The sequence below is a fragment of the Nicotiana tabacum genome, chromosome 15 (assembly GCF_000715075.1).
Source record: "Nicotiana tabacum cultivar K326 chromosome 15, ASM71507v2, whole genome shotgun sequence".
Classification (NCBI taxonomy): domain Eukaryota; kingdom Viridiplantae; phylum Streptophyta; class Magnoliopsida; order Solanales; family Solanaceae; genus Nicotiana; species Nicotiana tabacum.
In genome coordinates this window covers 95,106,972-95,179,060 of record NC_134094.1, presented here as the reverse complement: position 1 = coordinate 95,179,060, position 72,089 = coordinate 95,106,972, and the positions used below count along the sequence as shown (strand labels likewise).

At 38.4% G+C, this 72,089-nt stretch overlaps 1 protein-coding gene and 1 long non-coding RNA gene across 2 annotated transcripts; one reads left to right on the top strand and one right to left on the bottom strand.

Annotated features, from left to right (window-relative positions):
* The first annotated feature begins 39,648 nt into the window (after positions 1-39,648).
* On the top strand, positions 39,649-40,491 carry LOC142169737 (uncharacterized). Its single transcript, XM_075231643.1, has one exon. It carries the CDS (start codon positions 39,649-39,651, stop codon positions 40,489-40,491), a length of 843 nt encoding a protein of 280 aa, XP_075087744.1.
* A 24,785-nt stretch (positions 40,492-65,276) lies between these two features.
* On the bottom strand, positions 65,277-68,477 carry LOC107807881 (uncharacterized). Its single transcript, XR_001653020.2, has 2 exons — positions 67,948-68,477; positions 65,277-65,630 (listed from the first exon to the last, which is right to left on the bottom strand). It is a non-coding gene; the product is annotated as an uncharacterized LOC107807881 (long non-coding RNA).
* Between the last annotated feature and the right edge of the window lie 3,612 nt (positions 68,478-72,089).

The window sequence follows — 72,089 nt, the reverse complement described above, 5'->3', positions numbered from 1 at the left end:
TGGTGAAAAATAAACTCCTACATTGATCAATAATATGGTGAATTGTGGCATATAAATTGAAGCAATAAAGAAAAATGAAGAACACAGAAGGCATATGTAACACCCACATGATCGATTACAAGGATATCGTGTCTATTAGTTGTAAAAGAAGAAATAAGAATGGAGCGGATAATTAAGGACAATAAAGGCCACGAAGATAGAAGGATTATTAATAACGACGAATACGGAAAGAAAACACCTTAATCCCTGATTATACGCGCTTGGTCGTTATTTCCTTAACCGTTTTGAATCACCCATGTAATGTGTAATCAATGTAATAAATGTTAGCAACATGTAGGAATTAACTAGGGCGAAGCAGTTATAAATTGTACCCTTATTTAAATTCACTTACTATATCTTGTATCCCCACCGGAAAAATCACAAAGTAGTACTATTAATTGTCAATATTCTTACTATTTTAAGTCGTTGGAAGATCTTGTACTTTCCTATTGGTAGGAAGGTATAATTATCAATAAGATTCTTTTTCCTTATTCTCTCAGTCTTGCTTTCCATTATTCTTTAGTCTTGTCTATTAGAAAAAAATAAAGTAAAATTGATTATTAGACATCCGGATTATTCTTTTTTTTGTTTTGACAACAAAAATTATTTTTTGATTAAACGTATGTGTTCTCTTATAAATCTCGGATTCCATTTTTCCTTTTTACATTCTTGCTATACAAATTTTCGGTTCAAGATCTACAAGATCAAGCTCATTTTGTAAATATACTTCAGGGGTAGTATCGTTCATGCTTATCCCAAAGTCGTCCATTACACTTTAAACGAAAAGATAAACACATATTTGTTATAAAATAAAGACTATAAAAAAAAAATAAACTTAAGACAAGTATAGAGTGAGATTCATATTTTATTCAACTTTCAAAGTTATGTTCATAATGAACTGAAAACTCCTCTATTTATAGAAGAAACGAAGCAGCTGCAAGGCTTTTCAGGAAGCAGCTGCAAGGCTTTTCTTTAGCTGCTTGTAAGTTGTCTGCGTGAGCTGCTTGCAACTTGCCTTTTTAATAAGAAGTTGTTGCAAATCATTTCATTGAGTTGCTTGCAACCTGTCTGCATGAGCTGCTTGCAAGCTGTCTGCATGAGCTGCTTGCAACCTGCCTGTTTAAGAAGAAGTTGCTGCAAATTATTTCATTGAGCTGCTTGCAACCTGCCTGCATCAGCTGCTTGTAGATAAATTTTAACAGAGTACTAAATAGATAATCTTTTCCAGGAAGATTATCTATAGCGGAGTAATGAATGGACATCCACAGTATAATATTTTCATAACACTCCCCATTGGATGTTCATTAAAAGATAATGTGCCTCGTCAAAACCTTACTAGGAAAAACCCAGTGAAAAAAATCCTAGTGAAGGAAAAGGAGTACACATATTTAGTAATACGCAATTCTAGCTGCCTCGTTAAAAACCTTACAAGAAAAACCCTATGGAAAAAAATCTTAGTAAGGAAGAAAGTATACAGTGCGTATTTCACTCCCCCTGATGAAAACCTTGTTTCAAATATTTGAGTCTCCGCATTCCAATCTTGTATACCATCTTCTCAAAAGTTGAAGTTGGCAAAGTCTTAGTGAATAAATCTGTCGGATTGTCACTTGAACGGATTTGTTGCACATCAATGTCATAATTTTTGTAATGATCATGTGTGTAGAATAATTTTGGTGAAATGTGCTTCGTTCTATCTCCTTTTATAAATCCTCCCTTTATTGAGCTATGCATATAGCATTGTCTTCGTATAAAATTGTGGATCTCTTATCACATTCCAAACCGCATTTTTCTCGAATGAAATGAATCACTGATCTCAACCATACACATTCCCTCCTTGTTTCATGAATAGCTATTATCTCAGCATGATTTGAAGAAGTAGCAACAATAGATTGCTTTGTGGAGCGCCATGATATGATAGTACCTCCACATATAAGAACGTTCCCTATTTGAGATCTAGCTTTATGGGGATCAGATAAATAACATGCATCTGCATAACCAACAAGATCTGCACTACCTTTGTTAGCATAAAACAAACCCATGTCAATAGTTCCCTTTAAATATCGCAAAATATGCTTAATCCTATTCCAATATCTCTGTGTAGGAGAAGAGCTATATCTTGCTAGTAAATTAATAGAAAATGCTATGTCAGGCCTTGTAGCATTAGCAAGATACATAAGTGCACCAATTGTACTGAGATAGGGTGTTTCAGGACCAAGGAGTTCTTTATCCTCTTCTGGAGGTTGGAACGAGTCCTTATTCACTTCAAGTGATCGAATAACCATTGGTGTACTCAATGGGTGCACTTTGTCCATGTAAAAGCGTTTTAAGACCCTTTCTATATAGGTAGATTGATGCATAAAGATCCCGTCTGCTAAATGTTCAATTTGCAGTCCAAGACAAAGCTTTGTCTTTCCAAGATCTTTCATCTCAAATTCTTTCTTAAGATATTCAATTACCTTTTGGAGCTCTTCTGGCATTCCAACAAGATTTATGTCATCAACATAAACAACAAGTATAACAAATTCTGATGCCATTTTCTTTATAAAAATACATGGGCAAATAACATCATTTATGTAACCTTCTTTCAACAAATATTCACTAAGGCAATAATATCACATGCGCCTAGATTGCTTTAAACCGTACAAAGATCTTTGTAATCTGATTGAATAGATTTTCCGAGATTTTGAATTTGCTTCAGATATTTTAAATCCTTCAGGGATCTTCATATAAAATTAATCAAATGAGTCATATAGGTTATGACTTACATTTAAATGGCATGACATCTTCAGGTGTTTGGACTATAGGTCTGATCCTCACAATCTTTTACAATATTGTGCACTATATTATATCAAATATATCGTCGACGATCATTTCGTATCAGTTCGCAAGCGACATAACTTGTTGAGATATCATCACTTTATTTATTTTCATGTACCTGAACTTCTTCTGGAGTTTCATGAAATGTTATGTCGTGGGCTCTTCCAGAGCTTATTTCCTCCTTGTTATGATCATTTTGATCATTTGCTCCTATTCCTTTCAAGGATTGTAACCTTTGGAACCGATTGGTCTACCACGCTTCATGCGTACAATAAACTCTATCCTTCGGGGACTTTAATTTTAATAGGACCATTTGCAGCTGAAATATGATATTTAATTTTGGATCAACAAATGCTTCTGGCATTTGACTTGAATTATCTTCTAAGAGAGGATCATATTAATGATAATTCGATTCATATAGCATATTTTCCAGCTGTTTTATTCCATCCCCCAAATGTTAGAAAAACTAACTCATATCCCCAATCTTCTTTGGGAAACATATCTTTGTGCATTGTGATAGAGAAATTAATCACATACCACACATGAAAAGTTATTAGATAGTAAAAATATTTGATTTTTGATCCTAAACCAATTGTGAGGGGAGGACCTATCATATTTTGTTGTCTGATGCATACAAGTGCTGCTGTATACAATTTAGAAAATCTTAGACCAACACATGAGGCTTTGTTTTCATAAGCAATAGTTTAGCCATTAATAAGAGGTATTCAATGCTAAACTAGCTTGGATATAAACCAGCATCATCAAGATGAACTATCTTGATTTCATAATCTGAAAATTATGCTCTTAATTGAGAAAGACAATTTCAAATGCCAAACTGCAGATTGACAATAAACATAAATGTAACCATCTTATATATGCATCTATAAGTGGTTCACATGATAGGTGAATGGGCCCATATTCACCTTTTATATATTCCAGAATTCGGAAATTTTAGTCCTAACTTTAGCTGGTATAATCAAGTTATTATGAGAACAAGCAACACAAGAGAATTCGTGAAGAATCTTCTACTTCTTCAGTATATGCTTATCTGAATTCTCAAATAACTCATTTAAAAATGGCAAATGAAAACTTCAAGTTTATCATGGCATGTGCTATCTCTTAGCAAACTTCTGGTTTACTATGGCATAAACTTTTGCATTAGTAAACTTATGGTTTACTATGATACATGATGTAGTACAAATTGAAGAATAAGGCGGGTAACTTCTCACATACATATTACTTTACGCCCTATGATTGTGGAAACATGATGATTTTCAATCTTCCAATTAGTGTAGTCTCAATATGATAGCTATTTGTATTAGTAAAATTCAGGTTTACTACAACATATGTTTTGACCATAATCATATAATATGAATGACATATTTGTATATAAGCTCTTCGAGAGCCTTCGTTTATTATCCAAATGGCTACTGGTGTCATGTGTCTTTTAGACAAACAGTTAGCTCTTCAGGAGTTGTTGATATATTTTGTACTATCAAATATTGTTCAGACACTTCTGGTATCATGAGAGAAAATTATAATCAAATAAACAAAATAAAATAATCGTTTAAGCACAAAAAGATACTGCTTCAAAATATTTTCCTTCAGGAGGAAATTTCAATTGTGTTACTTATTCAGGAGCAAATGTAAAATGCGAAATATTGAGTATATATTCTCTCAATCATATTAACTCTTCTGGAGGTGAATTGTAATATATTTACAACAAGAGCGCGTTCATATTTATGACTTTATTAATATTATCACATTCAGATTAATATTTATCAAAAATTCTCATCCTTCAGGAAATCGAACATAATTATCTGAACGCGCATTAATCACATCAAATTGTGATGCTTCAACCTATTTTAAAATATTTACTACTTCAAGAGCAAATCGAGGCGTGCATGTAATATAGAGAATATTTCTCTAACTCATCTTTAATTGTAACCATAGAAAGCCTAAAATATCACTTCTGGTGGTTATAGGCATATACCACTTCTGGTGGTTGTATATTTCCTGCAAACTCTGCTGGAGTTTAAGTGGATCTAACAATGTTATCCAATTTGTAATCCTTTATTAAGATAATAAGGATGAAAACAAATACCAAAATAGGTACTGTATATGTAACATATAAAGATATTAAAATATAAGCAAAAGGCTCAAATTAAATTACGCAAATTTGGCCACTCCATATGTAAGTGATATCTACATCACTACTGCCAAGAAGAAAAACTCACCACCTCAAGGATATAATCTGCATTATGATGCTTGGAATGAGCAAGATCTTACCACAGACATAAGAGTGTTGCTTTACATCGGAGATGAATACTGAAATAGAAATTAAATTCGATATAAGTGTTCAAAATGGCAGAGTCTCGTGCTCATAACGTGTTATAAAATAAATACTATAAAAGAAATAAACTTAAGACAAGCATAGAGGGATATTGATATTTTATTCAACTTTCAAAATTATGTTCATAATGAACTGAAAACTCCTCTACTTATAGAAGAAAGGAAGCAACTAGGCTTTTCAGGAAGCAGCTGCAAGTCTTTTCTTTAGCTGCTTGTAAGCTGTCTGCATGAGCTGCTTGCAACCTGCCTGTTTAATAAGAAGCTGCTACAAATCATTTCATTGAGTTGCTTGCAACCTGCCTGTATCAGCTGCTTGTAAGCTGTCTGCATGAGCTTCTTGCAACCTACATGTTTAATAAGAAGCTACTGCAATTCATTTCATTTAGTTGCTTGCAACCTGCCTGCATCAACTGCTTGTAGATAAATTTCAACAGAGTAATAAATGGATAATCTTCTCCAGGAATATTATCTATAGCGGAGTAATGAATGGACATCCACAATATAATATTTTCATAACAATATTATAATATTAGACTAACTAAAATGGTAAACGATAAACAAGTATAAAAGAACAAAAAAATTGAACAGTTTTATATTGTCACGGCCCAATTTCTCCTATAGGCCGTGATGACACCAAACGTTACCGCTAGGCAAGCCAACAATGATCTAATCACGTAATTGTTCCTTTTAATAATTTCAAAGTAGTTGAATTTCATTTATTAAGAAAATAAGGAGCATAAAATTTAATGAAATAAAGCGAAAACCAATGTAAGAGCAAATGCAGTGAGATAAATGCTCCAAAACCATAAAATCTACTAGCATGTGTTCCAAGATCTGGTGTCACAAGTGTATGAGGAACTAGTAGAATATACAAAAGACTAAGCTACTGTATGAAATAGAGTAGACAGAAAATAAAATGCAAAAGAGAGACTCCGGGTGCTGCAGCACGGTCTTAGGAAGCATCTCACCGCTAAGCCTCGGGGTATTAGGGGTACTCGCCGGAATGAATGCCAGATGCATCTACCTCAGATCCTGCATGATTAGTGCAGAAGTGTAGCGTGAGTACATAAACAACATTTACCCAGTAACTATCTAGTCTAAGTAGTGACAAGGAATCGATATCGACACTTGCTATGGGCTAACAATGAAATACAGGAATGCTAAATAAGCATAGAAAATGAGGATAATAATATTAACACAATAGAAATAGTGATTAAATGATTCTTTAACTAATAGTACATTACAAAATCCTTCCACTAACACATACTAATTCCATGTAAATCTCAGGCAATTAAATAATTATAAGCTCTCAATTCATGAAAATAATAACAAGTGTGTATAGGCTCCAAGATTAACACGCACGATTTATGTCAAGGTCGTTCGACCCGATTCAGAATAATGTGCACACTGTCGAGGGTCGAGCGACACAAATCATAGATGCATCTATTATACTGCTGAGTCGTTCGACCCGCTCCACAAGAAGAGAGAATACTCTATGAACATTCGATTTAAAAGATATTACAAGCCTAATACACAAGGAAGCACAATTTCTATTAACCGTCAAGTAACCCGCCAAAACTCAAAGTAAGTGAAATTCGGCCATTACAAAAGTAAGTAGAGCGCAAACAATAAAAGTATTTCATGGTTAGTGTCCTAAAACTACCCGGACTTAAAGCAGAATTAGTAGTTACGCACAGACTCATGTCACCCCGTGTGTGCGTAGCCTTCACAATTAGATGAAAATAATAACTTTAAATACCTATGGGGTTAATTCCCTCTTACAAGGTTAGGAAAGAGACTTACCTCGTGTCAAAGCTCACTTTCCAACCCACAAATTCACTATAGGGACTCAACTTGGTGCCGAGCAATCCGAAACTAACCAAATGTTATATAAATTAATCAATGTACATTCAAAAGTTACTAATTTAGCTATTAGAGTAATGACCCAACCCAAATGAGAAGATTCCTAAACTGCAACCCTGGGCCCATGTACCCGGATTCTGAAATTTTTTGAAGATAATTGTTACCCATAACCTCACGAACTCAAATATAAAATTTTCACCCAATTCCATAATTATTTTCGTGGTTAAATCATATTTTTTTTATCAAAATTTAGGTTTTTCAACTAAACCCACAATGTCTTCACTTTATATGCTAAGAATCTAACCAAAACTACATGTATTAAGCTCATCTCATATATAAATTAGTTACCTCAATGTGCTAGGTGAAAACCCCTCTTCAAAGAGCTCCAAATACGCCCAAGAGATGAAAGAAATGAGCTAAATTTGCTTAGGTCCCAACATTAAAAGCCCTCACTGCCTCCAGCAAATTCTACTTCTGCAGACCTTGGGTCGCACCCACGATGCTGCTTCTATGAGAAAAGGTCCGCTCCTACGGAAAGTCACCGCACCTGCGAGCCCGCTTCTGCGGCTCTCTTCTCGCACCTGCGACCTTACCTATACTGGCCTTCTCCGCGCCTGCTATTATCTCATCGCAGATGTGAGTCCACTTCTGTGTACACGCTGACCCCTCTCATTTTCGCTTCTGCGAGCGAGACGCCACACCTGTGGTGCCACTCCTGAGGCCATTCCCACCGCAGGTGCGAACGTACCAGATGCCAACCACCAGCTCTTCTCAAAAGAGCAATCAAGCTCCGTCGAGCCTCCGAATCTTATACGGGGGCCTCGAGGCCTCGACCAAACATATCAAAAATTTATAAATATAAAACGGACTCGTTCGCACCCTCGGATCGCGGAAAACAACAACAAAACTAAAAATCACAACCCAAAACCAAATAGAATCAACTTATAAACTTCAAGTTCTTCCAACCTACTCCGAGCGCGCCGAATCATACTTAAACTACTCGTAATGACACCAAATTTTGCGTGCAAGTCTTAAATCACCATACGGAACTATTCCCGGGCTCGGAATCCCAAACGAACCTCGATAACACCAAAACCTACTCCATATCAAATTTAAAGAACTTGAAAAATCTTCAATGTGCCAACCTTCAATATTAAGCGCTGAAACGCTCTCGGGTCATCCAAAACTCGATCTGAACATACGCCCAAGTCCCAAATCATCATACGAACTTATTAGGACCATCAAATCTCAGTTCCAAGGTCTTTTACAACAAATGTTGACAAAAGTTAAACTTACCCCTTTTAAGCCAATATTAAGGAACTAAATATTTCGATCTCAACCCGAACCCTTTCAAACTCGAACTAACCATTTTCGCAAGTCAAAAAATAGTAAAAGCACATACTGGGAGTCTTATTTAAGGGAACAGGGTTCTAGAAAGCAAAACGACCAATCGTTTCGTTACATTCTCTACCTCTTAAACAAATGTTCGACCTCGAACGGGTCTAGAATCATACATGGAGTGACTAATAAGTGTGGATATCTACTTCGCATGTCCTCCTCGGTCTCCCAAGTTGCCTCCTCGACTGGTTGACCCCTCCACTGAACTTTACAGTAGAAATCTTCTTAGACCTCAACTGGTGAACTTGCATGTCAACAATGGCAACTTGCTCCTCCTTATAACCCAGGCTCTCATCTAACTGAAGTGTGATGTAGTCTAACACATGCGACTTGTCGGCATGATACTTTCGGAGCATAGACACGTGGAAGACCGGATGAACTCCAGATATACTGGGAGGTAACGCAAGCTCATAAGCAACCTCCCCAACTTGTCTCAACACCTCAAATAGACCTATAAACCTTGGGCTCAACTTGCCCTTCTTCCCGAACCTCATGATTCCCTTCATTGGCGATACTTTCAAGAGAACCTTCTCGCCCACCATAAATTTTAAATCACACGCCTTCTGATTCGCGTAACTCTTATGTCTGGACTGTGCTGTGCGAAGTCGCTCCTGAATCAACTTTACCTTTTCCAAGGTATCTTTCACCAAATCAGTACCATATAATTTAGCCTCGCCGGGCTCAAACCATCCGATGAGTGAATGACATCGCCGGCCATATAAAGCCTCAAATAGAGCCATCTCGATGTTGGACAGATAAATGTTATTGTAAGAAAACTAGGCCAAAGGCAAGAATCGATCCCACTGCCCTCTAAAGTCAATAACACATGCTCTGAGCATATCCTCTAAGATATGAAATGTCCGCTCTGACTGCCCGTCGTTCTGCGGATGAAAGGTTATGTTGAGCTCTACCCGGGTCCCCAACTCACTCTATACTTCCCTCCAGAAATGCAAAGTAAACCGAAGGCCTCTATCTGATATATGGAAATAGGCACACCATATAACTGAACAATCTCTTGAATCTCTCTGAAGAATACGTGGTCACAACTGGAATGAAGTATGCCGAGTTAGTCAACCTGTCGACAATGACCCAAACTTCATCAAATGTCCTCAAGGTCTGCGGCAAACCAACTACGAAGTCCATAGTAATTCATTCCCATTTCCACTCAGGTATAACCATATGCTGGAGTAGGCCACATGGGCTCTAATGCTCATACTTAACCTGCTAGCAATTTAGGCACCTCACTACATACTCAACTATGTCCTTCTTCATCCACCGCCACCAATAATGCTGCCTCAGGTCGTGATACATCTTCGTAGCACCTGGATGAATAGAATACCGAGAAATGTGTGCCTTCTCTAGAATCATTTCCCTCAATCCATCAATGTTAGGAACATATAGACAACCCTGTATTCGCAGAACACCATCCTCATTGATAATAACCTCTTTGGCACCACCTTGTAATACAGTCTCTCTGAGAACCAATAAGTGCGGGTTGTCATACTGACGAGCCTTAATCTTCTCAATTAGTGAATACTAGGTGTCGACGCATGGAAGAACTCGGTTGGGCTCTGAAATATCCAAACTCACAAGTTTGTTAGCCAAGGACTGAATGTCCAAAGCTAGTGGCCTCTCCCTTGCTGAAATGAATGCCAAACTACCTATACTCTCCGCCTTTCTGCTCAAGTCATATGTAACTACATTCGCCTTGCTCGGATGATAAAGGATGGTAATATCATAATCTTTTAATAACTCAAGCCACTTGCGTTTCCTCAAATTGAGATCTCTCTCCTTGAACAAATGCTACAAGCTACGACGATCGATGTAAACTTCACAGGACACCCCATAAAGATAATGCCTCTAAATCTTAAGAGCATGAACTATCGCGGCCAACTCCAAATCATGTACGGGGTAATTCTTATCGTGGGGATTCAGCTGACGTGAAGCATTAGCAATAACTCGCTCCTCCTGCATCAATACGCAACCCAAACCAACGCGTGAAGCGTCACAATACACAGTATACATCCCTGAACCGGAAGGCAACACTAACACAGGTGCTATAGTCAATGCGGTCTTGAGCTTCTGAAAGCTCGCCTAGTAATCATTAGACCATCAGAACGGAGTACCCTTCTTGGTCAATATAGTCAAAGGTGTTGCCATAGATGAGAAGCCTTCCACAAACCGGCGATAATAACCTGCTAACCCCAATAAACTACTGATCTCAGTCGCTATGGTAGGATGAGGCTAACTCTGAACTTCCTCGCTCTTCTTAAGATCTACCTTAATACCATCGCTTGATATAACATGCCCCAAGAATGCCACAAAATCTTGAAGTTCTTCAAGTGTGAGTCTGAAACACCACTCTCAAATGCTGCTCATGTTCCTCCATGCTACGTGAGTAGATCAAAATATCATCAATAAAGACAATGACAAACGAATCAATATACGGCCTGAACACCTGGTTCATCAAATCCATAAATGCCGACGGGGCGTTAGTCAAACCGAAGGACATCACTAGAAACTCATAGTGGCCATATCTAGTCTGAAAAGTTGTCTTCGGAACATCCGAATCACGAATCTTCAACTGGTTTTATCCTGATCTCAAGTCGATCTTAGAGAACACCCTGCAACTGGTCAAGAAAATCATCAATATGTGGCAACGAGTACTTGTTCTTAATGTTAGCTTTGTTCAACCGGCGGTAATCAATGCACATCTGCATAGTCCCAACTTTCTTCTTCACGAATAACACTGGTGCACCCCAAGGCGACACACTCAGTCTGACGAACCCCTTTGCTAGAAACTCCTCAAGCTATTCTTTCAACTCTTTCAAAGCCATGTGGTATGGTGGAATAGAGATAGGCTGGGTACTTGGAGCCAAATCAATATAGAAGATGATATCACGATATGGTGGCATGCCTAGAAGATCAGAAGGAACCTCATCGGAGAACTCCCGGACCACGAGAACTAAATCAATCGCTGGAGTCTCTATTGTAGTATCCCGAACATAAGCTAGATAACCCAAATAACCCTTCTCAGCCATATGTCGAGAAAAGAGATAACTCAACTAGATGCAGTGATTCCACTCCAATATAGGCAACTCTGGCATCGCCAAGGTAATAGTATTGGCATGGCAATCAAGGATGGCGAGATATGGAGACAACCAGTCCATGCCTAGGATGATCTCAAAGTCGGTCATATAGAGCTATAGAAGATCTTCTCTAGTCTTATAAACACAAAAAGTCATGATACATGACTGATAGATCTGATCCACAAAAACAAAATCGCCCACTGGTGTGTACACATAAACATGTGTACCCAAGGACTCACGAGGAAAACCCAAAAAAGGAGCAAACAGAGATGGAACATATGAATATGTATACCCTGGATCGAAGAGTACCGAAGCATCTATACTGCAGACAAATATAATACATGTGATCATAATATTTGAGGCTACTGCATCTGGTCTTGCTGGAAAGGCATAGAGCCTGGCTGGAGCGCCACCTGACTGGCCTCCACCTCTTGGATAACCCCTACCCACCTGCCCTCCGCCTCTGGGCTGTCGGACAGCTAGTGTGGTAGTTGGTTCTGAAAGCATAGGCTGTTGACCCTACTGTACTGCCTTGCCCCGAAGACTGGGGCAGAACTTTCTCACATGACCAAGATCCCCATACTCGAAACAACTTGTCGGTACGGTGGACTGCTGACCCTGATGGCCTGAAGGACCACTAGAGGAACCTTGAATAGCTGGTGGACGGTAGGAGCTCTCTGGGATGGCGTTGAAATAGGGCCACACTAGAGTACCCCGAGGAGGCGGTGATGCTAGATATGCGGGCCTTCTTGACTGATCCCTCACAAACTGACCTCTGCCCCCAGCCAGAGAACCACTAAACCCTCCGCTAACGAACACCCTCGATCCTCCGAGCTATCTCCACCACTAACTAGTACGAGGTCCTCATCTCAACCTCTCGGTCTACAGGGGTCTGGATACCATAGTTCAAACCCGCAAAGAACCTCGTACTCTCTTTGCATTAGTAGGTAGTATCATAAGTGCATGGCGAGACAATTTAAAGAATCTCGCCTCATAGTCAGTCACCGACATCTGACCCTGCTGGAGCTTCTCGAACTGAAATCGCAACTCTTCCCTCTGAGAGGTTGGAATATATATATCCAGGAAGAGGCATGTGAACTGGTCCCAAGTCATGGGAGGATAACGTGTTGGTCTGCCGAGAAGATAGGACTACCACCATCTACGGGCCATGCCCTCCAGCTGAAAAATGGTGAAGTCTACCCCGTGGGACTCCAATATCCTCATGTTGTGCAGTCTGTCCCTACAATGATCAATAAAGTCCTGGGGGTCCTCATGTTGCTCACCTCCAAAGACATGATGGTGTAGCCTGGTCGATCTATCCAATAGCTTCTGCGGCTCGGCGCCCGCAGCTGGTCTGGACTCAGGTATAGCTGTTACAACTGGCTAAGCTCCACCCACGGGTATTGAGGAGCCCAACGTCTGATATACGATAGCTGCAAGCCTTGGAGCCTGAGCGGTAAGGGTATGTGCTCCCCCTCCCACCTGAAATGTGGTTGGGTCTGCTGAAAATAAATAAGCCTGAGTCATAGAGTCCATGAATTGCAACATACGGCCAATGACCTCCTGGAATCCTGGCGTTATCATGAAATCCACTGGGCTGGTTCCGTTGCAGGCACCTCGTCATGCTCCTCAATAATAGGATCCACAACTGGATCAACTGATGGCATAACTAGAGCAACTCTAGGATTCCCCCGTCCTCTAATATGAGTTGGATCCCTCCCTCAGCCCTGTCTCTGCCTCTGGCAACATAGGGAGCAGCTCCTCCATGTTTGGGTACAACCGTTGTGCGCGTCCTCACCATTTGTGAGAGAATAAGAGAGGGATACTTAGCACAACATCAATTGCATGATAGGAGATGGAGAAAGAGTAGATTCCTAACACCCTATAGCATCTCGAAGATAAGTACGGACGTTTCCACACCGATCTGGAAGAATCTATTAGTCCTGCCCATAACTTGTGAGACCTACGTGAACCTAATGCTCTGATACCATGTTGTCACGATCCAATTTCTCTTATAGGCCATGATGGCGCCAAACATCGCTGCTAGGCAAGCCAACGGTGATCTAACCACATAATTGTTCCTTTTAATAATTCCAAAGTAGTTGAATTTCATTTAGTATGAAAATAAGGAGCAGAAATTTAATGAAATAAGGCAAAAACAATGTAAGAGAAAATGGAGTGACATAAATGCTCAAAAATCATAAAGTCTACTAGCATGTGCTCCAAGACCTGGTGTCACAAGTATATGAGCAACTAGTAGAATATACAAAAGACTAAGCTACTATCGGAAATAGAGTAGACAGAAAATAAAAATCAAAAGAGAGACTTTGGGTGCTGCAAGACTGACTAAGAAAGAAACTCACTACTAAGCCTCGGGGTATCCAGGGTGCGCGCCGGAATGAATGCCAGATGCACCTATCCCAGATTCTTTAACTAATAGTACATTCCAAAAGCCATCCACTAACACATACTAATTTCAAGTAAATCTCGGGAAATTAAATAATTATAACCTCTTAATTCATGAAAATAATAACAAGTGTGTTCGGGCTCCAAGCATTAGCACGCATGATTTATACCGAGGTCGTACGACCCAATCCAGAATAATGTATACATTGTCAAAGGTCGATTGGCACGAACCATAGATGCATCTATTATACTGCTGAGGGATTCGCCCCGCTCCACAAGAAAAGAGAATCTCCTATGAACATCCGATTTAAAAGATATTGCAAGCCTAATACACAAGGAAGCACAATTTCTATTAACGGTCAAGTAACCCGCCAAAACTCAACGTAATGAAATTCGGCCATTACGAATCCTTTATCAAGTTTTAATATAATTTAGGTACTTAAATTTATAAGTAGAGTGCAAAAAATACACGTATTTCATGGTTTGGGTCCTAAAACTACACGAACTTAAGTAGAATTAGTAGCTACGCACGAACTCCCGTCACCTCGTGCGTGCGTAGCCCCCACAATTAGAAAGAAATTATAACTTTAAACACCTATGGGGTGAATTTCCTTTTACAAGGTTAGACAAGAGACTTACCTCGTCTCAGATCTCACTTTCCGGCAGACAAATTCACTCTAAGGCCTCAACTTGATGCCGATCAATCCGAAGCTCGCCAAATGTTATATAAATTAATCAATGTACACTCAAAAGTTAATAATTTAGCTATTAGAATAATTACCCAACCCAAATTGGAAGATTCCTAAAATTTCACCCTCGGGCCCACGTACCCGGATTCTAAAATTTTTTGAAGATAATTGTTACCCATAACCTCACGAACTCAAATATAAAATTTTCACCCAATTCCATAATCATTTTCGTGGTTAAATCCCATTTTTATCAAAACCTAGGTTTTTCAACTAAATCCAAAATTTTTACACTTTATATGCTAAGAATCTACCCAAATATACATGTATTAAATTCATCTCATGTAGAAATTACTTACCTCAATGTGTTAGGTGAAAACCTCTCTTCAAAGAGCTCTAAAATTGCCCGAGAGATGAAAGAAATGAGCTAAAATTGCCTATGTCCCAATATTAAAAGCTCTCACTGCCTCCAGCAAATTCCTCTTCTGCGGACCTTGGGTCACACCCGCGATGCACCTTCTACGGGCAAAGGTCTGCTCCTGCGAAACACATATAGCCCAGCACTGGGCGCACCTACGGAAAGGCACCGCACCTGCGAGCCTGCTTCTGTGGATCTCTTCTCGCACCTGCGACCTTGCCCACACTAACCTTCTCCGCGCCTGCGATCATATTATCGCAGAAGCGAGTCCGCTTCTACGGACATGCTGACTCCTCCTCTTTCCGCTTATGCGAGCGAGAGACCACACCTACGGTGCCGCTCCTGCGGCCATTCCCACCGAAGGTGCGAAAGCACCAGATGCCAGCCACCATCATCTCTTCTCTAAGGAGTAATCAAGCTTTGTCAACCCTCCGAATCTTTTATGGGGGCACCGAGGCCTCGACCAAATATACCAATAAGTTTCTAAACATAAAACGGACTCGCTCGCACCCCCGGATCACGAAAAAAATATCACAACTAAGAATCACAACCCAAAATCAAATAGAATCAACTTATGAATTTGAAGTTCTTCCAACTTACTCCAAACGCGCCGAATCATGCTTAAACTACTCATAATGACACCAAATTTTGTGTGCAAGTATTAAATCATGATACAGAACTATTCTCAGACTCGAAATCACAAACTGACCTCGATAACACAAAAACCTACTTCATACCAAATTTAAAGAACTTGAAAAAGCTTCAATGTGCCAATCTTCAATATTAAGTGCCGAAATGCTCCCGGGTCATCCAAAACCCGATCCAAACATACGCCCAAGTCCAAAATCATCATACGAACCTCTTGGGACCGTCAAATTCTGGTTCTGAGATCGTATACAACAAATGTTGATCAAAGTCAAACTTACCCCTTTTAAGCAAATATTAAGGAACTAAATGTTCCGATCTCAACCCGAACCCTTCGAAATCCAAAGTAACCATCCCCGCAAGTCATAAAACAGTAAAAGCACATGCGAGGAGTCTTATTTAAGAAAATGAGATTCTAGAAAGCAAAACAGTCGGTCGAGTCGTTATATATATTTAAAGGGAATATTATACATACAAGTTGGAGTTCAATAGTTCTTAGGTATTTTCATTATAAAAAGCCAACCGATAAATAAATAAATAAAAAATGACATTCTTGCTTTTTCTGATCTTTTTTATGTGGACATGGAAATATATTGGAGTAATAAAATAGTTAAATGAATTGCTCAAATATATAGAAATAATCAACAATAAAATAAAATTAGACAATAAGTGCACCAAAAGAAAAAAGAATGGTTTGGAACTTTTTTCTTCCAAAGTTTCACTGCTCCACCATTAGAGTTGACAAGAACATCAAACAACATTTGCTTCTTAGAAAAAGAATAAAAAATGATTCATGTGATATTTTTTAATGTATACAGTTAAATAGTAATAACAGGTAGTGTACATATCTCTAATGATGCATAAGATCATTTTAAAAAGAATGAGATCAGAATATCAGTTTTGGCAGGTTATAACAATTCTAAGGATTCTGGCATGGAGTTTGACAGCTGTAGAGCCGTTGAAGTCTACAGTACACTGGAAGAAATCCGGACCCAATAAACTCGAGCTACTCGGAATTATCATTACTAGCTAGCTTCCCCAAAATAAGGTACTATATAGGTCAATTGGGTAACAAATATTTCAGCTTTTAAAACATAGACACTCTGTATCAGCAGAAGTCTCAGGAATAAGATAATTATAAAATTCGTATCGGTCCACTAGTCTATTTGTTTACAACTCCAAGATCCAGTTATCTATAAAATTATTTACCCGTAAAACGGCACAGTTGAATTAATACGTGATTTATAGACAAGTAAATCGATTTGATCCTAAAATAACAAATGAATTAGACAAAAATATAAGACTTAGCGTTAAAATCGAGATAAGACGATAAAGATCTTGAGCCCGAAAACAGATCTTCTGGAGGCAATAAGAACAATATAAATAAGCAAGAAAGTAAAATGTTATTGAGCTTTGAACAAAGTATAGTATATGCTTGTAAATAAATTCGTCCCTTGAAATTATGTTAGAGCTCACTATTTATAATTGTACCTAAGAAACAAGGTTCTAGGATCAAGCCCCTCTTAAATGATAATTATACGGGTCATTGAAGAATGTGTAACGGTAGGCAGTAAATGCCTTATTCTCTGCAACGGGCCGTGCATTTAATACTATAGAATATTATTCGTTAGATGCTAACAAGTGGTAGGCATGTACTTCGCCTTTATGAATATCATTCTCTCCGATAACAAGCGAGATAACTGCCATCGGGCCCGACTGTCTTATGTCTTCGGCTCCACGTGTCACTTTTACGTGGATGGTGGAGGGACCTTTGAGAAGTTAGGTTCTTGAGAGTTTCCCTTTCTAGAGAAATTTTGTGTTTTGGGGTGTGGGGGACGAAGTAGAGAAGTAGCACGGCCACAAGTGCGCGACCGCGCACAGGACCATCCGAGTGAAGTGCAAATGTTCAAAACGACCGGTCGGGTCGTTACATCCTCCCACACTTAAACATACGTTCGTCCTCGAATGTTCCCAGAGTTATTCCCCATGTCATCAAATCGTTGTGTATCTTTCCCTTGAACATACCTGGGGTTGATCCCACGCCACTTTATCCCATACAGGTCCGATAGCACAGCATAACTGAAATTTCTCAATTGAACCTAGCCCACAAGCCTTCGAATCAAATTTCCAACATCAGAAATTTCCTATAAGATCAAAAGTTCACATCTACATACCGTATAAGTCTGAACAAGCTGTACAAAAAGCAATAACCATAACTCAAATACTCAAATTTAAATATCGCATAGCTCGAATGCTTGGAGCAATGATTTCTAATCACAGTATCAGCTCAAATCAACCTAGTGCCGATAATAAACCTCATATCAGACAAAACCTCATTCTAAAACCTTCGTACATTACCGATGATGAAAGAAACATACAGAATTCATAACCATTCATTAGACCAATAGGTCATGGAGCTCCCGTTCCTTCTACAAGAACTATAGCCAATTTCAAAGCCGTCTTCCGATATTATCCTCCCAATTATACCTCAACCAAATCTGATAGCGTCCTTTCTAGGCCCAATGACCTCGTCTCATCCAACACAACCACTCTAGTGACATGACACATCAATACAATCTAAAGCCACAACCCGTGGAATCCGTGCACCAGATAACAACATTCCAAATGTACCCAATCATAACAATGACCCAAACAAGAGAACCGTTTCGTAGGCTCGATGGGTACCACCCCAACGCAATGCTAAGAACCCATCACACACCGCAGAACCATAACATACGAATCTTACACAAAGGATCATATTTTCACTTAACTCTGTTGCAATACGCGACCCTATCCAAATACTGGTCCATATGAAACACCTCAAGCCACCCTACTAAAATCAATAACCATGCGCAATTCGACACCAAGTACCCATAGTGAATTACCATAACCACGGAGAAGCAAACGACTCCATGCCACACAAAACCCAAAAGAACATGACCAATACGCCATCAACCAAGTAATATCCAATACTATTCTCCCTTAAATTCCGCTATAAGGCCACAATAGAACCGCACCATATGTGCATGTAACGAAGGAATCACGAATACGAATAAGCTTCAGAACACGAATAAGCTTCATATTAACCAAATGGCACATCCTTCAACAATAGCAGTATGGAGCCAACCAATTCAGCTCGGTGTAGAATACACATCCTAATTGGGCCTACCAATGGGCCCCAAATCACCTATGGTTAGCTACCAATAGATAAATAACCTATAAAAGTCCACAATGACTGAATCATAACACATTCTATCATCTGGCTAGCTCCGGCCACAACTTTACAGTCCACAACCATGAAACAATCTGCTCCTAAGAACTCCCAATCTCCAATTCCATAGAACACACGAATCACTATATTCGATTCCACCTCCACCACCCGAATGCCTAACACATCTCTCATACACAATCATCCCATGAGAAATACTTTAAAAATTCTTCCGTGCCTCCTGGCCAAAATTTGAATATCAGTAGTCGATCAATCGGGATAGTGCCGCAATACTAGCAAAGTACCCATTAATCAAAACACATTGTCCCTTCTGAAATGTACACTCTCATCAAGCCATACCAAATAATAATATCATTTACCTAGTCATCTAAAACTGTCCATGCTGCCTAAGAATGTATGTCCTTCCCTTCAAAACTGAACTGTGACCTTGTACATGTAAATCCTATTCCCACACAACACACCGCATCTATTATGCCATCGTGTGACAAGCATAAGAATTACATTATCAATTTTGAGTCACTAGCAAATTACATACCTTATTAGTCAGAAACCTCTTTCTTGCTTCCCTTTAGGAGGAAATCATAACACACAACACGTTCTGTACATTGGTAGAAAATATCCGGTTCAAACCATGGTAGAAACCATCATGAACACTTTGAAATCCTTTTGCATATAACCAAGCTATCTGAACTGAAATCCTCTAACTCCACCAAGCCACACATGTTTCCAAATCCGAGAGCATTTCCACGAAACACCTATAGATACTAGCCACGTCATAAGTACCCAAAGAACCGATCATACCCATTACTGTGCTAACCCAACCTACTACCAAGCTGTCATATTTCTCCAAGTCCTTTCCAAATTGCTTTCAAATTGCGTCTTTTTCCTTGTTAGAACACTACTATCCTTAACTAAAACTTTCCCCACGAACTCTAGCATAGAATCACTCCTTCCTAAGGATTATAAGCCACTGAATTCCCTTTTTATGTATCCCAAAGGTACCACAACCAAAAATGCTTACTCCGAAGAGACTTTATGTGAACCTTAAATTGTTTTTTTCACCTTCTTGATACTGAAATACATAATTCACAATGATATAAAATGCCACGAATCTCGACATCGTTCAATGCAACTCCCAGTTTTCTAGCCATATATATAAATCTTGAAAATTCCAAATCGCTACATATAAATCTTGAAGACATTAGAAACATTCTTGAGAGTCATCCACTCTACTCAAATCTCGAATTAACCGGCCAAACGAACTGAAACGACCTATGCCCCATTAGCACACTAACACCCAAGGGAAAAAAGAGTAACCCACACTCCTACGCAACAGAGCAAATTCCCACTCCATGTACACCACATTCTTCGTGAATAACTAGGTTCAAAATGACCGGTCGGGTCGTTACATTCTCCCACACTTAAACATACGTTCGTCCTCGAATGTGCCCAGAGTTATTCCCCAAGCCATCAAATCGTTGTGTATCTTTCCCTTGAACATACCCGGGGTTGATTCCACGGCACTTTATCCCATACAGGTCCGATAGCACAGCATAACTGAAATTTCCCAATTGAACCTAGCCCACAAGCCTTCGAATCAAATTTCCAACATCAAAAATTTCCTATAAGATCAAAAGTTCACATCTACATACCGTATAAGTCTGAACAAGCTGTACAAAAAGCAATAACCATAACTCAAATACTCAAATTTAAATACCGCATAGCTCGAATGCTTGGAGCAATGATTTCTAATCATAGTATCGGCTCAAATCAACCTAGTGCCGATAATAAACCTCATATCAGACAAAACCTCATTCTAAAACCTTCGTACATTACCGATAATGAAAGAAACATACAGAATTCATAATCATTCATTAGACCAATAGGTCATGGAGCTCCCGTTCCTTCTACAAGAACTATAGCCAATTTCAAAGCCGTCTTCCGATATTATCCTCCCAATTATACCTCAACCAAATCTGATAGCATCCTTTCTAGGCCCAATGACCTCGTCTCATCCAACACAACCACTCTAGTGACATGACACATCAATACAATCTAAAGCCACAACCCGTGTAATCCGTGCACCAGATAGCAACATTCCAAATGTACCCAATCATAACAATGACCCAAACAGGAGAACCGTTTCGTAGGCTCGACAGGTACCACCCCAACGCAATGCTAAGAACCCATCACATACCGCAGAACCATAACATACGAATCTTACACAAAGGATCATATTTCCACTTAACTCTGTTGCAATACGCGACCCTATCCAAATATTGGTCCATATGAAACACCTCAAGCCACCCTGCTAAAATCAATAACCATGTGCAATTCGACACCAAGTACCCATATTGCATTACCATAACCACGGAGAAGCAAACGACTCCATGCCACACAAAACCCAAAAGAACATGACCAATACGCCATCAACCAAGCAATATCCAATACTATTCTCCCTCAAATTCCGCTATAAGGCCACAATAGAACCGCACCATATGTGCATGTAACGAACGAATCACGAATACGAATAAGCTTCAGAACACGAATAAGCTTCATATCAATCGAATGGCACATCCTTCAACAATAGCAGTATGGAGCCAACCAATTCAGCTCGGTGTAGAATACACATCCTAATTGGGCCTACCAATGGGCCCCAAATCAACTATGGTTAGCTACCAATAGATAAATAACCTATAAAAGTCCACAATGACTGAATCATAACACATTTATCATCTGGCTAGCTCTGGCCACAACTTTACAGTCCACAACTATGAAACAATCTGCTCCTAAGAACTCCCAATCTCCAATTCCATAGAACACACAAATCACTATATTCGATTCCACCTCCACCACCCGAATGCCTAACACATCTCTCATACACAATCATCCCATGAGAAATACTTTAAAAATTCTTCCGTGCCTCCTGGCCAAAATTTGAATAAGAGCAGTCGATCAATCGGGATAGTGCCGCAATATTTGCAAAGTACCCATTAATCAAAACACATTGTCCTTTCTGAAATGTACACTCTCATCAAGCCATACCAAATAGTAATATCATTTACCTAGTCATCTGAAACTGTCCATGCTGCCTAAGAATGTATGTCCTTCCCTTCAAAACTGAACTGTGACCTTGTACATGTAAATCCTATTCCCACACAACACACCACATCTATTATGCCATCGTGTGACAAGCATAAGAATTACATTATCAATTCTGAGTCACTAGCAAATTACATACCTTATTAGTCAGAAACCTCTTTCTTGCTTCCCTTTAGGAGGAAATCATAACACACAACACGTTCTGTACATTGGTAGAAAATATCCGGTTCAAACCATGGTAGAAACCATCATGAACACTTTGAAATCCATTTGCATATAACCAAGCTATCTAAACTGAATTCCTCTAACTCCACCAAGCCACACATGTTGCCAAATCCGAGAGCATTTCCACGAAACACCTATAGATACTAGCCACGTCATAAGTACCCAAAGAACCGATCATACCCATTACTGTGCTAACCCAACCTACTACCAAGCCGTCATATTTCTCCAAGTCCTTTCCAAATTGCGTCTTTTTCCTTGTTAGAACACTACTATCCTTAACTAAAACTTGCCCCACGAACTCTAGCATAAAATCACTCCTCCCTAAGGATTATAAGCCACTGAATTCCCTTTTTATGTATCCCAAAGGTACCACAACCAAAAATGCTTACTCCGAAGAGACATTATGTGAACCTTAAATTGTTTCTTTCACCTTCTTGATACTGAAATGCATAATTCACAATGATATAAAATGCCATGAATCTCGACATCGTTCAATGCAACTCCCAGTTTTCTAGCCATATATATAAATCATGAAAATTTCAAATCGCTACATATAAATCTTGAAGACATTAGAAACATTCTTGAGAGTCATCCACTCTACTCAAATCTCGAATTAACCGGCCAAACGAACTGAAACGACCTATGCCCCATTAGCACACTAACACCCAAGGGAAAAAGAGTAACCCACACTCTTACGCAACTGAGCAAATTCCCGCTCCATGTACACTACATTCTTCGTGAACAACTACTCAATTATTTTATGGTGGTCCTATAACCATAGAGTTTAATACAACTTGTCTCCAAAAATTTCTTTACCCGAGTCATCCTCGATCTTGACCTCTGCAAGTCATAACTGATTCACCAGTATACCCTGAACCGAAACTAATACGACACATAACCGTGCAATTAACTCGTCGATAGCAGACTCCCCCACTTAGCCTTAAGCTGTAATTATATAAAATTAGAACCCGCAAGAATTTCTCCTTATCAATTACCAAGATCTCGCACCGCACTGTTATGCTTTTCATGAACATTCTGGATCGCCATCCACAATCACACACGCGACCTCCTACCGGGAAGAAAGTAATATTCCTCGCAAAAGCTTCATCAACATCACGCCACCGCTAGCTACACACAGGAGATAACTCACCTGTGGAATTCCTTACAGACATCTCCCAATGACACTGCACTGAGTGCAACGACCATAATATCCGTAAATACTCCTGAGTTCATGCTCGCCCATAATTTGTATAAGTATGTACTTTCCCTATTGACATCAACAGTACGTTCAACAATACTTTCTGAACTCAAGACATATTGCACCTGACACGATAATCAGATCTTCACGCCTTTCTTCATTTCAAATACACTCCTTTCAGCCATATTTAATATTCCTTTGTACAGTAACCATCACTCCAAATATATTCTGTAGGCTAAATTAAATACTAACACGATTCCAAACCATTCTACACTTTCTCAAGGCGCACGACTACCCTACCAGTGAATTCATATGCTAATCTGCCACTCTTACTTTAGTTAAATCACCTCCTTTAGGAAATTTCTCAACCTCTACTTGTCCTACTTGACCCGCTAGTACTTCAACCTCCGCGAAACTCTTCCTGTCAGGTCTTTCCTTATACTTTGCTGCCCAATTGCTGCATCAACACGAAATGCATCTCTGTCGTATTAGAACCAATAGAAGGTTACCAACTCTAAGTCTCTTCAAATATTATCTTTCTCGAGCCATCAAAATCAAAATACTCATTCGCATCCACCATTACTACAGAACCACTTACTCTTCTTGAGTCAAAACTCATTGACATACATGAGAATTTAATATTCCCCAAAATTTAACAACGTGAAAGATCCTTAAAACATTCACACTCGAGACCGTACGTCAAATCAAAATGAAAATCAAGCACCCAATGGCTTTCCTTTACATTTCAAGAAAACACTTCTCGTCACATTCACATCCATTTAACACCTCCTGCAGTTATGTCATACTCACCACAAAGCCATTCCACCGCTCATCGAGCCCACAAATTCCACTCGTATGGATATTATCGGACATATGAGTCCAAATGTATAGGTTATAACTGAAGCTACTGAGCCTAAGTTGCGGTCTAACCATGTCCTCAAGTCCTCCAGACTGGCCCACCACCACAAACACCTAATATATATCTCAACCTTGTTCATAGAATCACAAGTCGGTGATGCACAACCGATACCGAGCGCTCATGTGCGCATACGAATGCGTGGAAGGAATTCAAGGAGTTATGTTCCAAGCTGAATCAATTCTGCATGATAGAATACAAGAAAGTGAAATTTTACTAATGGTTTTGCAGCCGCTCGAAGATTAATACAGACGTCTTTGTACCGATATGCAAGAATCTACTAAACTCGCTCATGACTCATGAGACCTATGTAACCTAGGCTATGATACTAATATATCACGATCCAAACTAACCCTGTCGTGATGGCACCTATCGTGGAACTAGGCAAGTTGACTCATTTCCAAAACAAATCATATTTTTATTTCAAAGATATTTGCAAGGCCATTTTACATAAAAACCTTCGTAAAGGAGTTCAAATCAAAACAAAAGTGCGGAAAGAAAAGCCCGACATCGGGGTGTCACTAGTCATGAGCATCTACTACAATTTATCTAATAACATCGAGACTAACATAGTTTGGAAAATAGCTAAATATATCAAATGGAAGATAATAGGGAGAAGAACAGGGGCTGCGATCTCCAAGTAGCTACCTTGCTATCCCCGAGAAAATCTGCAACCAGAATAATCAACAACCGCTACCGTATCCAGCTACACCTGGATCTGCACACAATGTGCAGGGAGTAACGTGAGTACGCCAACTCAGTAAGTAACAACAATAAATAAATACTGAGCAGTAATGACGAGCAATAAAGCATATAAAGTTCATATCATAAAATCTCAGTAAAATATCACATGCTTTTAAAATCAGGGTTTGAATCAAAACATCTCGTTTAAACCCAGTTCCAATAAAATCATTTAAATATATTTTTCAAAAGTTTTTCAAAACAGAGGCCTAATGCAAAGATGAGAAAAAATGATGAAATCATAAACAACCCCTCGGGCAAACGATCACTCATATACAGCCTCGCGGGCAAACCTCACAGTCACTCATGCCACTCAGACATACCTCACAATCACTCATGCCACTCGGGCATTCCTCACAATCACTTATGTCGCCCAGTCACTTAGCACTCGACACTTGCACTAAGTAGGTACCTACACTCACTGGGGGTGTGTACAGACTCCGGAGGGGCTCCTTCAGCCCAAGCGCTATATCAAGCCAAATCATGGCATAAATCACTCAAGCCCTCGGTCTATCTAAAAAATGTAGCAGCGTGCAGCCCGATCCCATAAATATCCTCACAAATTAGGCCCTTAGCCTCACTCAGTCATAAACCTCTCAAGCCACTCGGGCATTACTGTAAAAACAGGATACTCAGCCCAAAACAACATTTATATGCATCAAAATAGAGTAAGAAAAACTGAGTTACGCAGTAAATAGGTATAACCATGACTGAGTATAGATTTGTAATCGAAAACAACGATAGGATAGTACGAATAAGCCACTAAGGGTCCAAACAGCACTGGCACAAGGCCCAAAACATGGCATTCAACCCAATTTATAGAAATCCTTTCTAAAACATATAAGTATCATATAGTTTCAACAAAATATACAACTTTACAGTTGATATAGGACGGACCAAGTCATGATCCCCAACAGTGCACGCCCACACACCCGTCTCCTAGCAAGTGCCGTAGGTCAAATTGTGCGGACTATAGATCCCTTATCGTGCAGGCATGACTAAACTGTACAACCCTACTGTGTCATATGGTTTCTCCTTTACCTACATCTCTTTTTTGTGTTTGAACAATGAATTGCAACTAAAAATCTCCTTTACTTGATACAGATATTGGTTCGATCAAGAGAATGAGGCAACACCTCAAAAGGGAGAGGTGAATCTTCTCGGGGTCGAGGCAAAAGTGCCTTGCCCCTTAGCCAGCCCAAGACAATAAGAAAGAAAAGAACAACCGGTAGAGGGACAGGTGAAGACCTCTCCGAGTCTAGCTGCTATGTACCATCTAAAGAGGTGTCAGAGGGAAAATCAGCCTCTGTTCAAGAGGAAAAGCCGGCCACATAGTTGAGGCCGCATAGAAGATACTACCGTAGGGAAGAGCCTTCTTCATCTCACAGCAACTGTGAGGGATCAGAGGGTGCTAGTCAGGCTTCTAATCCATTGGCTACACCAGTCCCTGAGGTACAGGTTACACATGATATACCAGATGATGGGAGAGGGGGAGATTCTACAGCTATAGGCCTTGAGCGATCATAGAAGAAAGAGGTTTGGGAGGATCTCTTAGTCAGCCTAGCCGCCTTTACTAGTTTCCGTATGTGGTGGTTAGTGAGATCGCTAAATCTTGAGTCATAGTTTTTGTTAAAGGATTTGGAGAAGTACAACCCAGCTATATTGAGATAGTTCAGGGCATGAAAGGGGCGGATGTGGTTCACCGAGAGAGTGGAGGATGCTAAAGAATACATTGTCCGAGAATTATATGCCAATGTTGCTCATATCAAGAAAGGGACAAAGGTGACCAAAGTGCGTAACCTCAAGGTGAGGTTTGTTCAGCATAAGCTAAATGCGTATTTGTGCTTTGAATGCGCACTAAAGGATGAAGTACAACCTTGGTTGGATGATATTCTAGCACCACCAAGGTCACCACCACCATGGATTGCTACTGGGGTTCCCATCCACCGGCACACTCTGAGTTTTGAGGAAAAGGGGTGGTAAACCTTTGTCTTCAGCAGACTAGATTCGAGCCAGAATGAGGCTCACCTTCCTATCCCTCGAATAGTACTTGTGGATTCCATCATGGCCGGTTACCCAATCAATGTGGACGTCGTGATGTCGGCCAACATTTCAGTGATTGCACCACTAACAACTCAGCCTACCCTTATCCCAACCCTATCACAAAGTACCTCACCTATGCAAAGGTAGAGCTGAGGGATTTTGACACAAAGGTGAAGGAAAATAATCCCTTCGATTGATATTCACTGATGGATGTGAGCAATCCAAAGAAGAAAGACTAGCCTTCTACCACCACAATCCAGTTTGATGAGCAAATAGTGGTAGCTTTTGAGGCAGCTGATCTTCCATCCACCTCTGTCGAACCCTCTACTAGTGTCACCGCTATGCCTCCACCATCATCTTCAGCTCCTACCATAGCCTCTAGAGTTTCTCTAAAGCTAGTGCATGTGCCCACAGTTCCCCTATCTACTCTGCGAGTCTCCCAGACATTGGCGAGTTTCAACAACTGGATACAAATATCTACTTCTAAGTTGTCTGACCTATCTAGTACTGTTGCATCACAGTCTAGCTCTCAGGCACCACAAGCTCCTTCTGACATTGATGAGACACTAAAGAAGGTTTTGGAGAACCAGAAGACTATCATAGATACCTTGGTACAGAACGGGTCAGTGATTGAGGAGCTGGGAAAGGAATTAAAGAAGATGAGAAAGTCCTAGGTCAGCAATAAATTAGTGGACAAGCTCCGGAGGGAGATGACTAGACTTGCTATAGCTGGCAACCTTCCCTTTTACATGCTGCTTGACCCATACCAGTCCGCCCCAGATCCTTCATCACTATCTGCATCGGTAGTACTAGCTAGCTAGTCTGGCGAGCCAGACCTTATTGCCGACACTGCTGAGGCAGTGCGTGAGATGTTGGACAACCCAACCATACTTAGATTTGATGATGATGAAATTCAGTTGGCTGATCTTGAGGGAGATGACATTGTTGGGGATACTGAGATGTCCAAGGATCCATATGGAGTTTTCTTCACCCTCTCCTCTTTTACTCTTATTTTGCTAAGCATGGGGGACAATGCTTTTTCTGGGGGGTGGAGTTTAGTTGACACATTGGTGAACTTTGATCTATTTGGTCTGTAATAATTTGATCATAAGCTTTCTCTTCTTATTTGCATTTATCTAGCTTCTCTCTCTCTTTTATGTATAATTATATCTCTTGAGTAGTTTTTGCTTATTAGCTAAGTTATTTTTTCAATATTAGCCTTTGTTTTGATAATTAGCTTCTTTTTATGCTTTAGCAGATAATAAGCCTTTGGTTTTTTTAACGCCACGATTCTTTCCAAAAGTAGCTCTAGTGTGAACCGGGTGACTCGTCCCAACGATGGATGGTATGCCAACCTTCTTAAGGGAATGAGTCCATTTTTGTGTTTAGGTAATAATAATAGTAGTAATGAATAAAAAGACCTAATCAAGTCATGCTCGAAGAGTCAACCATGCTTCAATTGGTACTAACACACTTAACTACATGCTTGTGGTTAGAGACAAGGTTTTTGAAAGAAATATCTCTAGTTAGTGACTTTGAGACTCTTGAGTTGACTTTGGTAATGTCACGACCCAAAATACAAACCGTCGTGATGGCACCTAACCCAACCCGCTAGGTAAGCCAATTAACAAAATAACATAATATAATAATACTGATGTAAATCAAATATGAGATAAATGAATTTATACAACTTCCCAAGGGCTGGTAGTACAAATCGTGAGCTACTAAGTTATAGAGTTTACAAAGCTGGTTTGAAATAAAATACACCATCTGTTTGAAATATACATGAACATAACTGAAATACTAAAGCTACCAAGATCAAGAGGGAGCTATGAAAGGAACGCAGGTACATGTTTAGATCCAGTTCCCGCCGTACGCAGCTACATCAGCATGCTGGATGCAGAAGTGTAGTATTAGTATAACCGACCCCACGTACTCAATAACTAACAAACCTAACCTTAAGTTGAAAGTAGTGATGAGTTGGGAGAAGGGTCTGGGTCCAACTCCAATAACTAGCAATAGTTCATAAAAATATGATAAAGATAGTACAAGAAATAATTCATCTGGTTCATAGTTACTGAAAAAGGCATGCTTTTCAAGTATAACAGTAGATCCTAGACCTTTCGCCAAAAACCTCAAAAATATATGAATAAGGTTGAAGACTGTGATTTTCCTAAACACCTTTCAACAATAAAAAAGATGTTTCATTTTTCAGATAGCACGAGGAAAATACATATATATGCCCACATGTCAATATATAAGTGAAATCATGAATGTCACCAAAGTTGGGTATCATGGGGAAATGCATATTTAAGTCTATATCTGAAGTACACATGTCAAATGCAATGCATATCAATTATGAACTCATGTACTCACACTCTCAGAGTACTCAATATCATTGTCTTGTATTCTCACTCATCATGCTCAATACTCAGAACACGCAGTCACTCAGTACTGTACAGGGTAGATCCAGCCCACATGCAAATAAACCAAGGCAGATCCAGCCCAAGATGCAAAAAAAAACCAGTGCAAATCTTGCCCAATGCAAATGAACCAGGGCAGATCCAGCCCAAATGTAAATGATTGCTAGCAATTGCGCCCCTGTGGGTGTGCAGACTCCGGAGGGGCCGATCCAACCCAAGCGCTATAATAAGCCAAATCCTAGCTTGAATCACTAAAGTTTGTTGTGGCGTGCAGATTGATCCCATAAATATCACTCACAACAGGCCCTCAGCCTCACTCATTCATCAATCTCTCCAATCTCTCGGGCTCACAACACTTATGCCAAGCAGCCCAATCACTGATATGAGATGTGACAATATACAATAACAGAGACTCAGATATGATATTTAATGATAAATTCGACTGAGTAGATAACTACAATTAAGCAAATAACTTATCAGTAAAGAACGACCAATGTGGGTCCCAGTGGTACCAACATATAGCCTAAACATGATTTCTAGCATGGATAACAACTCAAGTGCCCTTACACATAGAGTACAGTAAAAATGTTCGGATAAGATATCTAAAAAATTCCACGGAATCGACTAAATCACAAATTACACGATGCACGCCAACACGCCCGTCACCTAGCATGCACGTCACCTCAACATCAATCACATAACACACAATTCGGGGTTTCATACCTTCAGCACCATGTTTAGAAGTGTTACTTAACTCGAACAAGCAAATCTAATACCGAGCAAGCCAAGCAATGCTCCAAGAATGCCATCCCACGCATACCGACCTCTTAACGGCTTGAAACTAGCCAAAAGAAACTCAAATACATCAATGAATTCCTAAGGAAATAATTCCAAATAATAAAGGTCGAACCTTAAGCAAACGCCCAAAATCAACTCAAAAGTCATACTCGGGCTATGAAACTCTAGGCTAAAATCCCCAATTTTCTCTTAAAACACATAACCCAATACCAAAAATAAAGATAGAATAACGAAGTATAATCAAAACCGAGTGTAGAACACGTACCCCAATCTATGTGGTGAATATCGCTGCAAGAATCGTCGCAATCCCAGGTCTATAGCTCCAAATATGAATAAAATGACCAAATCCTCGATTTAAAGCTTATGCCCATCCAGTTTCACATTTGCGAACACATGAGCCGCTTATGTGACACGAACTCCGCTTCTGCGGACTCCACTAGTTAGTTGACCCCTCGCACCTACGGATCTCAATCCGCTTCTGCGCAACCACAGGTGCGAAGCCAAACACGCTTCTGCGCTCCAGTTCGCTTCTTCGCCAAAGTCCATCACTTTTGTAGGGCCGAAGATGCGCCCCAATTTCCACACCTGTGAAGACTCCAAACTCCACCCCTTTTCGGGGGTGCGATCGCATTACCGCTTCTTCGATCACCGCACCTGCGCAAAACTAATCGCAGGTGCGCAACACCTGAACCAACACTCCTTCAGCAATGTAGCATGAGACAAAATTAATTCGAACCAAGTCCGAAACATACCCGAGCCCCTTGAGACCGTGTCCAAATAAACCAATAAGACCCATAACATAACACGGACCTACTCGAGGCCTCAAATCACACATAACAACATCGAAATGATGAATCGCACCTCAAATCAAACTTGAATTAACTCTGAAAATTCAACTTCCAAACCTCATGCTGAAGCATATCAAATCAACCCGTAATAAACCCAAATATTTTCACACAAACCCCAAATGACATAACGAAGCTATTCCAATTCCCGGAACTACAATCTGAATCCGATATCCACAAATTTCCAACTTTCGCCAATTAGTTTCGGATCCTTCTAGGAACATCCAAATACAAATTCGGGCATGTGCCCGAGTCCAAAATCACCATCCGGACCTAACAGAACCATCAAAAGTCCATTTCGGGGTCAAATTCACAAAAGGAAAACTTGGTCAACTCTTCCAACTAAATGCTTCAACGATGAAATTCATTCTTCCAAATCAATTCCGATTAACCTAAAAACCAAAACCGACGATTCACACAAGTCTTAATATATCATGCGGAGCTACTCATGCCACTAAACTGCCGAGCGAAGTGCAACTGCTCAAAACGACCGATTGGGTCGTTACATCCTCCCCCACTTAAACATACGTTCGTCCTCGAACGTGCCAAGATTCCTTCTAAAGCCATCAAATTGCCGTGTAACCTTACCATGCACATACCCGGGGGTGATCCCAAATCACCCTAATTCATTTAAGCCTGACGACACCACCAAACTGAAGATCCTTAATCCAATCGTAGGCCATAAACTTGGAACCTAATTTCCAACATCCGGAATTCCCTACAAGATCTGAATCTCGAATGCACACACTATATAAGTCTAAACAAGTTGTATCAATCCATAACCATAGCCTGAATTTCGAATGCACACAATATGTAAGTCTGAACAAGCTGTATCAATCCATAACCATATCCCAAGATGTGATCACATGATATACCACATAACTCAAATACTCATAGCAATAATGATCGACCACAATATTTGCTCGAAGCAAACCCGATACCGGTAATAAAACTTATATTAAAGAAGTCATGGAGCTCCCTCTCCTTCGACAAGAATTATACCCAATTTCTAAGACGATCAACAACATTATCCTTCCAAAGATACCGCAAACAAATCTGATAGCACCCATTCTAAGTCTAATGACCTCATCTCATCACACAATTACTCTAGTGACATGCCACATCAATAAAACCTAAAACCATAACCCACACAATTCGTGCACCAATAAGCAAAACCCAAATGTACCTAATCATGGAAAATAAATCAAAATAGAGAACCATCCCGCAAGTTCAACAAGTACCACCACAACTGCAATGCTGCAAACCCATCTTACATAGTAGAATCAAGACATGTGAATCTAACACAAAGGATCATATCCCTACATAAACTAGTTGCAATTCGTGACCCCATCCAAACACGGGTCAATATGAAATACCTCAAGCCACCATGCCCAAACTCAACAACTACACGCAATTCAACATCAAATACATAAACTGTATGAACATAACCACGGAGAAGCAAATAGCACAATAAACCACAGTCTGAAGAGAACATAACCAAGGCACAATCAACAATTCGACACCCCAATAACCATCTCGCTCAAATACCACTACAATACCCAAACAGAACCTCACCATGTGTGCTTATAACCAAATATTGCAACCCGTCATAGCATAGAGGAGTAACACATAGATCATATCAGAAAACGAATAAGCTCAGCTCTACCGAATGGCACATCCCTCGACAATAATAGTACGGAGTCAACCAATCCGGCCTGGTGTAGAATGCACATCCTCATTGGACCTGCCAATGGACCCCAAATCTACTCTATTCACCCACAAATGGATACATAACCCTCCGAAAATCCACAATGGTTGATCCATAACACATACTATCATCTGAATAGCTTTGGACACATCTTCACATTCCACAGCCACAAAACAATCTGTTGTTGAGAACTCCTGATCTCCAAGTCCATAGAACACATGAATCACCGTATCTGATTTGAACCCAACCGCCTGAATGTATAAAACATCTCTCATACATAATCATCCCACGGGGAATACATCTATAATTCGTCTGTGCCACGTAGCAAAATATGAATATCAGTTGTCGATCAACCAGGCGAGTACCGCAATACCTATGAATCATTCATAAGTCTGAACATAATGCACCTTCTGAAATGTGCACCCTTCTCAGGAATTACCAAGTAGGTATAACATTAATCTAAATATCTAAAACTGTCCATGATGTAAAAAAATTCATGACCTTCCTTCCCATATCCATACTGTGATCTAGCACATGAAATTTCAATCTCACTTAACCACATCTACCATGACATCGTAGGAACGGTACAAGAACCTCATAATCAACTCTGAATCGCAAGTAAACTACATACTCAATTGGCCAGGGACCTTCTATTTGATCTCATCTAGGAGAAAATCACAATACGCAACATGTTCCTCACACCGGTAGGAAAGATACACCTCTAACCGTGGTACGAATCCTCGAGAGCATTTTGAAACCCATTAGCACACAATCAAGCCGCCAGAACTGAATCTCTGTAACTCAACAAAGCCATGCAGGTCGCCAAATCCAAGAGTATTTCCACCGAGAACCTGTAGAGACTCACCAAATCATATGTACCCAAAGAACCCGCTCATATCTATTACATTGTTGATCCAACCTACTACCAAGCTGAACTATTTCTCTGAGTTCCTTCTGAATTACCCTGAAGGTGACACTTCTTATTGCCAGAACACCACGATCCTTAACCAAAACTAACCCCGCGAGATCCTAAAATAAAATCGTACCACCCTAAGGCCCATAAGCTGCTGTATGAAAAATGCCCACTACATAGGCAACAAACAAGAACAGTAATTAAATAGACAAAAATGGTAACGTCTCTTTCGTCCGGTGGTGAAAATCCACCGGACCACACCTAACAAACGTGTAACAACACTGCTCACAAACTCTAAGTAGGCTCCCCTATTGTTTCTTCCCCATCTACTGAAGAAATCAACAATGGCAGAAATGGATTCTTACCAAACAATTGCCAGGAGATAGCAGAGATACACTGCAACATCACTGGGTCAAAACGACTGATTGAAATCTATGGAGATTACTCAACACAACATTTACAATCAACCCACAATGTCTCAGAATACATCACAACAGGAAACCTTGATTCAGAATAGGAGAATAATAACGACAAATAGTGGTTGGTCTCGAATGGAGCTACAGATGACCAAGTTAGTTAAAACCAATTCCAATCCTCTACAATTGATCGGGATATTGATCCCAACCCCTCAAACAACAACCACGATGAGCAATTTGGAGCAAAATGACAGAACCCAGTATACGCATAATCTCATATGCCATCTGTTCGACGAAATGCCAAGGTCAGTTTTGATATCAATTTTAATGAACAGATGAATGGTTGTGCTTCACAAAGTCATGTTGAGCTTAGTTGTCATGAAAATACAATAGAGCAAACAGAAAAAGAGGTTGAAAAAAATTGACACCTATAGTAGCAACCACATTGCCAGCACAGGTTGCTCCTACAAATACTGATGTGCAAGCTGTGATTGAATTGGATGGAAACGATTCAATGCTAGTTCGTGGAAGTCATCGGCTTGTTCAATTTCAATCGCATGTTGAGAACCTTGTTGCGCGACCAAATGTTGCCCCTGATGTTGTGATGTTAAATGAATGTAATGTTCCTGCCCATTCAACTGGACATAGATCACTTGAGTAGTTTCCTGATAACAAAGACAAAGCAGTCAAACCAACTCCTACTGATCAGCTACATCCAACCCCTTCTTCAACAACATTAATTCATTCAGGTAATGTCTCTGTAGCTCTTCTGACCAACGAAAACGAGTCTTTAACTACTCAAGCACACCCTTAACTTGCTCAGATAACACCTTCATCAACCTCTCCTAAAATATCTACTAACTTTAACAAACATCCATGTACTCATTACCAAATGTTAGCTACAAGCCAGCACCAGAACACCAGCAAACCTAGCTTAAAGCCAAAAGAAACTACCCTTCAAGACAAACCAGAAAATCAAGCAATCTCTACAGCACCAGCATACACAAACACAAAGAACTCATCCAACTTAACTCAACTAAAAACCCCTAACACCTATAAACTACCAACTTCTTTTAACCAAAATACTCAACCTCACCACATTATAAGAGATACCCATCCCAAGATTATAGGTACGAGTGCTTAGGTATAGTTAGGCACTCGATCTCTAGCTACAACTTACTATCACTCAAACTCTAGCTATAAAGTTAATAGCTAGGCATGTTTCAGAGATAACACCAATAAAGTTAATAGCTAGGCATGTTGCAGTGTATCTCTGCTCCTCCACAACTTACTATCACTCAATCTCTAGCTACAAAGTTAATAGCTAGGCATGTTTCAGAGATAACACCAATAAAGTTAATAGCTAGGCATGTTGCAGTGTATCTCTGCTCCTCCACAACTTACTATCACTCAATCTCTAACTACAAAGTTAATAGCTAGGCATGTTTCAGAGATAACACCAATAAAGTTCACACCTCCCAGAATCATTACCAAACAGGACCAACCAGCTGTTATTTTAACCAGGACAGATTATATGGTCACATAGGCTAACAGATTTCAATATACAATTTTGGGCAAATTCCTTAACACAATGCTTAGAATGGAACAAATAAGGAGAATATTCATAGCACAAACAGATCTCAGAGGAGGAGTTAAAATAGCTCATTTCAATGCAAGAACAATCTACATTGACTTAGACAATGAGTATCATCACACTACTGTTTGGACAAAATCATTCATGTTCATCCAAGGTCAAAGAATGGAATTGCAAGCTTGGACACCCAATTTCAATCCAAATGAGGATAATCCAATTATCCATGTTTGGGTAGTCATTCCAGAACTTCCATGGCATTTCTAATATAGGGGAAGTGTTGCAAAAGTCAAGATGCAGGTGGATTTGACTAAGGACACGCCTCATCATGTTTGGCTACGATTTGATAAAGATCAGAATGTGAATGGGGATAGCCAGTAACTGGAAGTAGTATATAAAGATCTACCATATTACTACTTACACTGCAGGCACTTGTGTCATGAAGAGTGCAAATGCACTATCAGAAAAAGGGAAGAACAAGAGAAGAAGAAATCAGCAGCAACAACTCACAATGCTAACGATCAGCTTACAAACAAGCTAGAGGGAGCAACTGCAACACCACAGGAGCAAATGGTACAGGGATAGAAAAATGATCAGACTTGCGACAAACAAAATGAGGAACGATGCAAATATGAGGAGCAAAAAGGAAGAATAAATCATAAAAGTAACTACGCAACAACCAAAAAAAATAACCATTCCAACGATCAATGGCAATCTCAAAAAAAGAAGAATTTCAAGTGAGTAAACCAGAAAAACAAGCAAAAGAAAGAGACACAACCACAACAACAAGCACTTGAGACACAGTTATCCATACCCTCCCATCCCTCAGGTATAATGAACAAATCACAATGTGCTCTACCAAAGCCACTGGAGACTGTACCAAAGGCCATTCATAATACTGCTGATAGTGCTGATGCATGTAATGGAGGACAGATTAGTGCACAGGAACCACCTAATGAGACAGGCACTTTATTGGAATAGCAGCTCCTGAGACAGTTCATGAGTCTGCTCAGGTAGGTGGTAATACCAGCATGGTAAACCAACCATCCACTACTGCAAATCAGGCAAGCACATAAAACAATAGGGATGTTGGAATTATCAATAATGTGACTTATGAATCTGATAGTGAGGGTAGGGACAAGCTCAAAGAACAACATCAGAAGCATCAAATTTTGGAATATCTATACAACCAATATCTAAGAACTGCTGAAAAATCAAATTCCAATCATAAATCTGCAGAGCTGACCATAAACTCTATCTCTATCGATATTGGGTAAAATGCTTCAGGGACAAAAATAATATCGTTGACTAGGTTCAAAGGAGCTTTGGAATGCATAAGGAAATACTTAATGTGACCCTCAACCACTCATGTCAGGAAATACCATTTCAGACATTTGTGGACTCACCTAATTAAAATGGAAAAACTACAGGCTCTATTCCACTAGGAGAGGTGAAGTAAGTTCAGAGGCACATAAAAGACTAAGACTTGATTATCAAAGAGTTAATTCAATGCCAGCGTAAGTTAATACAGAGGTACCCAGGAAGGCTTTGGACATCAACAAAATTGGGGAACTAGTAACCAACGTTGAAGGTGAAATGGTAATATTACCAGAGAGGGAGAAGGTCAGTAATGATGATGCAGAGATATATCACTAGATACTTAGGTCATTGTCTCAAAATGTAGATGGGAAGGATCCAACAATTGTGTAAGAGCAGGTAGGGTCATCCATAATTTCTAGGGAGTCAACAACAATTGATACTGCCTATGGCAATTGCATCAGCCACTAGATCTCCAATGGAGATTTAAATCAATAAACCACTGCAATCTCCTGCTCAGATTATACATGACATTATTGCACACAAGGAATTGCCTTTAAAAATTCATAAAGACTTGGGCACTAATGAACAACTAAAAGATGAAGGTGCTGATGAATCTACAGTTGGGAATTTCAAGTTTGTGGCAAGGGAAGGAGATTTGTCACCTAAGACTGCAGTTAAACATGGTAAGAAAGGAAGGAAGCAAACTCATCATAAGGAACAACAACTTCCTACAAAAATACTGCTCAAGAGGGCAGCCTCCACCACTAGATGATGATTAAGACACTCATATGGAACATAAGGTCTGTTAAAACTCTGCAGGCCTTTCAGAGAGTTATCAACACGAAAAGGGAACATGGTTTTTTCATTATAGCACTCATGGAGCCTTTCCACAAGCAGGGCTTATTCAGAACTATAGAAGGAGGCTAGGCATGGAAGCAACAATATCTAATATCAATGGCAAGATATGGCTATTTCTTGATGCTGTGGTCCGGTGGGATGTGGTGATTGGCACTGACCAGCAACTTACTATCATGGTTTATCATCAAGATATTGAGAAGCATATCATTCTGGAAAGATTAGAATTATGGGATAATATATACTACCTTGCTAGAGACATGGAATTACCTTGGGTGGTTGGAGGGGACGTCAATGTGATTCTTAATGAAGAAGAGAAGATTGGTGGACTGACAATTTACCCTCAAGAATATAATGATTTTGCCTTCTGTGTAAACTCATGTGGGCTATTTGAAATGGGGAACAAAGGAAGTCCATTCACATGGAGGAATGGGAGAGCAAACTCAGAATGCACATTCAAAAGTTTGGACAGAATTTTTGTCAATGTGCCATTCTAGACTTTATTCCCTTGTACAGAAGTGGAGCACCACATCAGAACAGGTTCTAACCATGCACCACTACTAATGAGTAGTGGTAAGCAGACCACAGGAATTGCTAAACCTTTCAAATATCTAAATTTCTAGCAAAACATGCCTCTTTTATGGAGGTAGTTAGACAGAATTAATTGGTTGATTTCACAGGTGACCCTTTCTTGATGTTCAAACAGAAACTAAAAAGAGTTAAGATTGCTCTTTCAAAATAGAGTAAGCTCACTTATTGGGACATCTCTAAACAACCAGCTTAAAGAGAAGATGTGGTCAGAGTAAAGAAAATGCTATTTGAAGAAGAACCAACAATAGAGAATAGAATTGTTCTTCAGAAAGCACAATCTGAGTTAAAGAGATATCTGAGCATAGAGGAGCAGTATTTGAAACAAAAAGCAGGAATGTCCTGGTTTGCATAAGGAGATAGAAATATTAGATTTTTCCACAACCATGTCAATGGAAAAAGGCAAAAGCTACAACTTAAGAGAATCCAGAATCATGATGGTGCTTGGATTGAGTCATAAGATTAGTTGGCTGATGCAGCAGTAGAATTTTACAAGAAGTAGTTTTCATAAGAAGATGATCCTACATGCTCTAAGCTCCTAAACAATGTACCTACAATGGTGTCTAGTGATCAGAACTTAGAGCTTTGTAGGATTCCTACAATTGAGGAGGTAAAAGCAACAGTGTTTGCATTGAATGCTGAGAGTGCAGGTGGTCCAGATAGTTTCACAGGCATTTTCTTTCAAGAATGTTGGGATATAATAGGAGAAGATATACATGAGATGCTGAAACTATTTTATGGAGGAAGTCCTTTGCCTAAGTCTATAAGCTTAAGTAATTTTATAAATAAATTGATATCTAGAGTTGTTCATGATAGGCTGGAAAAGATACTACCTTCTATGATCCCTTCCAACCAGTCAGGATTTGTCAGAGGAAGAAGTATATTTGAAAACATCTTATTAACTCAGGAGATTGTTACTGACATAAGATTAAGGGAAAAACCTGCCAATGTAGTTATCAAACTTGACATGGCAAAGGCATATGATAGGGTCTCTTGGTAGTATTTAATGCATGTTTTGAGGACAATGGGATTTGCAGAATGCTTCATCCACATGGTGTGGAATCTACTATCCAACAACTGGTATTTTATTCTAATTAATGGTCAAGCTTCGGGTTTCTTTCACTCAACAAGATGTGTCAAGCAAGGGGATCCTCTCTCCCTAGCCCTGTTCATATTCTCTGCAGAGGTACTGTATAGGTATTTAAATAAGTTATTTGAAGATCAGAGATTCAAGGGCTTTGTCATGCCCAAGTGGATTGATCCATTGTATCATTTAGCTTACGCAAATTACACTATAATCTTTGCTTCAACTGATTCATACTCTTTAGAGAAGATTATAGAAGTCTTGTACAAGTACGAGCACACTTCTTGCCAAATGATCAACAAGACAAAGAGTTCCTTTTATATGCACTCTATTGTGTCTGCAAGACTGTTCAACTCTATAGGTGCTATTAATGGATTCTCAAGGGGTGAGTTTCCATTCACTTATCTTGGAAGTCCAATATTCTACAAAAGAAGAAGTAAGGATTATTACAATGGCTTGATTAGAAATGTGAATGCAAAGATGCACTATTGGAAAGGGAAGCTACTATCCTATGGGGAAAAAGCTACATTAATCACTAGTGTCCTACAAAGCATGCCTACACACATAATTTCTATCCTTGATCCACCTAAAAATGTACTTGAACACCTTCATAAAACCTTTGCTAGGTTCTTCTGGAGTAACAAGGATGAAGGTAGAAGTAGACATTGGACAAAATGGCAAAATTTTTACCTACCAAAGGAAGAAGGGGGAGTAGGTTTTAGATCTCTGTACGATGTCTCTAGATCTTTATTTTCCAAATTGTGGTGGAAGTTTAGGACATAGAAGTCCTTATGGTCTAATTTCATGTGTAACAAATACTGTAAAAAAGAGCTGCCAATAGTGGTCAAATTTCGAGGGGGATCTCATGTATGGTGGAAAATGTTAGAAGCCAGCGAAGAGGTGGAGCATGCAATATTATGGGAAATGAAAAGGGGATCAACTAACGTTTGGCATGGGAATTGGACTGGACTGGGAGCTTTGTACTATATTATTCTAAGAGACTACGCAATCAATGAAGATATACAAGAAGTAGTTGACTTGAGAGTGGATGATGCATGGGATGAGAAAATCTTGGATCAGTCTTTTCCTATAGACATTGCTCAACATATCAGACAGGAAGTTTTATTTTTCACTAGTGACGATGGATGGGATTTTCCTAGATGGATGCCTACACCTTCAGGAAATTTTTCTTTTAGGAGTGCTTGGAAAATTCTGAGGCATAGAGACCTACTAATCCTGATTACATTAAGATGTGGACTCAAGGTGTACCATTTAAAATCTCCTTCTTTCTATGGAGATTGTGGAAAGGGAAGATTCCCACAAATGACTTATGGAGGAGAGGTGGGTGCATGATAGTGTCCAAGTGCCGGTGTTGCTCACAACCACAAGAGGTCTCATTCCAGTATTTGTTCTTAAAGAGTGAAACTGCAAACAAGGTATGGAAGACTTTCCTTCAGGAAGTATGGTTGGTAGTAAATCTGATACAAGTTCATCAAGTAATAAGAGCATGGTGGAATGCACAATGTTGTCCTAAACTAAAGCCATTATTTCAAGCAGTTCTAGCGGTGATCACATGGGAACTTTGAAAGAGGAGAAATACAATAAAATATAAAGGTGTAATATCCTGCAATAGGGTACTTAATGAGGTGAACAAGACACTACATTACCTAGCAAGAGTGAGGTATCCATGGCTATCAGGCATCCCCCTTTTATGGCCAGAACTGATCATATTCTTGGAGGGTTACAAGCCATTTGTTGTGACTAAGAAAGTCACATGGCAGCTTCCTTATGAAAGGTGGTTCAAGTGCAACACAAATGATGCATCAAGAGGTAATCCTGGACCAAGCTCATATGGCTTTTGTGCGTAAGATCATGTGGGTGATTTGGTTTTTGCTAAAGCAAGTGCATTAGGAGAGGCAGCCAATATAATGGCAGAAGCAAAGGCTATTTGTGAGGGGTTAGAATACTGTGTTGAAAGGCAATTACATCAACTGATTATGGAGACTGATTCCTTGGTGATAAGGAAGATTATTGATGGGGAATGGGCAACTCCATGGTGTATAAGTGTTGAAGTGAGGAAGCTCAAGCAGATAATGAACAACTACAAAATTCTCTTTCAGCATGTACAAAGGGAAGGGAACACTATTGCGGATTTTCTTGCTAACCTAGCTTTCTCTTTTGTAGGTACACTAACATTTCAGCCGTTTTATTAATTACCAATTGCGGCAAAAAAAACTGATCAACATAGACAAATCACAAATTCCTAACCTTTGAATTAGGATTGCAAAGACAAGAGAACCTGATTGATGATCAAATCATATAATGCTTTGCCTCTCGTTGACTCATATATCTGCATTCCTAGCAGGCAAGACAAGCATTTTAAGCCAAGCAGGCAAGACAAGCATTTTAAGCCAAGCAGGCAAGACAACCACAACTCTCTTCACTTCAACACCACCAAATGCAGCATACAATCAACATTCCTAAAACAGTCACCCACCAGTATCTCACAACTCTATATTCTTCAACAACATGTCATCATAAGCATACAACTGCTGCAACCAATGACCAACAACTTACTCTTACACTCTTGTCTTACTCAATTTGTTATTAGCATTGTTAGTTTCCTTTGCATGTGCAATACACATGCACCTCTTTGTAGGGTGTAGCTGATTGGGTGTAGCAGATTGGTTGGATATAGCCACTTTTGAGCAAACCAATAATTATGTATTGGAGCTACTATTTCTTCATTGCTACTGGGCTTACATCCATATCATGACCTTCAATATAATAAGCAGCCTACACTCACGTAGATTTGCTTTTACTGCTATGCTTATGATGGTATGGCATGGTTGTGTGTTATCTCATTATTTCCCAGTGTTATTAGCATGACTTCATTCTCATTCTGGGTGTTGTTTAACGACATACAACAATAATATACAAACCTAGCAACAGCCAAAGTCCTCTTACCTCTCTTACAGACCAAGCTTCTACAATGCTCCCAGACCACACAAGAACCTGGGAGCACAAACTCCCTTCCTAACTTGTTTCCTACATTTTGCAGGTTCCCAAGACAGGTTCAGCAAACTGAGGCAATGGCATGGACAGATCTTATACAAATACATTTTACAGCTCCAGTCCAACATGCCAAATATAAAGACATCCAATTTCTTATTGTTCAGTATTTGCTTGTTCACGTATCAATTGCCAATGGAATTTATTCCAGAGATACGCTCACATTAATGAGGCATTTATCTTCATTTGAAGTATGGAATTACTCTCATACATTCATTGGAAGGATGGAATTACTCTCATTATGTGCACTGAATAGTGTAGGACTATTTACTGACAGTATGGAGATGTGCCATTTTCTAGTGGTATTAGCATTTTTCTTTTAATGCTCATTCTGGGTATGGTTTATCAACACAGTGGAAGCATTTGTTGTACTTATTCAGGCAACTAGAGATTGGTTCGAAATTAGTTGTTTGGTTTAGTTTTACAACTACATGGAGAATTCATGCATAGAAATATCATATATTAATGCTCCATTTCAACAAATATTCTATAGTTAAACTTCTTTCACCATGCACTGAACATATCCAAATGGTTCTGTTGTCCCTGCTATGGATTTACACAGACCTATTCATTCAGATTGCAAGACATGGGGCCTACTTCTACTCTTATTCAAATTCGTCAAAACTATGGACTTTTCAAAGATGGAAGATTCAGTTTAGTTGATCCAGTATCAATCTATAGGGAATTTATTGGTGGGAGTTGGGAATTACAGCACTGACAACACCAGTACTTGTTGGTTTCTGCAACACAAAAATTTGAACAACTAAACTGTTTTGTGCATATCAACTAATGTTGGTGCGAGTTTGATCCTTACATTTTCTAGGACTGTTTGCGTGGTCATTTCACAGATTGAGCAAATGCTATTAGTTTCACCTGCTCCAATGCTCCAGTGTGGCATCCACGACATCAAACTCACCTATGATCTATTGTTGCACAGGAGAACTTGGTCAAGTAGAACAATTGTCTGGAGCTATGTCATTTTACAGTCGTAGTCTCAATCAATACTACTCATTCCGTCAAGGAAGTATCAAATGATTTATTTTAGTGTCAATACTACTGCTGAAATTAGATAGCCCTATAGTGAAGATGTTTGAACTCCTTTGCTCTATATCTTGTGGATTTATACATACCTACTCCTTCGGATTGCAACAAATGGCACCTGGTGAAAGCTTTGTAGGTGATACAAGGAATTGTTTGCAAATGGTGCGTGAATTTCATTGTTGTCAGCAACAATTGGTTGTTTCAAATTTGTAGCTTAGTAATTTTCCTCTATCTTTATGTTGTTTCTACATTGTATTTGGTAGCAATAACCTTTGGCTTTCATTGTTTTTCTTTTACTTGAATATTGTGTAACTTTTCCCAAGTTTAGGGCTTATTATATATTTATATCAGCTACAAGGAGAATAACCTAGTAGAAAAAAAAATAACTCATTGTATTCCCTCTTAAGTACCCTAAAAGTACCACAACCGAGATACCCATTTTGAAGAGACATTCTGTGAATCTAAAGTCGTTAGCCTCACCTTCCAGATACCAAAATGTAAAATCAATAATGACATAGAAATACTGTGAGTCTCGACAACATCCAATGTAAATCTCAGATCCTAGCCATATGTTAATCTGGAAAAACTCACAATTGCTACATATAAATCCTGAATCCATTAGATCCTTCTCAAGAGTCATCAATTTTGCTCGAATCTCAATTGCGTCGCCCAAACGAGCCAAACGACTTGTGCCCCATTAGCACAACAACACCCAAAGAAGTAATCCACATATTTAAGCTACCGAGCAATTTCCTACTTCATGCGTATTGCATCCTTCACGAATAACAACTCAATCAATCTATGATTCCCATATACTCATAAAGTGTAATATAACCCGTATCCAAAAATTTCTTTACTCGAGTCATCCTCGATCACATTCTCTGCAAGTCATAACCAATCCACAAGTATGCCTCAGACCAACACTAATACAACACGTAACCATGCAATCAAATCATCGCTAGCAGACTCCCCGACTTAGCTTAATGCCATAGAATAGAACATCTGATAACTCACCATACCCATACTCTATTACTGCCATAATACCGCAACGAGATTCAACTAAATCCTTCATAAGCTCACATAACACAAACCATATAGTACCTCAAATCATCTACTAAGCTCGCATACATCCATATGATGATCTGATCAACTTTCTCAACCAAACTCAACTTCAAATCTCAACACATATACCCTGCTGGTAGAAAAGAAACTCTCCACACAGCATTATAAGGATCACACCTCCGTAGATTACTCTGCAAGAGATAAACCACCTGCTTAGCCTCAAATTGGCATCATGTTATACCCTTTCACAACCACGATTACTACGCCATCACTTAATCTTGAGTCTGAACTCACATTAAGACATGAAAATCTACTGCGTTCCACAATTAAAAAACATGAAAAATCTTTCAACACACGCATACCTCGAAACTATATATCACATCAAGACATCAATCAAGCACCCAATAGTCCTTTTCACATCCCAAGCAAACTCTTCCTGTTATATTCAAACTATATAAACACATCCCGCAGTCCAAATATGAATAAAGATAGTACAGGAAATAATTCAGCTTGTTCACAGTTATGGAAAATAGGCATGCTTTTCAAGTATAACAGTATATCCCAAACCTTTCGCCGAAAACCTCAAAAATATATGAATAAGTTTGAAAACTGTGATTTTCCCAAAAACTTTCAACAATAAACATAAGATGTGACAATATACAATAACAGAGACTCAGATACGATATGTAATGATGAATGCAACTGAGTACATAACTGCAATTAAGCAAATGACATATTAGCAAAGAACGACCATTGTGGGTCCCAGTGGTACCACCATATAGCCTAAACATGATTTCTAGCATGAATCACAACTCAAGTTCGCTAACACATAGAGTACAACAAAAATGTTCAAATAAAATAGCTACACAGTTCCATGGAATCGACTAAATCATAATTTACACGGTGCACGCCCACACACCCGTCACCTAGCATGTGCTTCACCTCAACATCAATCACATAACACGTAATTCAGGATTTCATACCATCAGCACCATGTTTAGAAGTGTTACTTACCTCTAACAAGCCAAATCCAACACCGAGCAAGCCAAGCAATTCTCCAAAAATGCCATTTGCACGTATCGACCTCTGACCGGCTAGAAACTACCCAAAACCAACTCAAAATTCAAACCCGGGCCCGCACCTCAGAACTCGACAAAAACTTACAAAAATTCGACAACGCAGTCAATTACGAGTCCAACCATACTAGTTTCACTGAATTCCGACTCCGAATCGATGTTCAAAACTAAATAACTCACCCAATTACCAAAAATGAAGATAGAATCACGAAATATAATCAAAACCGAGTGTAAAACACTTACCCTAATCCATGTGATGAAAATCTCTTCAAGAATCGTCTCAATCCTAGGTCTATAGCTCCAAATACGAATAAAGTGACCAAACCCTCATTTTAAGCTTATGCCCAGCTATTTTCGCTTTTGCGAACACATGAGCCACTTTTGCGGCGGCGTTTCTGCGACACGAACACCTCTTCTGCGTACTCCACTAGCCAGCTCACCACTCGCACCTGCGGATCTCCATCCGCTTTTGTGCAACCGCAGATGCGAAGCCAAACACGCTTTTGCGCTCCAGCTCACTTCTGCGCCCAAGACCATCGCTTATGCGGGGCCGCAGATGTACCTCAATTTCCGCACCTGCGAAGACTTTAAACTCTGCCCCTTTTCGTGGGTGCAACAGCATTACCGCTTATGCGATCACCGCACCTGCGCAAAACCAACCGCAGGTGCGTAACACCATAACCAACACTTCTTTAGCAATGTAGCAGGAGACAAACTTTATCTAAACCACGTCCGAAACTTACCCGAGCCCCTTGAGACCCGACCAAATATACAAATAAAACCCATAACATAACACGGACCTACTTGAGGCCTCAAATCACACATAACAACATCGACTTGACGAATCTCACCTCAAATCAAACTTGAATGAACTTTGAACATTCAACTTCCAAAACTCATGCCGAAACATAATAAATCAACCCGGAATAAACCCAAATTTTTGCACACATGCCCCAGATGACATAACGAAGCTATTTCAATTCCCGGAACCACAATCTGAATCCGATATAAACAAAGTGAACTTTGAGTCAAACTTATGAACTTTCCAAACCTTCGAATTTCTAACTTTCGCGAATTAGTGCCGGATCTGTCTAGGAAGATCCAAATGCAAATCTGGGCATACGCCCGAGTCCAAAATCACCATCCGGACCTAACGGAACCATCAAAACTACATTTTGGGGTCAAATTCAGAAAAGTCAAACTTGATCAACTCTTCCAACTTAAAGTTTCAACGATGAAATTCATTCTTCCAAATCGATTCCGAATAACCTGAAAACCAAAACCGATGATTCACACAAGTCATAATACATTATACGGAGCTATTCATGACCCCAAACTACCGAGCGAAGTGCAAATGCTCAAAACGCCTGGACGAGTCGTTACATCCTCCCCCACTTAAACATTCGTTCATCCTCGAACATGCCAAGAGTCATCCCAAAGCCATCAAATTGTTGTGTAACCTTACATGATATACCACAAACCACAATTACTCATAGCAATAAGTGTTTACCGCAATAACTGCTCGAAGCAAACTCGGTACTGGTAACAAACCTCATATCAAACAAAACCTTATTCTAAAACCACTGTACACTGCCAATGATGAAAGAAGCACGCAGAAACCCATAACCACTTATCAGATCAACAAGTCATGGAGCTCTCTCTCCTTTGACAAGAACTATAGCCAATTTCTAAGACCATCAACGACATTATTCTTCCAAATATACCGCAAACAAATCCGATAGCACCCGTTCAAGGTCTGATGACCTCATCTCATCACACAATCACTCTAGTGACATGCCACAACAATACAACCTAAAACCACAACCCAAGCAATCCGTGCACCAATAAGCAAAACCAAATGTACCTAATCATGGAAAATGACTCAAACGAGAGAACCATCGCACAAGTTAAACAAGTACGACCACAACCGCAATGCTACAAACCCATCTTATATAGTAGAATCAAGACACGCAAATCTAACACAAAGGATCATATCCCGAAATAACCCAATTGCAATGCGTGACCCCATACAAAAATGGGTCCATATGAAATACCTCAAGCCATCATGCCCAAAATCAACAACTACACGTAATTCGACATCAAATACACTAAGTGTATGACCATAAATACGGAAAAGCAAATATGACAATATACCACAGCCCGGAGAGAACATAACCAAGGCGCAATCATCCATTCGACACTCCAATACCCATCTCGCTCAAATCCCGCTACAAGACCCAAACAGAACCGCACCATGTGTGCTTATAACAAACAAATCACAGCCCCTCGTAGCTTAGGGGAGTAACACATAGATCATATCAGCACACGAATAAGCTCAAATCTACCGAATGGCACATCCCTCGACAATAACAGAACAGAGTCAACCCATCCGGCCCGATGTAGAATACACATCCTCAATGGGCCTGCCAATGGACCCCAAATACACTCTGGTCACCCACAAATAGATACATAACCCTCTGAAAGTCCACAATGGTTGATCCATAACACATACTATCATCTGACTAGCTTTGGCCACATCTTTACATTCCACAGCCACGAAACAATCTGTTGTTGAGAACTCCTGATCTCCAAGTCCATAAAATACATGAATCGGCGTATCTGATCCGAACCCCACCGCCCGAATATCTAACACATCTCTCACACACAATCTTCCCAAGTTGAATACTTCTATAATTCTTCCGTGCCATAAAGAAAAATCTGAATATCTGGTGTCGATCAACCAGGCGAGTACCGCAATACCAATGAAGCATCCGTAAGTCTGAATATAGTACACCTTCTGAAATGCGCACACTTCTCAGTAATTAGAAAGTAGTTATAACATTCATCTAAGTATCTGAAACTGTCCATGCTGTAAAAAAATTCATGACCTTCCCTTCCAAATCCATACTGTGACCTTGCACATGAAATCTCAATCCCACTTAATACACCACATCTATCATGCCATTGTAGGAACGGTATGAGAACCTCATAATCAACTCTGAGTCCAAGCAAACTGCATACTCAATTGGTCACAGACCTTCCATTTGATCTCATCCAGGAGAAAATCACAATACGCAATATGTTTCCTCATGCCGGTAGGAAATATACACCTCTAACCATTGTAGAAATACTCGAGAGCATTTTGAAACCCATTAGCACATAATAAAGACATCAGAACTGAACCTATCTAAATCAACCAAGCCATGTAGGTCGTCAAATCCAAGAGAATTACCGTCGAGCACCTATAGAGACTGACCACATCATATGTACCCAAAGAACCGCTCATATCTATTACATTGTTGATCCAACCTACTACCAAGCTGAACTATTTCTCTGAGTTCCTTCTGAATTACCCTGAAGGTGACACTTCTTATTGCCAGAACACCACGATCATTAACCAAAACTCACCCCGAGAGATCCTAAAATAAAAACGCACCAACCTAAGGCCCATAAGTCGTTGTATTCCCTCTTAAGTACCCCAAAAGTACCATAATCGAGATACCCATTTTGAAGAGACCTTCTGTGAATCTAAAGTCGTTTTCCTTCACCTTCCTGATACCAAAATATAAAATCCATAATGACATAGAAATACCACGAGTCTCGACACCATCCAATGTAAATCTCAGATCCTAGCCATATGTTAATCCAAAAAAACTCACAATTGCTACATATAAATCATAAATCCATTAGATCATTCTCGAGAGTCATCCATCCTGCTCCAAGCTCAATTGCATTACCCAAACGGGCCAAACGACTTGTGCCCACTAGCACAATAACACCCAAAGAAGTAATCCACACATTTAAGCAACAGAGCAATTTCCTACTTCATGCGCACTACATCTTTCACGAATAAAAACTCAATCATCCCATGATTCCCATATACTTATAAAGTGTAACATAACCCGTATCCAAAAATTCCTTTACTCGAGTCATCCTCGATTTCATCTTGTGCAAGTCATAACCAATCCACAAGTATGTCTCAGACCAAAACCAATACAACACGTAACCATGAAATCAAATCGTCGATAACAGACTCCCTAACTTAGCTCAATACCATAGAATAGAACATCTAATAACTCATCATACCCATACTCTATTACTTTCATAATACCGCAAAGAGATTCAACTAAATCCTTCATAAGCTCACATAGCACAAACCATATTGTACCTCAAATCATCTACTAAGCTCGCATACATCTATATGACGATCAGGTCAGCTTTCTCAACCAAATTCAACTTCAAATCTCAACACATATACCCCACTGGTAGAAAAGAAACTCTCCACACAATATTATAAGGATCACACCACCGTAGATTACTCTGCAAGATGTAACACACCTGTTTAGCTTCAAATTGGTATCATGCAATACCCTTTTGCAGCCACGATTACTACGCCATCACATAATCTTGAGTCTGAACTCACAACAATAAATGAAAATCTACTCCGTTCCACAACTAAACCACGTGAAAATCTTTCAACACACTCATACCTCAAGACTATACGTCACATCAAGACAACAATCAATCACCCAACAGTCCTTTTCACATCCCAATCAAACTCTTCCCATCACATTCAAACCATTTGAACACATCCCACAGTCCCATCATACTCATTATATGGCCATCCATCCACTCATCGAGTCACAAATTTTTCTCATAGGGACGCTACCAGACATATAGGTGCAAAAGAACGTACTCACACAAACGAAATCCTTGTGATCAAGCTACTCTCAAAACCCGACATCAAGTCCTCCATACTGACCCATCACCAACGCACAGAAAACACATCCTGCACCTCATCCATAGGATCCACAATCCGTCGATGCACAACTGATACCCAGCGCTCATATGCATATATAAATGTGTGGAAGGAAACTCAAAGAGTTACGCTTCAAGCTGAATCAATACCGCACGATAAGGAAAGAAAGAAGGGATTTTTATCCTAAATGCCATGTAGCCTCTCAAAGATAGGTATGGACGTCATCATACCGATGCACAAGACTCTACTAGATACTTGCTCATGACTTGTAGAACCTATGAACCTAAAGCTCTGATACCAACTTGTCATGACCTAAAATCCAAACCGTCGTGATGGTACCTAACCTAACCCGCTAGCTAAGAGAATTAACAAAATAACATAATATAATAACACTGATGTAAATCAAAGATGAGATAAATTAATTTATACAACTTCCCAAGGACTGGTAGTACAAATCATGAGCTACTAAGATATAGAGTTTACAAAGCAAATTTGAAATAAAATACACCATCTGTTCGAAATATACATGAACAGATCTGAAATACTAAAGCTACCAAGATCAAGAGGCAGCTATGACTGGAATGTAGGTACATCTTCAGATCCAGCTCCCGTCGTACGTAGCTACATCAGCATCCAACATCTGCATGCAATGTGCATAATTGTAGTATGAGTACAACCGACCCAATATATTCAATAATTAACAAACATAACCTTATGTTGAAGGTAGTGACGAGCTGGGACAAAGGTCAGGGTCCAACTCCAATAACCAGCAATAGTTCATAATAATATGATAAATATAGTACAAGAAATAATCCAGCCAGTTCACAGTTACAGAAAATAGGCATGTTTTTCAAGTATAACAGTAGATCCCAGACCTTTCGCCGAAAACCTCAAAAATATATGAATAAGTTTGGAAACAGTGATTTTTCCCAAAAACCTTTCAACAATAAACAAGATGTTTCATTTTTCAGATAGCACAAGAAAAATACATCTCTATGCCCACATGTCAATATATAGGTGAAATCATGAATGTCACCAAAATCGGGTAGCATGAGAAAATGCATCTCTAAGTCTATATCTCAAGTACGCATGTCAAATGCAATGCATCTCAATGATGAACTCATGTACTCACACTCTCAGAGTACTCAATCTCATTGTCTTGTATTCTCACTGATCATGCTCAATACTCAGCACACTCAGTCACTAAGTATTGTACAAGGCAGATCCAGCCCACATGCAAATAAACCAAGGCAGATCCAGCTCAATGCAAATGAACCAAAATACAAATAAACCAGGATAGATCCAGCCCAATGCAAATGAACCAGGGCAGATCCAGCCCAAATATAAATGATTGCTAACAATTGCGCCCACTATAGGTGTGCAAACTCCGAAGGGGACGATCCAGCCCAAGTGCTATAATAAGCCAAATCCTGGCATGAATCAATTAAGCACGTTGCAACGTGCAACCGGATCCCATAAATATCACTCACAACAGGTCCTCGACGTCACTCAGTTATCAATCTCTCTAGTCTCTCGGGCTCACAACACTCATGCTAGTTAGCCCAATCAATGATATGAGATGTGACAATATACAATAATAGAGACTGAGATAGAATGTGTAATGAGGAATGCGACTGAGTATATAACTGAAATTAAGGAAATAACTTATCGACAAAGAACGACTATTGTGGGTCCCAGTGGTACTAGCATATAGCCTAAACATGATTCCTAGCATGAATCTCAGTTCAAGTACCCTAACACATAGAGTATAGTAAAAATGTTCAGATAAGATAGCTACACAATTCCACGGAATCGACTAAATCACAATTTACACGGTGCACGCTCACACGCTCGTCACCTAGCATGCACATCATCTCAACATCAATCACATAACACGTAATTCGGGGTTGCATACCCTCAGTACCAAGTTTAGAATTGTTACTTATCTCGAACAAGCCAAATCCAATACCGAGCAAGCCAAGCAATGCTCCAAAAATGTCATCTCGCATGTACCGGCCTTCGAACGGTTCTAAACTAGCCAAAAGCGACTCAAATACATCAATTAATGCCTAAGGAAACAATTCTAAATGATAAAGGTCGAATCCTTAATAAAAATCCCAAAATCAATTCAAAAGTCAAACCCAGGCCCATACCTCAGAACTCGACAAAACCTTATAACAATCCGACAACCCATTCAATTACGAGTCCAACCATACTATTTTTACCCAATTTCGACTCCGAATCGATATTCAAAACTCAAAAACACACTCTATGAAACTCTAGGTTAAAATTCCCAATTATCTCTTTAAAACTCATAACCCAATTACCAAAAGTAAAGATAGAATCACGAAATATAATCAAATTATAGTGTAGAACACTTACCCCAATCCATGTGGTGAAAATCGCTTTAAGAACCATCTCAATCCGAGGTCTATAGCTCCAAATATGAATAAAATGACCAAACCCTCCATTTTAAAGCTTCTGCCCAGTCATTTTCGCTTTTGCGAACACATGTGCCGCTTCTGTGGCATTGCATCTGCGACAAAAACTTTGCTTCTGTGGACTCGACTAGCCATCTGACCCCTCGCACTTGTGGATCTTTATCCGCTTCTGCGCAACCGCAGGTGCGAAGCCATACACGTTTCTGCGCCCAAGTCCCCAATTTTCGCACTTGCGAAGACTCCAAACTCTGCCACTTTTCGTCGGTGCGACCGCATTACCGCTTCTGCGATCACTGCACCTACGCAAAACCAACTGCAGGTACGCAACACCAGAACCAGCACTCCTTCAGCAATGTAGCATGAGAGAAAAATGATCTGAGCCACGTCTGAAACTTACTCGAGCCCCTCGGGACCCCGTCCAAATATACCAATAAGACCCATAACATAACACGGACCTACTCGAGGTCTCAAATCACACATTATTACATCGAAATGATGAATCGCACCTCAAATCAAACTTAAATGAACTTTCAACTTTCAACTTCCAAAACTCGCACCGAAACATATCAAATCAACCCCAAATAAACCCATTTTTTTGCACACAAGTCCCAAATGACATAACGAAGCTATTCCAGTTCCCAGAACCACACTCTCAATTCGATATCCACAAAGTCAACTTCCAGTCAAAATTATGAACTTTCCAAACCTTCAAATTTCCAACTTTTGTTAATTTGTGCCGAATCCTTCTTGGATCATCCAAATGGAAATTCGAGCATACGCCCGAGTCCAAAATCACCATTCGAACCTAACGGAACCATCAAAACTTCACTCCAAGGTAAAATTCACAAAAGTCAACTTGGTTAACTCTTCCAACTTAAAGCTTTAACGATGAAATTTATTTTTCCAAAATGATTTCGAATTACCAGAAAATCAAAACCGACTATTCACACAATTCATAATACATCATACAGAGCTTCTCATTCCCCCAAACTATCGAGCGAAGTGCAACTTCTTAAAACGACTAGTCGGGTCATTACAAGTAATCATCGAGTGGTTAAATTGGACCATAATAATTTTTAAACTTGAATATGGTCATTGTAGGCTCTCGACTATATCCTCTTTTACAATTAAGTTGCGTGAGGGGTGAGATGAATTATTGCTAGAACTTGCCCCAGATGTGTTTCAAGGCGAAATACTATGTTTTGCTTGGTTTGAGAAGTGATTTTATGTCACGCCCCAACATAGGGAGGCGTGGCTGGCACCTGGTGTCGTGATGGCCCGAGCGAACCACTCTGTAACTCATGATCGTTCAACCAAAACTAGAACATACATAGGTCGGTTAGCTGAACTCATTCCTTTTGTAACTATCATGGGCCCACATGGCCACCACTCATAATGTACAGCTGTAAGTGGGAAAACACTGTATCAGTGAAACATCTTTCTTAAAACATGACTACATATGGGCCGTTAGGCCTCTGACATACTGTAAAAAATCAACCTATGTCTACAAATCCTCTAAGATTATTTAACATCAAATGGAGCAGGGTACCGCCTTACCTATAAGTCTGTAGCAAAACTCTGACATGGTGATTCATAGACTCAACTGCACTCTGAATGAGGTGGAGTCGTACCGATCCTTCGCTGAATGCTAACCTCGTCTACTATGAGGTCTTGTCAAACTGATTATCTATACTTGCAGGCATGAATGTAGCGTCCCCGACAAAAGGATGTCAGTACGAATAATGTACCGAGTATGTAAGGCAAAACTAAAACATAACAATAAGTCAATATTTATTTAAAGACATATAAGAGTCAACCTGAATATCCGAAGTGCCACCGTATATGCATACTTATTATCCTTATATATATAATGCTTCTCTTTGAGACTAATATCTATATTGTATGATGCATGACTTCCCAACTAATCAGTGATAACTGCCGGACCGACTGTAGCGCGGTGGTAAATACATGACTACCCGACCGGCCGTAGCTCGGTGGTAAATGTGTAACTGGCCAACCGGCCGTAGCTCGGTGGTAAATGCATGACTTCCCAACCGGTCATAGCTCGGTGGTAAATGAATATGCATGACTTCCAAACTGGTGGTAAATAATAATACATAATTTCCCAATGGGTGGTAACTACCCGACCGGCCGTAACTCGGTGATAAATGAAGATGCATGACTGTCCAACCGGTGGTAACTACCCGACCGGCCGTAACTCGGTGGTAAATGAGGATGCATGACTGTCAAACCGGCCGTAGCATGGTGGTAAACATGCAACTGCCCAACCGGCCGTAGCTCGGTGGTAAATGAATATGCATGAAGATGCGTGTATCACTATATTATAAACATTAACATCTCTATCATATACCTCAATAGGGACTTAGAGACATATTTGGACATGCTAGAATATCACTTTACGGGAATGAATAACATAGACATCCTTAACTGCTAAGAGTAGAACCACTTATGAAAAAGCATTATGTTTACGTATCGTTGCTTGGATCATGCCAAAAGAAAGAAGGATTAGCCTTAACATACCTTAGATGACTCTCTAGACAATCCCTCTAATACACGTCTTTTGCGAAAACACGTAACGACAGATCGAAATAGAAAAAAATCTGCATGATATTTTTCAGAAAGATTACACTGTTCTTCCATAAAATACCACTCACGTTGCTGCTAGTACAATATAGATTGACGTTATATCTCCTCAAAAGATGAAAATACATGATTGCTCCTATACTTTTATTGTTGTTATTAACTGAGCTTAAGAATGACTCCACACGTAAATGAAGGCATGAGGCAAAGTTTAAAGTGAATCCAATAAACAACATCCTCAGAGAAGGAATTACTATAGTGCTTACCATAAGAAAAGCAACCCATAAAATGCCGTACAACCTTTCTTAATAACCTTTCTTCAACAAAATGAGATAAGTTGGTGTACACATTCTTAGATCTTGCCACCTATTTAACTAGATTTATGAGTCATTTAGTTAATCCTATATAGCTGCCACGTTGGGTGGCTCATGACTTATTCAAAATTTTATAATTAATTAACTAATATTCCACAAAAATCATTAATTAACCAATTATCTCAAATTACTTAAAATACTATCCACTTTTAACACACTTTATATATACCCTACTATTATGATCATGTGGTACCATATAAAATCAATACATACACTATTATTTCATTAAAACATCCATGTAAAAATATATATATTTTCTCAACTATTTTCTCAACTTCTAATTTTCATTATCTCATATAAAGAGTACAAACTTTCATACGATTAATTCTTAAAATGGTAAAAAGATATCCTTCTTTTCTCGTGAGAAAATAATTTCTATCTTTACAATAAAGAAAATCTCATAAACTTTCTCATATTATGAGTATAATTGAAAGTATTAATATTAATAATTATATAAAATCATATTTTTCAAACTGTTTTACAAAAATATTTCACTCAAAATACCATATCAAATGTATAAAACGGTATCAAGGTTGCTAAACTTACGGGGTCTTATAATAATATAGTGAACAAATCCTCTATAATTTCATTTTCTTAATCCCTTCAAGCTCATATGGATTACTACGAGTTATCCTAATATTAAAGTACTGGATGTAGCATCCTTCCCCCCTTTAGAGCAATCGTACTCGAATGTTAACACTTAGAGATTTTTAAAACTTTCGCTAGGGTCTCCTCTGTATACTTAACTAAAACCCAAACTCTATCTGAACTTGGGACTATTCACAATCTTTTGTACTTGAGTATCTCGTATCTTATTCACATTTACCTTACTTATCTATTAATCTCGCATCGTATCTTCTGTTTCTTTCATAACTTCCCTTAAACATAGATGGAAATTATGCCTTAAAGTTCTACTGTAATACCTGCACCTCTGGTGCATATAAAATCTGGCGAACGCTTCATACTGACTTCTTACGACTCAGCTCTATGGCACGATCTGAAAACAAAAGAAGGGTAACATTTCCTAAATGCCCTATATCCTCTCAATTATAAATGTGACGCGCAACATACCCATAAGTGAGACTCTACTAGGCACGACTTTGTAGACTTCCTAGGACACGACCTGCTCTGATAACAGTTTGTCACGCCCCAACCTGGGGAGGCGTGGATGGCACCCGGTGCAGTGGTGGCCCGAGCGAACCACTTTGCAACTTATGATCGTTCAACCAAAACTAGAACATAAATAGGTCGGTTAGTTGAACTCATTCCTTTTGTAACTATCATGGGCCCACATGGCCACCACTCATAATGTACAACTGTAAGTGAGAAAACACTGTATCAGTGAACCATCATTCTTAAAATATGAATACATATGGGTCGTCAAGGCCTCTGACATACTGTACAAAATGAACCAATGTCTACAAAGCCTCTAAGATTATTTGACATCAAATGGAGCAGTGTATCGGCCTACCCATAAGTATATAGCAAGATTCTGACACGGTGATTCATAGACTCGGCTGCACTCCGTATAAGGTGGAGTCTTACCGATCATTCGCTGAATGCGAACCTCGTCTACTATGAGGGATCGTCAAACTGATATCTATTCCTGCAAGCATGAATGCAGCGTCCCCAATAAAAGGATGCCAGTACGAATAATGTATCGAGTATGTAAGGCGAACATGAAATATAACAATAAGTCAATATTTATTTAAATATATATAAGAGTCAACCTGAATCTCCGAAGTGCCACCGTATATGCATACTTATTATACTTATATATATAATGCTTCTCTTTGAGACTATTTTCCATATTTTATGATGCATGATTGCCCAAATAAACAGTGATAACTACCCGACAGACCGTAGCGCGGTGGTAAATACATGACTGCCCGACCGGACGTAGCTCGGTGGTAAATGTGTAACTGCCCAACCGGCCGTAGCACGGTGTTAAATGCATGACGGCCCGACCGGCCGTAGCTCGGTGGTAAATGTGTAGTTGCCCAACCGGCCAAAGCTCGGTGGTAAATGCATGACTGCCCGACCGGTCGTAGCTCGGTGGTAAATGAATATGCATGACCACCCAACCGGTGGTAAATAATGATACATAACTGCCCAACCAGTGGTAACTTCCCGACCGGCCATAACTCGGTGGTAAATGAAGATGCGCAACTGCCCAACCGGCCGTAGCTCGGTGGTAAATGAATATGCATGAAGATGCGTGTATCACTATATTATAAACATTAACATCTCTATCATATACCTCAATAGGGACTTAGAGACATACTTAGACATGCTAGAATATCACTTTACGGGAATGAATAACATAGACATCCTTAACTGCTAAGAGTAGAACTACTTATGGAAAAGTATTATGTTTACGTATCGTTGCTTGGATCATGCCAAAAGAAAGAAGGATTAGCCTTAACATACCTTAGATGACTCTCTTGACAATCCCTCTAATACACGTCTTTTGCGAAAACACGTAACGACAGATCGAAATAGAAAAAAATCCGCATAATATTTTTCAGAAAGATTACACTGTTCTTCCATAAAATACCACTCACGTTGCTGCTAGTACAATATAGATTGACGTTATATCTCCTCCAAAGATGAAAATACATGATTGCTCCTATACTTTTATTGTTGTTATTAACTGAGCTTAAGAATGACTCCACACGTAAATGAAGGCATGAGGCAAAGTTTAAAGTGAATCCAATAAACAACATCCTCAGAGAAGGAATTACTATAGTGCTTACCATAAGAAAAGCAACCCATAAAATGCCGCACAACCTTTCTTAATAACCTTTCTTCAACAAAATGAGATAAGTTGGTGTACACATTCTTAGATCTTACCACCTATTCAACTAGATTTATGAGTCATTTAGTTAATCCTATATAGCTGCCACGTTTGGGGGGATCGAGACTTATCCAAAATTTTATAATTAACTAACTAATATTCCATAAAAATCATTAATTAACTAATTATCTCAAATTACTTAAAATACTATCCACTTTTAATACATTTTATATATACCATATTATCATGGTCATGTGGTACCATATAAAATTAATACATACACTATTATTTCATTAAAACATCCATGTAAAAATATATATATTTTCTCAACTCCTAATTTTCATTATCTCATATAAAGAGTACAAACTTTCGTACGATTAATTCTTAAAATGGTAAAAAGATATCCTTCTTTTCTTGTGAGAAAATAATTTCTATCTTTACAATAAAGAAAATCTCATAAACTTTCTCATATTATGAGTATAATTGAAAGTAGTAATATTAATAATTATATAAAATCATATTTTTCAAGCTGTTTTACAAAAATATTTCACTCAAAATACCATATCAAATGTATATAACGGTATCAAGGTTGCTAAACTTATGGGGTCTTATAATAACATAGTGACAAATTCTCTATAATCTCATGAATGGTCTTAATCCCTTCAAGCTCATATGGATTACTATGACTTATCCTAATATTAAAGTACGGGCTGTAATATTTTAGGCTTTCATTGGCCCGTTTGTGCTTTATATTGGCAACCAATGTCGCTATCTCTAGTCATCCCTTTGAGCCTCTAGCCTTTCTGATTTGATAACCATGTAATAAACCTTTACCCGTTTTGTCGTGACCTGTCTTGGCACCCGAAATTTCTTTAACACTCTTGTGAAATAAGTGGATTAAAAATAAGTTTGGGGGAGAGATGAGGAATTTGAAAAAGGTACCAAGGCACAAAAAGATAAAATAAATGATCTCTATGAAAAGAGAAGTCAAGAAAAGAAAAGAACAAAAATAAAAAAATGCAAAACGTGAATAAGTGGAAGGGTTGATGGATTCAAAAAGAGGTAATGATCCCTATAATGAGCAATCAAAAAGGGAAAAAAAGAATGAAATAAAAAAGAAAGAGTGATGTTAAGTCTCTCTAGTCCCAAATGAAAAGAAAATGCCTCTAAGAATTGGCAATTGCGAGCCGATAAATGAAAGTATGGAGTGCTTAAGGAAAGGTATAACCACTTACCCATATGATATCCTACCCTAATCCAAAAGACTTCGTTACAAACTAAAAGAAGTCCTACTTGATTACAAACTAAGTGAGCTTACATTAGTGGCGATATACATGAGGAGCAAGCCTATGGTACCTGAAGTTGTACTTATGACATTCTCTTGTGAGAGATAAGTGAACCTTTCATGAATCTTAAGATTGAGTACTAATTTCTTAAGTGAGCTTGGCAAATGGAAAGTAGAAGAGGAAGAGTTTGGAGTCCACCATGACTTACATGATAGAACAAGAGTCCTTGATGAGTAAAGTCAATTCTTGAAGCTCAAATGTCATATTAGAACTATATGTGCATGAATATTTGACTTGTCATCTTGTTGATAATGCATGAGTAGTGTTGGTAATTGTTGGTCCCAACTGATGTGTGATTGGCTCACCTTTGACCTGCTAAAATGACACTTAACTCTAGGAGGTGGGAACTAATTTATTTGCTTGAGGACAAGTAATGACTTAAGTTTGGGGGAGTTGATAAGTGGGAATTTTGACTATTTATTAGAACCTTTTTGCTTTTGTTTTAGTCCGAAAGTATTGATTTATGTTCCCGAAACTAATAAAAGTATGCAAATTACAAGAATGTAGGAAGTTTGATCTCCCATGATGAAATCCTACTAAAAATGAGTGTTCTGAATCACAAGGCAAGAAAGGGCGCATAACTAAAGAAGTACGGTCCGCGGAAGGATTTTTGCTGCCGCAGAAGAAAGTGCGGACCGTAAAATTACATCTGCGGCCGTAGATAGTGAAAGAGCCCAGTAGGAATTTGGCAAATTTGCGGCCGCAGAACAAGGTCTGCACTGACAAATAATTCAAAGTTCGGAGAGAGTCCAAAAGACCAAGTCCTGAAGCCTTGCTGAAGTACGGACCACAATAGAATTGTGCTGCCGCAGAAGATGCTTCGCAGCCGTAATCCAGAATTGTGCGACTGCAAAATCCAAGATCTTTCCAATTGAAGAAATCTACGGACCGCACATGGATTTGTGCGACCGAAGAACCTCCCGAAGTTTCACATTTTAAGGTCAAGTTTCAAAGTTTGAGCTACTGTAGCCGTTACATTTTGTCGTTTTGGGAAGTTTGTGACTATTTTAGTGTTTAAACATTATATTTTATCATTTTATTCTTAGATTATGAGTTTAATTAGCATTTCTTTTTTATTTTCTTCAATTCTCACTATGCGTAGCTAGATTCTTACTATGGTTGTGACCCAACCCTAATGTGTAAACTTTATGGATATTTAATTTAATGCTTGTTTATGATTGGGTGTTGATTATTTAGCTTAGTTTATGCTTCAATTTTAGAATTAATGGTTGCAAACATTGATTCATGCCTTTTTGACTTAGTCTCTACCTTGAGAAAGAGGGACCTAGTTTAGGATAACTTGGCTAACCAAGAATTGGGCTAATTGAGGGTTTGATTAGCCCAAATAAAGGGTTGAAACTAGAGATAGTGAGAACTCGACTTGATCTCATATCAACTATTTTGTTTTATATCCATTTGGACTTGAGAAAGTCAAATTGGGGAAAATCACTCTTAGAGGGATAGGTATTGAGTGTGTAACGTAGAGGTGAGAGCTATAATACACCCCAATCAACAAAATAAGTATTAATGTATTTAACTAATTAGGCAAACACCTAGATTATGGTCACATCCCTAGGCTTTTTAATTATTTGAAAAAATACCAAAAATACTAATTTACTTCGTTTCTTTTCTTAGCATATAATTGCTATAGTAAAATTAGAATTAGAACTCAAAACCTTTTGTGGAAGTGCAATTTAGTTATTCCTTTCACTTTCGTCAAGTGTATACTCCTAACACCCCTAGTAACTCCCTGTAGAAATCAACCTCGATTCTTGTTGGGTACTATTTTTCCAACGACCGTTTCTACTCACTATTGAGTGTGGTTTGGACGTGGATCATATTACACCACAGGCAAGCCTATGGTACATCTTGTGTGGCACATGACTTTTACTTTTTAGAGTGAGTTAATTCTTCCTATTCTATGTCCCTATTTGTTCTTGATTTTTATGAGTTAGAGATTACTCTTTATTGTTTGTTGTGAGGGGCACATGACTTGCGAGTGAAAGGTAATGTCTTTGGATTCTAGGTTAGAGTAATTGAGAAGGTTCTGAAATAATAATTGGTAATTTTGAGTCAAGTCTTGATGCTGGGATGTTACAGTAGGGAGATTAGTCTAATTTAAATATTTTTAGCATGACGAGTTAGGAGTGTTAGTTAAAAAGGTCGTCCCTATTTGAAGTGTAGTTTGATTACTCGAGGACGAGCAATTATCTAAGTGTGGAATGTTGATGGTAGGCTAGAAATATAGGTTTTTGGATACATTGTACCTATTATTTGCTACACTTTAGTTGTGATTGAGCTTAAATGTGAAGATTTTATACTCATTATGTGATTTTCGTGTTGGGTGTAATTCTGAGCTATGACATATTTTTGAAGCTAAATCGGATAATTTGAAGCTTAGAAATCTGAGTAGAAGCCCAAGGAATTAAACTGGGATTGTGTTTGGGGTTCGAGGACCAAGTCTGGATACTAAAAATTGAAGAAAATTGAGTAGCGCAGAAAATTGCACTAACGCGCCGCATGGCACGCTGCGGCTGTGCAACTGTTGTTGTTTCGGACAAAATACAAAGCCTATGATAAAGTACACTAATGCAGTGCATGGCGCGGTGCACCTGTACAATTTTCAGTCCAACTTTTCCTACTTCGGTTCAGAGAGGATAGTTTTAGCTGGACCCCTTCCTATAGGGTATAAGTACACCGAAAATATAATTTTGAGGAATCTTTTGACCTACGAAAAATTGAGAGAGTGTTGGAGGATTCAAGACACAATATTTCATTATTCTTCACCAATTCAATACGTGAGTTTGAATTGTAAAGTTGGATTTATGTTTCTTATGTTCTTAAATATATTTGTGATGACTTTCTCCGTGATTATGAAGTAGTTTACCTTAGAGCTTCTCATGGTTGATGACTTGATTATTATCCATGGAATTGATTATTGTTTCATTGCTTGATTTATTGAAAGAGCTTTAACTCTATTTGTAATTTTATTCATTATCGTGTTTAATCGGAAGATGAGCATAATATTGAATTTTATTGCAATGCATGTCTTAAATTATTTTGGTGTTTCTTTAAAGTAATCTAAAGAGTTTTGTGATCTACTGTTTGAATTAAGATTGAGAAATTTTCGTAAAAAGTTTTTTTTAGACTATTCTTACTAGTAGATTCAAGTTTTACTGTACTTCATATTAACTTATTTGAACGGTTTAGATTTAATAAAGAGAGGAATATGAATTAGAAGATAATAACTTGTTGAATTCGTTATAATCAATAGAATATTAACCGTAAAAGTTAACAGTATCAAATCTAGAATAGTAGTTTTGTACCTATCATGTCACGACTCTTATTTCTCGCGCTGATAACAATCCAATATTGCTAATCTCTAGTTCCCCATGATCAATTGTCGCTTGCTTTAATTTAGTAGTTAATCTTAGTTCTTTATCATTTCAAACCAAAGTGTTAATCATCCTAGATAGCAGTTGACTAGAAATTACTTGAACGATATTTAAATTCAACCCATGTGAAAACAATAATTTTACTATACTATCTTTGATTAGGGAGCATTAATTTTCCAGTTGTATTTTGCGCCTATAGCAAAATTAAACAAAGAAATTAATCCAACTAATCAGATTAACTTCTTGTGTGGTCGGCATTTGTTTGCTGATCGTGCTCTTTGATGATTGATTCCAAGTTGTTTCCTTAAGAGATGGCATGGCATATGTGGTGGAAAAGATGAGAGTTTGTTTGGATCCTTGGACTTTATTGATAATAATAAGTTAATGATATATCCTTGAACATGAAAAAATTTAATTTGTTCAAATCTTAACAACTATGAACTGTACATATGCTTATCTTCTCCACATCAAAGTATATTCTAAAGTACTTTAAGATGATGATGGTGCTTTTTTTATTTCTAAAACAAGTACATTAAAGGAGCCACTTTTCCATGCAGAGTGAAGGAGACTGTCTTTGATCTTAAGATAAAATAAAATATAGTCTGTTTTTTCATCTGAGTGGATTATTCTCTTTTTATGAAGTTCAAAAAATGAGAGATATTTTATTTAGACCAAAGATCATTATCCTTCCAACTTATGAAAACATCAAGAATGGATGTTTTTAAATACTATATTTCTTAATTATAAATCAACTAGTGAAGTTATACGCGCTTCGCGCGCGCGATAATAGTAAAAAACTTAAGTAGACTAATAAGTGATATTTTTATAAATTTGTTGGATAAAAATAAATCTTATTATTTTACGCATATAGAACTAAATTTTGTAATTGATTAAATCACAAATACAAATATGTTCATTAGTATTATTTGTGAAATCTTTGAAGATGATAAATTGACAATTATCTTCTTACCAATTCCACCCAATCCTATCTTGGCGATTACCGAATAAATTGACATGTATTTTACAAATTATAAAATGTTTAAAAATTAGCAGTAGCATTAAGAATATCATTAACTCCTATATATCTTTTTGTGTACAATTTTTAGCAACAACAATTGGGCATTTGAATAAATGGTAATTAGGATGAGATCTCTCTAAGAACTAATTTTCTAGGAATGGTATGACAAATGAAAGAGGGTATTTTCCATAATTCTCAAAGACAAAAATTCCACTTACAAATCAAATAGCCAAGGCACATTGCTTAAGAAGCAAAGACTACTTGAACCTATGCTAATACTACATACATCTAATAGAGTATGTGCATTTGGGCACTCAACCAATAGTATCATCTATTGATTTAAAATTTTGCAATGGTAAGGTCGCAGTAGAATGGAAATGCATCAATCCCTCCCAACTTTTATAACACACAAAGTAATTAGTCATGAACTGTTTATTCTTTCTTGAATAATTATATTTTTCATTGATATCTTCCTCACAACTTAAATGAGATAAGTAGTATGATGAGATATTGAGTCTGCTATTCCAAATCCTTAAGAGAAATTCAAATTAGGGAAAAAATACTAGGATAAGAAACCAAAAAATACTACGAAACTAAGAAAAAAGTCAAAAATTAAACCACCAAGAAAGCTACAGTATGTTATGACAAAGAACATGAACCAACGTTATGCAAAGTTTCTTTCATATTTATGGAAGTCCGAGTCTTCACTCTAAAGCACATCTCCTAAGGATAATACAGTAATCTCTCATATTGTCTAGCAAAATCATATCCAGTTCCATATACATCCTGGCTCCCATTTAGTAAAAGTATAACTGAAATTTGATTCACAGTTAATGCATTAAGCTAAGTTGCGAGAATCTGCCGGTGGCTTTAAAACCATTATAGAAGGGAATAGGCTGGCGTTATCTTGATGCATTTCAGATGACTCTCATAACATAATCTGTCATTATAAAGATAAATGCAGATTAGTTGGTATAATTACTAAGAAATCAAATAGAGATGAGGCCTAGTTATTTAAGGATCATATCCGAATAGCTGTATCATCCGACAAAGGTAAGAAAAATAATAAGCAGTGAATAATTAACAGAGCCAAATACAGGGTTCAGTTGAGAGAAATTTAGAGGGTTTGAACCGTTATCTATGTCCAAGTACCAAAATAGCAATAATTATTGTATACTGTAGTTGTTGGCAAATAAAGCTGAATTTATACGACGTTCAAGTCCTTGTTCACATTCAAATAAGCATCGATAGATTTATCAAAAAATAATGAGAGCAACAATAACAAAATTTTCAGTTTATAGTTTAATTCTTGACAATAAGTATTGCACTTGAGAACTTGTGAAAAGTTGGTATAAGATTCTTGATTAGAAGTCTGCACATAATACATGAAGAAACATAAAGGGGCAATATAGCTTTGGGGCTTGCCTTTTTCAAAAACACAAAAAAGGATGAACCACATCTTTTCCCTTGTCAAATAAATCCAATGAGGGAAAAACATTGACGCTAAGTAACTACTACATGAATTTTTTTTAAATGAACTTAAGGATACGCAAGCTCGCCAGACACGATTATTTAAAAATAATCTAGTAATATACATAGAGATCACACATGCATTACTATTATGTATATATATGATATATGAGGAAAGAAGGAAATAACAGATTCAATATTCTAACCTGTTTCTCAAATAGAACAGGAGGTTGTAATAGCAAGACTACCCTACAATTGAGATGCAATTGACATGATTTATATTTGGAAGAAGACGATTACGTGTTGCCTCTCGATTTTTGAGGCATTGTTGTAGACAAAATTGCTCTTTCTCAGGCATTATCATGAGCTTCCTTCACCGTGCGAGGCCTTTTTGTTTGGGATGATCCATTTTAAGTGTCAATACTAAGATCATCCTAAAAATCTGTAATATTATGATTATTCTATTTCATCAGACAATCATTTACTACAAATAAAGAAAGAAAATAAAAAGATACCACTTAACATAGATAAATAGCAGTATGGTATAAAGAATATACTTTTAACACTTAACTACTTGGGAAAGTAACTTTCACTCTAGACGGACAATAGGTAAATGCATTAGAACAAGGTGATGGTTGTGGAAAGACACTATCTGGAGCATGTAGATTCAAGATGTCACTCATGATTAGGTGATGGTTGGAGTTAAGATGTTGATCAGCTTCTCGTCTTCTCATTCTTTTCCTATTTTTATTTTTATTTTGTTTAACAGCTCTTCTACACTTTGGCTTTGAATCAGTGGAAGCACTTCTATTATTGCTGCCACATTTACTATTTCCTAATTTGTTATTCAGGAGAATGATATAAAGTGTAGATCATGAGAGGTACTGCCTAACATGACCAATAATTCAGAAGGGGAAAAAAGTGGTTAACATTTGCGAGTAATGACATACATGGCCTAAATGGATAATCAACATTGAGTTGTGTATTCACTGTTTTTGTCTGTTATAATTTTGTTTATAATATATAGTAGACAAAAAATTACTCTGTTAAACTAAATATGTAATAAAGTTTATTCAATCACATCATCCTTTCACTAAACTAAATATAGGATAAAATTTAATCAACATCATCTCTTCACTAAGGAGTAAAGAACACTTATATAATAGAGTGCACACAAGAATATGAGATAGAATATATATCATCACAATGCTGCTGCAAAAAAAGTCTTTTTTTGTGACCATCAACTATGTTGCTGCGATATTAAATGCATAAGCCGCTCTCTAATCACACAAAAAGAGTAGAGCAGGAAATCATAATAGAGCAGAACAAATATACTAACACTAATATTGCAACACTTCTGTATAATTGAAAGAAACTAAGATTTAACAGGAATTTTTACCACTATGCAATACAAATAGCCGAGATCAATAATAATCTAATTTAGTCAAAACTCCATATCACTAAACTATAATCAACATTTAAAGATATTGTTAATGAAGTTCGTTATCATTATTAAACATATAAATAAAAGGGCATTCTTGTTCTCCATATAAAACACATCCTTAGTTTCTCAAACTTTTTCACGCTGTTATGTTCCTTCAAATTTTGCACGCCCTTTTGTTCCTTTTCCACACCATCTCCCATCGAGGGAAAAAATTGTGTCCTTGAGTGAAGGTGTAATTGTACATTTAGATCATGCAATTGAACGATCACAAGATATTCACTTCCCATTTTTGTTTTAAAAAAAATTCATGTCCTTGGTAATATTTACTATGAGAATTACCGACCTGTTGAGATAGCACCATTTCCTGAAGCCGTGGGGGTGGGCAATGTCTCCCTATAGTACCTTTTTTCAAACACTTCATGGGCGTCGAATAAGCATCTCATGTTTGGTTCTTTTAAGGATATTTTATCCGGTTCTCCAGTAATGTAATGGTAGCAGCGAAGTGATTTAAAGATGGAGTCGAATAAAAAACCAAAATGCATATAACTGGAGGCAAAGTGAAAAAGACAATGAGGGAAGAACATAGAGGTTATCATGTGAAATAAGAAAAGTAGATTGAAAAGCATAGTGCAGGAACAATAAAGAAAATAGAATAAAGAGAAAGCGTAGGAAGAAACACAGTTGTAGAAAGTATAGATAGAAACCGTTGGTTTATTTAACCGATATTTTTGACGAATATTGTTTTTTTGTGGCCCAGAATGAAAGAAAAAGGCAAAAAATTGTAATAAAAAATAAATGCAATTCCTGAATAAAGAGGCTTGTCACGTTACCGGCTCTTGTCCCTGCATTATACATATATATAGATTACATCAAGTAAAGGACTTTTAATGATTAGACAAGTTGCAGTTTATTTTACTCATAATAAACTCGGGTGCGGCTTGCTCCAATATATTTAAGTCCAGTAATGTTCACTTCCCAATTAGATTATTGCCACCTGTCCAGTTATCCAAGCTTTGGGGTACTTGAAATAATTAATAAGGCAGAAAAATTTAAAAAGAAAATTGCTAACCATATTTAAAGTTACGGTAGACTTCAACGGCTCTACAGCTGTCAAACAAGGAAATGAAAGTAGCAATTTAACATATATCCTTTATATTATTTTATTTTCCAATATTATAGACCCCTTATACTTGCGAAAAGGTAAATGTAACACTCCATAAATTCGGACTAGGTATGGACATGTTAAATGAGTATTAATGTTATATTTTAGATATATGAAATCCTATGGGATGAGTATGGGTGGAAATAGTCGTTTGAAATCAAGTCGGAGAGTGAGGTGCATAAGATTCGATAAAATTGACTAAGTTTATGGAAAGATTGTCTTTCAGTCTTATTTCATGGATTTATGTTAGGAATTGGAGAAAATTCAAAATATTCAAGTTGTAGCCCTTTGAAATAGTTCCAACGAAATATTGTGGAGCCTGAATGGATCTCTTTGCAAAAAGTTATGTGCGTTTACTGAAAAATGTGCAGTATGCACGCCCGGATGGTCCCGTGCGCGGCCGCGCACTTGTGGCAGTGCTACTGCCCTGCTTCGTCCCCACACCCCAAAATACAAAAACTTTCTCTAGAAATGGAAGGTCTCAAGAACCTAACTCCTCAAAGGTCCCTCCATCATCCAAGGTAAGTTCTAATGGTGATTCCAAGTTAATTTCAATTTTCCAATACCTTATTAACATGGGCAAACCATCCAAATCATTAGAAACTTGATCGAGACATCATTGTTGAGAGAAGAAACCCTAGAACTCGAATTCAAGAGGATTGAACGTCAAAAGGTAATATCTTTACCCTCTAATTGACTATAGAAATGGATTAATGATTATATACTCTAAGGGCATGAGATATGAGTTGATGAGTTTGATATAAAAGCATGAGCGATTATAGATTTGGGTTTTTGGTATTTGATTATTGATTAAGGGTGTTGTGTATCTTATGGGTGATGAAGAATGATGTTGATTATAACAATTTGAGATTTTAGAATTTATCTTGGAGCAAGAGAATGGGTTGTTGGGTGTAGAAACATCACTAATGAGGGTTATGAGGCTTTACGCCCACAAAGTGTTTGATGAAATGTCTAGGTGACCAAAACATGAGTATTATTGCAAATATGGAATCCCTTTGACTTGTATTGATATAGATTAAAGTTGAAAGGTTTGGCGAATATTGTATTACGCTTAAGAGCAGGAAGTTAAGGTATGTGAGGCTAACTCTCTATGTTTGGGAATGTTAATGATTCTCCCTACACTACGTTTCTTTATGACGTTACTAGTTGCCTCAGAAATATAGTAAATCCTAGTTCCCTGAATAGTTGCAGAACTTCTATTCTCTAGCTTCATAATTCGTTCATGACTTTCATTCCGAATGTTGTGAGCTCAGTGCGTAATCAAATTAGACTTGCGTTTAATTCCCATGAGTCTCAATCTAGATTACCAGCATGTCATAAATAGTTGAAGCATAATTTCTCATAATCAATTCATGAATATATGTCTCAATCCAGTTCTATTCAACATTTAAGTATCATGTATCTCAGTATAATTCAGTATTTCAGTATCATGTAATACACTACGATGCTCAGTTCCTATTTTTAAATACCCGAATGTTGAATACCTGTATTATGGCCCAAGGCCGAAGTTTATGCTTTATGCATGTTTCAGCCTGAGGCCGCAGTTAATGCTTTATGCATCTTTGGGCACGAGGCCGCAGTTTATGCTTTATATATCTTTGGGCCTGGGGCTGCAGTTATGTATACATATACTTGGGTATGAGGCCACAATTTATGCTTTATGCACTATTGGGCGTAAGGTCGCAGTTATATATATGTATACTTGGGCCCGAGGTCGCAGTTTGTGTATATATATATTGGGCCTAAGGCCGTAATTTTTTTATTCAGATAAACAAGTTGTTCATTATTCAGAAGAGGGAGTATTCATATCTTTACTTCCTTAGTTCAGTTCAATTATCAATTATCATTTCAGTTATCAGTTATCATTTCAGTTATCAGTTATCAGTTATCAATTCTCAGTTATCAGCTTAATATCAATTCCGGTATTTATAGTTCTTTATTTCAGTAGCTTTACATACCAGTGCAATTCAAATGTACTGAAGTTATTTTGGCCCAAGGCCTGCATCTCACGATGCAGGTAATGATTTACAGGTTAACGATTCAGAGCGCTAGGATTCTCGTACCAGCTATTTGGTGATCCCTAGTTCTTTCGGGGCATTATCATTACTTTTTAGTCTTTCAGTATTTATAAATAGTTAGTATTTTCAGTACTTCATTTGAGGCTTCATAGATTAGAGTAACAGTTAGACAAAGTCGCAGGATTTTCATGTTAAGCAATGTTTTCTACAAATATCTTCCAAAATTATATTAGTGTTTCCTCTTTTTGATTTATATCATTCAGACTTTCGGTATGTCAGCATGTGTTAGCTTATCTTCCGCATTTAGTATGTTATGATATCACATGTTGATTCAGCCAGCCAGTTGGTTCGCTCGGTCACATGTAGTCAGGCACCGAGTGCCGTGTTACGTCCAGGCCCAGGTTCGGGGCGTGACAAAGCTTGGTATCAGAGCACTAGGTTCAAGTGTCCTAGGGAGTCTATAAAGCCGTGTTCAGTGGAGTTTCCTTTATATGTGTGTGCCGGCCACGCATATAAACGGTTAACTACCAAGACATTCAGGATTGTCTCATTATTTTCTACTTTAGATCGTGCCATGATATCAAATTCAAAACGTATCGAATACCCAAGCAACGGGCAGGAAAAACCCAAGGTCCTAGAGAGGATGATCTCCCATTTGGGTATAATTATGGAGTATAGATTGGTAACAAATGAGACTTGAGAAGATGTTGAAAGTGGGATGCAATGGATAGCAATACAGATTAGAGCATAACCTTATCAGAAAGTACAAAAGCAGATATCATATTTTATGGTTATTAGTTTACCTCAATTACCAGTTGTACAATCTTTCAGTTAGCAGGCTTATGGTTATTTAGTATGTTAGTATTTAGTTATTCACTCCAATTTTCAATGCATCCAAATAAAGGTGACTTGTGAGTAAACACTGATGCCTATGGGTACAAAAAAAATATAAGTGACAGTGATAATAGCGAAATCTTCGCATATTTTAGGTCCGGATGAAGACCCAAGACTCGTCGTATGGTGCAAGAAGTGATTTATCAGATGATGGTATACGTTGAAGGATACGTTTGTGTATGGTTGTTGTATGTGTTTTACCCCACAGAACAATTTTTTTAGCGTCAGAAAATCTTCGTCTTCGATCTCTCTTCGCAATGCATTTTAATTCTTGGAAATGGAGGCACGGGTGGGATGATGGTAGTTTAGATGTCAGACCCCATATTGTAACAGGTTAAGAATTGAGCCGTAGCGGGCATATAGTTTTGGACAGAAAAGGGTCTAAGGGCA

Bases quoted from the DNA above. Each gene is read 5' to 3' on its own strand.
- LOC142169737 (XM_075231643.1), top strand. From the start codon at position 39,649: ATGGGATTTGCAGAATGCTTCATCCACATGGTGTGGAATCTACTATCC.